The sequence below is a fragment of the Lepisma saccharinum genome, chromosome 16 (assembly GCF_977018435.1).
Source record: "Lepisma saccharinum chromosome 16, izLepSacc3.1, whole genome shotgun sequence".
Taxonomy (NCBI): domain Eukaryota; kingdom Metazoa; phylum Arthropoda; class Insecta; order Zygentoma; family Lepismatidae; genus Lepisma; species Lepisma saccharinum.
The window spans coordinates 43,859,076-43,931,164 of NC_139244.1; the positions used below are offsets into that span (position 1 = coordinate 43,859,076).

At 37.4% G+C, this 72,089-nt stretch overlaps 2 protein-coding genes across 3 annotated transcripts; one reads left to right on the top strand and one right to left on the bottom strand.

The window, feature by feature from the left end:
• The first annotated feature begins 12,581 nt into the window (after positions 1-12,581).
• Positions 12,582-31,508, top strand: GXIVsPLA2 (phospholipase A2 group XII). Of its 2 annotated transcripts, XM_083138092.1 has the most exons (5): positions 12,582-13,217; positions 14,638-14,705; positions 18,127-18,237; positions 19,937-20,108; positions 26,853-31,508. In XM_083138092.1, exons 1-5 carry the CDS (start codon positions 12,983-12,985, stop codon positions 26,987-26,989), a joined length of 723 nt encoding a protein of 240 aa, XP_082994218.1. In that variant the 5' UTR covers positions 12,582-12,982; the 3' UTR covers positions 26,990-31,508. The 2 variants fall into 2 exon arrangements, with proteins under 2 accessions (XP_082994218.1, XP_082994219.1); XM_083138093.1 differs by lacking the exon at positions 18,127-18,237.
• Positions 31,509-40,609: 9,101 nt separating this feature from the next.
• Positions 40,610-57,623, bottom strand: LOC146000447 (allergen Cr-PI-like). Its single transcript, XM_083138094.1, has 9 exons — positions 57,466-57,623; positions 52,186-52,322; positions 49,652-50,263; positions 47,597-47,755; positions 46,194-46,355; positions 45,271-45,399; positions 43,728-44,049; positions 42,415-42,551; positions 40,610-41,047 (listed from the first exon to the last, which is right to left on the bottom strand). Exons 1-9 carry the CDS (start codon positions 57,545-57,547, stop codon positions 40,739-40,741), a joined length of 2,049 nt encoding a protein of 682 aa, XP_082994220.1. The 5' UTR covers positions 57,548-57,623; the 3' UTR covers positions 40,610-40,738.
• Positions 57,624-72,089: the final 14,466 nt, after the last annotated feature.

Consider the following 72,089-nt stretch of genomic DNA (forward strand, 5'->3'; position numbering starts at 1 on the left):
ACCGAAGCTTCAAGCGGATACGAAGGTTACAGAAACTATAAAATAATGAAAGCCTAGGGTATAGAATAATAAAAAAAAAGTACGTGACAAAAACTGATTGTCACATAATTATCATTAAATCAGAATAATCAGAATTAAATCGAGCGTGCAGTGGACATTGAAGTCGATCTTGCGTCGACTTTGCCAGCAATCGACGCCTTAGATATCTTTGTGTCACGAGTGCATGATGCTGCACGCACCTCCATTCCACATCCCAGTGGACCTGCGAGGCGACGCCCAGTCCCTTGGTGGACTGCGGAGATCAGTGCAGCCATCAAGGACCGCAATTATGCCCTAGATCGTTTCAATAGGAACCACACTACCGCAAACCTCGAGCAGTTCCGCATTAAGCGTGCCCGTGCCCGTCGGCTCATTCGAGCCACTAAGAAGGCGTGCTGGGTCCAATACGTGTCTTCTCTGACGAAGCAGGCTTAGTCGAAAGCCGTTTGGACTAAATTACGTCTCATCCAGGGATGTGCATCTATTCCTCTGAGTGCTCTGGGGCACGATGGGACGTTGTACACCGATTCCGGAGACATAGCTAATATCTTGGCCACGCAGTTTTCTGATGCGTCTAGCTGGGAAAATTATTAACCATGTTTCCGCCGTAAGAAGGACCATCAGGAACGACGCCCTTTAGTTTTTCGAAGTCATAACACCGAGCCATACAACTCTCCATTTACTGAATGGGAGTTCGATCAGGCGCTTCGAAATTCTAAGAATACAGCTCCTGGAGTGGACAAGATCCACTATGAGATGCTTCGTCATCTGCCCATTGGAGCAAAAGATTTCCTTCTGGCGGTATTCAACAGCCTTTGGTTGGAGGACTCTTTCCCCACCTCCTGGAAAGAAGCTATTATTGTTCCCATCCTGAAACCAGGTAAACAACGCACCACAGCCTCGAGTTACAGGCCTATTGTCTTAACTAGCTGTGTGTGCAAGTTGATGGAACGCATGATCAATAAGCGTCTCACCTGGTTTTTGGAGGAAAACTCTTTGATAAGTACTTTTCAATGTGGTTTTTCGCTCCAACCGTTCCACACTGGACCATCTGGTTCAGCTGGAAACACATATTCAGGACGCATTCCTCAACAAGGAACATTTAGTTGCAGTTTTCTTTGACCTCCAAAAAGGCATATGACACAACGTGGCGCTTTGGCATCATAAAGCAGCTCTATTCTTGGGGCGTCCTTGCCCATATGGCGTTCTTTATTCAAAACTTTTTATCAAATCGTTTTTTCCGCGTACGTGTTGGGAACTCCTTTTCGGATGTTCATGAACAAGAGAATGGTGTCCCGCAGGGCAGCGTACTAAGTGTGACTCTGTTTGCCATAGCAGTGAACAGTGTTATGGCAAAAATTCTTTCCCCTGTACATGGTCTCCTCTATGTAGACGACCTCACGATCTTTTGTCGCTCACGGCATCTCGCGTCAGCTTCTCGTCAACTCCAACTGACGATAAACCGTTTGGTTGAGTGGTCCTCCCAAACAGGTTTCACCTTCTCATCCGAGAAATCCGTGTGTGTCCACTTTTGTCGTCAGCGTACATGTCATTTTGATCCTGACCTGTACATGTCGAAATCCACCCTGCGCTTCGTGAATGAGGTCCGCTTCCTAGGCCTCATTTTCGACAAGAAATTAACATGGCTACCTCACCTTCGCCAGTTAAAGTTATCTTGTCTTCGAGTTCTCAACCTTTTATACGTTTTATCTCATACTTCTTGGGGTGCTGATAGGACGGTACTACTCCGCCTGTACCGTTCACTCATCAGGTCAAAGCTCGACTACGGATGTGTTGTGTACTCGTCTGCCCGCCCATCTAGGCTTCGCACCGTTCACCATGCTGATATTCGGGTGTGCTCTGGTGCTTTCCGCACCAGTTTGTATGTAGAGGCATCTGAGCCGTCGCTGTCTCTGCGAAGACAGCGGCTGGAAGTGAATTACTTCCTCCATCTTTGCTCGATGCCTTCACATCCCTCATTTCACACCATCTCAGACGAGTATAGGCTGGCAAGGTATCGGCTCCACCCTAGAGCAACTAGACCATTTGGTGTTCGTGCAGACGAGATCCTGTCAGCACCTGGTGTTGACAGTGATCTTCCTGGCGTCTCTCCACTCATTCCGTCTCTCCCGACCTGTTAGTTTCCTGCACCTTCTATCGATATTTCTCTGACTGCCCTTCCAAAGACAGAAACACCAATGGTTGTATACCAGCAACGGTTTTTAGAACTTCGAGCGAAGCACCCCAATTTTAATATGTTTTACACGGATGGGTCCAAGACAGTCGAATCAGTTGGTTGCGCCTTCATCCTAGACTCTCAAAGTTCCAGTTACTCGCTACATCCTGCCTGTTCCATCTACACGGCAGAGTTGTACGCCATTCTCAAGGCACTGGACTTTGCAGACGTCAATGGGCTGAAGAAAGTCCTTGTGTGCTGTGATTCGACTGTTGCAGTCTCTGGATTCTCCGTGTTCCCGGCAACGCATATTCAGACGGCTTGTGCCCTTATCTGCCAGTGCGGATGTACACTTTTGTTGGGTTCATAGGCACGTGGGCATCCAGTGGAACGAAGCAGTTGATGCTGCCGCCAAGTCTGCTGAGGCAGATGGCGACGTTCTCGTCCACCTTTTGCCAGCTAGCGACCTGCAGAATGTGTTCCATTGTTGTATTCTTGACACTTTGCAGGCCGAGTGGGATACTGAAACGGGGAACAAGCTTCACGCTGTTAAGCCCACCATAGGTGCTTGGCGTTCCTCTCGGCGAGAAGAAGTTATTCTTACCCGCATGCGTTTAGGACACAGCCGTCTAACGCATGGTCAATTGCTGCAAGGGCTGGACCCTCCGTTGTGTCGTGTATGTAATGTTGTTTTAAGCATTCGACACATTCTCGTTGAATGTGTCGATCTTGCTTACCTCCGGCAGACTCTTAACCTTTCCGGCTGTTTATCATCCCTCTTGGGTGATGACAGCAGCATTTTATCAAATGTTTTTAGTTTTTTGCGAAGAGCTGGACTCTTCCACCGTCTGTAAGGAGGTTTTTATTTTTTTTCTGACTTTTTAATGTATTGTGTTTGTCTCGTGCAGGTCTGTATACAACCTTGCACTTTTAGTTTTTTTTTCCCCAAGGGGCTATTTACACCCCTTTTTAAGGTTTTAGTCGGAATTTTAGATAAGGGGATATTTCCCCGTACACATGGAAGGGTGCGAAATGGCCTTAAGTGCCGACGCACCCAGATATTTTAAATCAATCAATCAATCAATTCAACCAATTCCGGGAATCGAACCTGGATTTTCCACGAGGTTGTCAGACAAGAATGAGTTTCATATTTTGATTATTTCAATAAAATTAATATATTTGCTGGTTTTATGGATTTTCTTTACACTTAAAATGTTTCACCTATTATATACAAATAACCGTTGACTACATAATTATTTCGCAACAAAGAAACAAAAAAAATGTAATTGCTTTGCTTTCATAAATATATTTATGTAGATCTCAACTACTTAATAATAATAATGATATAAGTATTAACAGCAGCTGCATTAGTAGTATTATTATTAGTAATTAATTAATTTATTATTAATTAATTAATTATGATTATTATTAATTCATTAAAGTATAATAAAACAATGGTAATGTGAATTTGTAGAAAGTTTTCGAAATATCCCCCCCCCCTTGATGATATCCTGCGTACGCTACTGGATTTATCCACACTCCTCTGTAGGGGGGGGTGTAAGTATGGATTTTAATATCAACAATAGAATAACAATACTTCAACATATAGGAACCATTTGTAGCTCTACAAGAAGCGAAGTCCAATGGACCTTTCGATCAACCACAACCAAGGTGTCAAACAAGGAGGGTGGAATGTTTAGCATGGTCATTTCCTGGAAACACCAGCTTCCTTGACAAGGCTTTGGAAGGAACACTGCCATCTGGAAAATGTCAAACTGACCTCTCGCCCTCCTTCCAGGGAGCACATACCGCACACAAATGTTGACAGTTCAGCGTTTGAATACCTAAATAAATATTTCTTAGATACGTTACAGATTCGTAAATTGAACCCCTGAGTCAATGAAATTTGCAATTCGTTGCATTTTACTTTCGATTCTTTCATGTGAAAATGTACGATAAAAGTAAGGGAATATATTCAAAAATACAGGTTTGACTTCTTGTAGTGAATTGTGTTACTGTGGTTAGCAACACTATTTTCTGTAACTTGAGCGAAATTGATGATTTTGGAGTGGTAGAGAAGAGAACGGTCAAATGCCTTTGGTCTTAGGTCAGAATCTCAGTGTAGCATCTCAGTTCGTGTGTTGTCGTTCTGCTTAGTGTAACAATGTCTGAAACTTTACTGCAAAAGTGGTTGAAGAAGATACGGGATTTTGAAAAAGAGAATGCAATCAGACAGAAAGAAACCGAAAGGGGTGAGTAGAGAAGCAGTGACACTATATGTAGGGATAATTTCTCCCAACGGATATTCATAAAGTGCCAATAGATAAAATTTATTGACAGGGTATTCGATATTAAACGGCAAGTATTTCATGAAGAACCGAAGTGATTCATTCACGACTATAGTTGATGTAAGTGTGTGGCTACCATATTTTGTAATGCTAAAAAGAGGACATTTTCTCCGAAAGCCACACACACCATAAATTTATTCACAAACACGAAAACATTACATACTACATTGGAATCAGGAAATAATGATTTTATCAAGCTTGATGTGCAGTCTATCACTTTATAACTGTTGTGATGCTTAACAGTATGAAACTTTATCTTCGTGTTAACTGCCAGGTTTTGTGAAAAACTGAGTCAGTTTTGTAGATGAAGCTTCACCTCTGACGGCTCTTTTGTGCTTTTCGCACTCCACTGTGCTTACAAGTCTAGCCCTCCTTTGTTTGCCACAGACACATATGTACCGGGTTTACAAACCATACACTCGCCTTCAAAATCGTCTCTACCACGTCTAAAACATCAATACTTTTCTTGAAACTCATTAGTAAACTTGCACTTTCTTTTAGGCATATTAGTAGCTTACACCGTGTTCGCAAACTCTAACTTCCACTTCGAAACACGAACAAACGAATGACGCCGAAATCACATCGAGCGAAACTTGAAACTGTAACAACAAACGACTAACGCTAAGCGCATCGTCCAGTACTGCCAACATCAGACGTTTAATGATTCGAAAAGTTGTAACTTCGTGATCTGTGACCTATGATGATTGGGTAAAAGCAAAAACCCGGACATTTTAACAGAAAGTAAAAACCCGCTCGGAAGCAAATTTCAGGGTCCGAAAAGAGGACATGTCCGGGAAAACAAGGACATATGGTAGCCCTATGTATGTGACCATTAAGAGTTCTTACCTTTGTAAAAGAAATTATATAATATTATTAAAAAGAGAGAGAGTTTTTAAAAAGCGGGGGTTCGCACGAGGTGGTTGCCTGGAAGCTAAGGACAAATGGGGTGTCGAACAAGCAAGACAGATAAAAATAGAAAAGCGTTAACGTTGTGGTGTCCTGTGAAATTTCTGGCATCCTATTAAATTAAAGTTATTGTCAGTTTGCAAAGATATAGATTTAGTAAAAATTGTCTTCCTCTTTTAATGTAGTCGGTTCCCTGACATAATGACATATTTCCTTTTTTGCAACTTGTAAAAGGAAGCAAAGGAAGTATAAGGAAATAAACATAAAAATAAATCGAATTTACATTTTAAGTCTCAAATTTATATCTGACCATAGGCGTACCAGGGAGGGGGGGCACGATGGCGCTTGCCATTCACTACCTGCTGGAAAACATGCAGATAAGAAAACTTTGTTTGGTTCATTGTGCTCTTTGTGCTGGAAAGTGAAATAAATGCTATTCAATTTTTAAATAATTGAAAATAAAATATTACCTCAATTTAGAAGTGAAAATTCCTTGCCTTCCCTTTGCATACGTTTATTTGCACATGTTTTTTTCGTTTTCTTTTAAGGCAAAGATACACATGACTCCTAATTCCCTAGTCTCTCTTGTTCAGTATTTGAAAGATAAACTCTGAACAGCGTCAAGAGTATTTTCCAAAGTTTTGTAAGGGTAGGACTTCAATGTGAAATTCTTTGACCGATTTCGTTGAAAAGTAATACCAGGTATCTATCAACTTCCATCCAAACTTCCCACTATATTTTAAAGTCTTCATAACCATGCAGTTCATTTTATCACCTTTTTTAAACACAGGAACAATTATGGATTCTCTCCACTGTTGAGGGATTTCTTCTTTATTCCATATTAAACAAATTAACAAAATAAAATGAACTGCAATAATTACCGTGGAATTTCTCTACTCTCAACAACATATAAAATATTATCTAACATTCTTTTAACAAGACTAACCCCATATGCTAAGGAAATTATAGGTGATTATCAATGTGGATTTAAACGTAACAGATCAACTGCAGATCAAATTTTTCACATCAGACAAACCCTTGAAAAAAAGTGGAAATATAATCAAAATGTCCATCAGCTATTCATTGAGTTCAAAAAAGCACATGATTCGGTGAAAAGAGATAAATTATATAATATATTAGTAGAGTTTGGAATACCTAAGAAGCTTGTTAGTATGATAAAAATATGCTATTATTTGTTTGACCAGGTTGAATTTTCTATCTTAAGTTGTGTAACAATTTGTGTTAAATGTGTGGATTTTTTAGATCTTATTCTCCAATTCACAAACACTGTTTAAATGCATATTTATATAATTTAATTTATTACATTTAAGCAATCAATGTGTTAGCTTTCCGTTATTTCGAAAAGTGAACAATTAATAAAATATGGACAGTTCAACATGTTATTGCATTCAAATACACGGCCTCCCCGATGGCGCAGTGGTAGCGTCGTCGACTTGTAATCAAGGGGTCCCGGGTTCGATTCCCGGTGGAGGCACATAGTGGTTCGGATCCCACTTTTAACTGTAGGTCCAGTCCCGATTAGCTTTACTGTGCATAAAGTGGACTTAAAACAACAAATCAAATCAAATCATTCAAATACACAGCAAACTATTGTGAGAGATTTTTATAAATAAATTAAGGTGGGGGGTATTGCATTCATGATCTTGGGGGTGATGGACATCCCTGTTTAGAGAGGAGGGACAGATAAATTATAGTGTTCAATAAAGCTAAAAAAAAATAGTTAATGTCAGCAGACACGCTGTCGTAATTTAGAGATTATAACATGGTATGAGGAGACGAATGACATGATTCGGGGCCCGGGGGGACTCATTATGTGATTTGAGGGGCCACATGACATGATTTGGGGGGATGGGCACCCTGGCCGCCTTTACCCCCCCCCCCGACCAGGGTTTCCTCCAGGTACCCACTTTATACGACGCTTGGTGGCCGCCGAGCAAGACCATCTTGAGGTTCAGGCCACAGCGCTCAGTCAAGACGTCATCATCTGGAGGCGATCGTCTTATCGCTGCAAATCCCTTATCGTATTTTTATCGTAGAGAATTAAGGTATATTTCTTTATTTTATGAAGTTAAATTTTGACATTTACCCTCCTGACGAATATAGTTAGAAGAAGAAAGTATAATATTTAATATTTACACCAACATTTTCATTCAGGAAGTCACTATGACCACCACGAAAATTCCTACCATAACACAAAGAAAGACTTGAAAACCGTTAGAAACTTCCTGGTGGAAAATTTTAAACATTGTATGTCTTTGAAAAATATTATCGGGAATATTTGTCAGCTACAGTAAAACTCGGAATAGCTTTAGTATGAACTTTTGTATGTAAAAATCAATTGATTTAAATCAAAACACTGTATGTTAGGTTGACCGTAAACTTTCCAAGTTACCTAATCACTTAAATTGTCTTTAACTTTACCCAAAATTAATCAACGAGATAATGCAGATATTCTGTGTAGCTATAGAATCTCAACACAAAAACTTGATTTCTATATCCTTGGAGCAAAAACGAAACAAATTGGTACAAGGGCAATGTTACTTTTATGTGAATAAAGATTAAATCTAAATCATTTGTCACATTGTAATTTAGAACCTATTGAGTTTATTGAACGAAAGATAATAAACAAATTGAATCTTTTCGTTGTCGTTAGTAAGATCTGTGACAATAACTTAAGAGTTTCAACATTTTCATTGAAAAAAAAGGCAGATTAATATTTTGATCTTAGCGTTCACTTGAGAAATAAACATTTGGAATATTTCCTTACACTGTTTTTACAATCTGTTAATAATATCGTGAAGAATGTTAATAAATTATGAAACAGTAAAAATTATCGCTGGTTTAATAATCAAAGTTACGAACATTGAAGCTTCACAAAGACAAAAAATAAAAAGCAGTTCATATGAAACAGTTTTATAAAATTTAATACATTTGTAGTTCATATTAACATAGCTAGTGCTTTCTGTGTGAAAACATTTGTGTTTGAAACATAAGTAATATATTCTTAGATAATTTTACACACGAATATTTCATCGAAGTTCTTGTTATACATCGTACCCTTGTATTTGAATGCATAACGTCCTATCTTCCATTAGCCTCCGATTAACCTAAAGAAGCATAAAAGCGGGGTAAAATAAGAATGTAAATGTACACAACTAACAACTTTGCTCAGTTGTATAGCTTTCTTTCATTAAGCATATTTTGAAACTGAAAATTTGTGTAAGTAATATGAATATGTTGTCGGATGCTTGCATAAAATTTACACTAACAAACTGCTTTGGTAGACACGACCGTAATATTTTAAACGTTGACTAAATCTTGAAACAAATTATTTTGCAGTCATAAGCAACAACGTATCTTAACGTTAACTAATGTTTGTAATTCAGGGTAAATTATTTTTTATTTCTAAAAAAAGATTGTTGAGAAAAGATAAAACATGACTTATGTTAGATGCCTATTCCATACACATGAAATCTTTACATCATGAACTATTTCTCTTATTTATTTATGACTATAAAACCTTTGTTACTTAACTTGTATATTTTCGTAGGGACCGAATCACATGGAATTTCCATAAACATTTCTCATTTTCAGCAACACCTTGAAGAAATGTGAACGTTACTCTTACCTTTTTCATCATAATTTCCTTTGAAATTGAGCACACAACACGTATACACCATACCTCTTGCACATTTAAGCATATTTACACGTCATGTACACTCGATTACAGTTCTTAAATTTGCATAACAATTCCATATTCACTAAAAAGGTTCAACATTGATTCCGAAGAAGCAAATCAAACATGGCGGCTATCTCGCCTCCAGTTGATGACGCTTAGTCACGTGACCGGAGCAAGCCATTAGGCTTTCAAATAGAGAAGGTAATGCGCCGAGCCACTTGAACATGAGTAAAAATCCCGCCCTTACCCCCGGCCGGGATCGAATCCCGGACTCTTGCATGGTAGTCACACCCTAACGATTGAGCTACCGCGGGAAAACAGTTGTCCCAGTGGCGAAGATATAGTACAAGCAATGCAAGCACTGCTTGCATAATTCGAATATCATTTAATGTACTTAATGTTCTAACCGTATTTAGTTTCCATCACACTCGATTTCGCGAAAAAATGCGGCCGCAAACTCCCCCAGCAGCTCTGTAGCAAGCACCAGCCTCAATGCTTGCAGCCGTTCTGCGGGAAAATAAGGCCTCCGAAGGAGTCACATGGCGAAGCGTGAAATTCTGGTGGAACCCGTCCACAAAGCTTCTACAAAAAGCTGTGCTTTCCGAGCTTGCGTGATTCCCGAAAATAGCCGCGTTCAACCGAAAGCAGAAGGATTCATCTATGGGTACGTTGCCAGCAAAAACTAGTAACGAATATTTGTCTTCATGAACACGTAAACAAGATCGCACATGAAAAAGCAGAATCTCACATAAGGGCATTTTTAACTCTGAAGGAATTCGGAAAATCTCGTGTGGATTTTGCTCTGGATCACCACAGACTAGTAACAATCGAGCGCCATAACAAAGTTGTTCGTCAAAATCGCGATATTTTAAAGCGTCTTGCAAGTGTAACAACCTTTCTTGGTAGTCAAGAATTATCATTCCGGGGACACAATGAAAGTGAGGCATCATTGAACCGTGCAAATTATGTAGAACTTGTAAATATGTTGGCAGAATTTGATACTTTGCTGGCAAGTCATTTGGAGAATTCTACAACATTTACTGGCTTGCCACTTGAGATTCAGAATGACCTTATTAAAAGCACGAGTGGTGTCATAACGGACGCAATTAAGGCCGAGGTAAGTGAAACCAAGTTCGTAGCTATTATGATCGATGAATCCTCGGACGTATCGCGGAAATCGCAACTTTCGACGATGTTTCGTTACGTGACGAAGTCAGGAAAAATTGTTGAGTCAAACATACGACGGGGCAGCCGTAATGGCAGGGGATCTCTCGGGGACACAAGCACGAGTAAGACAGATTTTCCCTAGTGCAATATTTGTTCACTGTTTTGCACATTGCTTAAATTTAGTACTTTCTCAAACAGTGAGCAACATTAGTGAATGCAAAGTGTTTTTCTCGACGCTAAGTGGCCTTGCTTCTTTCTTTTCGCATTCGACAAAAAGAAATGCTGCTCTCGACGATATAGTTAAAGCAAGGTTACCTGAAGTGGTTCAGACCAGGTGGAACTACAGTGAACGGCTTGTACAAAAAACGTCCGAAAATAGAGTGAAGATAATTGAAATGTTTGAGGACATTATTGGCAATGCACAAGACTGGGACAGTGAAACAATTTCTTCTGCGGGTGGTTTCTTGGCATTCCTGGATAGTTTCGAAACCAACTTTTTTCTTCTCTTGTTTGGGGAAATATTTTCCTTGACGGGATATTTATTTAATGTGCTGCAAACAAAAACTATGGATATTGGATTTTGCCTCAAAGAAATTGAAAGTGTCAAAAGTGACATTACCAAGAAACGAGAACAATTTGACATAATTTATACAAGGACAATAGATATTGCAGGAGTACCACAGCCGAGAAGGAAGAGGAACAATGTAGGCGACACAAAATCTCAGTACCAACGTATATATTGTGAAGTTATAGACAACATCATAAGCCAACTGTCTTCACGTTTTGAAAACCTTGAGGCCCTAAGATTTGTTGAATTGCTCGATAGCGGGAAATTTCGCATGTATGCTGCTACATTTCCAGAAACTGCCTTCTCATCGCTTATGCAACTGTACATCCAGCATTTTGACAAAACCTTGTTGCACACCGAGCTCAGTATTGCCTATTCTCGGGATTGTTTCCGCAATAAGAGTGTAAAGGACATCTTGAAGTACATTGTAAACAACGAATTACAACAAGTGATGCCCGAACTCCACAAACTGTGTCTGCTAGTACTGACTATACCAGCCACAACAGCGTCAGTTGAAAGATCGTTTTCAACGCTGAAACGTATCAAGACATTCGCCAGGAACAGCATGGGTCAGGAAAGGTTGTCAGCCCTTGCTCATTTGTCCATTGAGAAGGAACTATTAAAGGAACTCAAAATGGATGAAACTAAATTTTACGATTGTGTGCTTAAACATTTTCTAGAGAAGAAAAGAAGAATGGAGTATGAATATCGTCACTAAGGGTGGCATCCAATGGACCAAGAGTTTGAAATTTATTGTGGTGAGTACATCGTCTATGCATGTGTTTCTTTGCTTTGAAATGATTTTTTTATTGTTTGTGTTTAACTTTTTATTTAGTGTTTAAGTTACTCCAATGCGGTTTTTAGGGTGCCCAAAAATACTAAATTACATCATGCAGCGTAAAATAAACAAATGATTCCCATTTTTTTTTTATCTAAATCGGTTTGGTCACCGTTTGACCATATTAAATAATAATGAACAAATAAAGGTACTAATAAGTAAGTAAGAAATTCCGTCTCCCTTTAGTCGTATGCGGAAAGTTCGCGTATGCAAAACGTTTAATATCATATGAATAACGTTACCTGGATTTTTTTTTAAAAAGTAAATGTGACGTTTGCGGATCATATGGTTTATTTTTAGTACAGTCACTTTATTACGATATTTTGACAAATCCAGCGACTGGGTAAATGAGGCTATAAACCTTGAATCTTTCCCCTCGGCATGTCGTTGTACTACATGTTTTGTTGTACTGAAACATTGCTTGCCTCCTTCGTAAGACTACGCTTCGCTACTGAGTTGTCCTAGATATTCGATGAATCGAGGAGCAAAGTAAAGTAGGATATAATAATAATGAGGAATAAAATAGTTTTATTTTATATTAGTTTATGATAGTGGTCATACAATAATTATTGTTACAATTCAAGTTTTATTAAATGGATGCTCCTGAGCCCCCTATTTTTTTTTCTGGCGACGTCCGTGCCCTCCACTCGTTTTCACTGACTAGACTAAGGTTCGGATTTGGTTGAAGATTATTGTTTGTCTGCTACTAAATGTTTGGTTAATTATTAATTTATAATTTTACTTTGAATCGTAGTGGATGCAGCACTGTTCCTTTTCATGTGACAGTTCACCATGTGACTGTTACGTCACCAACGCAATAAACAAAACACTAACACGTAGCGCCTGTAGTTTTTGTGGCGAATTTTGACTTCATCAAAATATGTTTTTCAGTTTCTTTTATTATTTTGTGCCAGCGTATTTAAATTGTGGAACAAGCAAATATAAATGTTGTTTGTCTAAAGTATTTGAATTGAATACCGGTAACTATAGGATCTTTTTATAGATTTAGTTCGAAATTCCAACCAATGAGGAGAGACCCCGTCTGTCTGATTCAGCACATGTCTGCCGTCTGCTAAAGGACTATTAAAAAAAAAAAAAAGAGTGTGGCTAAAATCAGCTGGCTCGAGTACCTCCATTGCGTTGTGTTGTGTAGAACTAAATGGAAAGATGCCAAAAGTATTGTCGTTACTAAGGCCATTTGCCTCTAATTAAGAGGCCATGTTGTGAACGTGTTGGAAGCATGGCTGAATTTTCGAAGATGAAATTATTTTTATACGCTTTATCATTTATAGGATTTGCCTGGAACGGGCATAGCGAAGGATTATTCTCAAATTTAAAGGATGCTGTTTTCACGGCACAACACGTTTTCAAAGACATTCTCGGAAATTTTATTACAGTGGCGAGAAAGGTTAAAGATGTGCATGATGTGTTAAATGCAGCGGTGGAAGAGAACTGTCAATTCAGATGTCCTGGTGGTGAGTTTAGTGTTGACAGCAAAGTGCACTTGAAAACTATTCGATTTCGAGGTTATTTATCAAATGAGTGTTTACGATTGATGTAATGTAATTGTATAACCTAAACTGAGAAGGCACAGCAAGTCTGTCGCTAGTTTCTTCACTATTTTGAATTGGACATAGTTTCCAGTCAGATGGCTAGTAGGCATTTTTCATCTAATTTTTGTCAAATTTGCAAACTTTATTCAAAATATTCCAACGATAAGTTTTTTGATCATCATGTACCTCATATTTCTATGGGATTTATTCTTGTTATGCACAAGAATAATGTAGTATTCAAAAGTTTCTTCCTAGCCAGCAGTATTGTATATATATTTTTGCAAAAATGCAATTTTGCACACTACAAAATTTCAACACAGTAAGGTGACCATCCTTGTAGTTGAAGGAATTATGAAATATGAAATTTGGGTAACTGTCTGATATCGCCCGAACGGATTTCTTCAAATTTACAGGAGAAACTACTTACTGAAACCACTTTCTGTATCATTGTCGAGGTTCTTCGAGGTATTTTATTTCGCGGAAACTAAAAACTTCACCATAGAATGCTGCAGAATAATAAATAATCAGTTGTTACGTAAAGAACTTGCATCTTCTGTAACATTAGGCCATTGTTTCCATTATGTACGTGGAGATGGCGCGAGTGTCGAAAGTCACGCGGTCTCTGCAGGGTTTCCAAACGTGCCTTTTTTTCACGAGAATTTTTAAAAATTATTTTTAACTATGCTTACCTAACCAAACCTAACCTAACCTTGCCGGAAATGGTCCGTGGGGCTATCGTGAATGGTTTTTGGGGCTATCCGTCAATGGTTTTTGGGGCTATCGTGAATGTTTTTTGGGGCTATCCGTCAATGGTTTATGATGACATAATAAACACAAAAGTAGGTATTTTTCAGTTAAGAAGGTTCAAACACTGTATACCCACTCCAAATTGACAAAACACAAGCACGACTGCATACCATATTGTCTGTTAATAACAAGGAAGACAAATAATGACTTGTAATATGAAAAGTTGACACTATTTTATGGAAAAAGGCATAACTTCACCTTAAAGAATCTTCCGCAATGCAGAATATGTAAGTATCAATGCTAAAATTAAGAAAATAAATGAGTGAGAGGTGTTCGGGCCTTATCAGACAAGTACCGAAATTTGATCTATGGATGTAGTTTTGTGAGCATACATGTTTGGTTTTAATTGTGGTTCAGATGCGTGAAGTACTTGAAAGTGAATTTTTTAATGTAAGCAGCGAAAATGAATTGTCGCATAAATGTGAATATTAGTTTAGGTGGTACAAATGAGATAACATGGGCAGTTGTGTAGTATATCTGGTATGAAACCACATTTTTTTTCTTAATTCCACATGCATTCTGTATTATTTTTCAGGTGGGAAAACATCACCAAACAAATATCACAAGCCTCAGAGCAATGGTTGTGGATCTCTGGGACTTGAGGTGAGTAGTGTTGTGACTGTGCTCTGTATGTTCATAATTTGCATACTAAAGGAGGATCTTCAGAACAAGCTGGACATCCCATACAGTGTGACCCAAAACAACAATAATTAATCTGCTTTTTTAAAGATACTAAGATGAAAACAATTTCCTATTTCTGCTTTTATTTAAGAAGTTATTAATAATTTCAAAGGCTCGGCCTTCATTTTTTTTCAGCAGCAGTTTAGTGCAACTTGTGCCCAAGTACACAAACTAGAAACAATGAAGACAGCAGGGTAAAAATCTGATATTCCCCAGACACCTATAACTTCTTCGTTTTGTCAATTTTTAACATTTGTAGTTACATATCTGCTTCGCGGAACATTCTTTAAGGTGTATTCATGTTTTTCGTCCTGGAATCGGTGGGAAATTTAAACTAAAAAATATTTTTGTTTGAAATTTTTGAGTCCAAATTTCCTACCGATTCCGGGCTCCGCCCCTGGGGGTAATTGACCTACCACCCCCAACCGCTGACATGTCCCTGTTAAGGGCATCTTAGAAATTGGCCGGAGTCACCTGCCCCCAAATGAGCCCCAAACTTTTAAATTTGAAGAAATCCGTTACATCACACAAAACACCTTTCAGATGTTAGGCAATGCTACAGGAACTTATTACTGTAAGTAGTTTCTTCTGTAAAAATGAAGAAATCTGTCTGGGGAATATCAGATTAGTACCGACAGTGGTTCTTCAAACTGAATAAGGTAACACTTTACTATACCGGAGACAGATTTCATCAAATTTACAGGAGAAAGTACTTACGCAAATCATTTTCTGTAGCGTTGTTGATGTTCGGGAATATAGTTTTGATCCATTTTAATGCGAATGCGTGTGGTTTTGTACGAAAATCTATTTCTAGCACTATACGCTCTCGTATTGTCCGTATATGCTAAATTAAACTAAAGGAGTGCTAATGGAACCTAACCTAACAGGCCTAACCTAACCTAGTAGGCATACCTCGTCCCCGTGATGGTTCGTGGGGCTATCGTGAATTTTTGGGCTAACGTCAGTGGTTTTTGGGGCTACCCGTGGATGGTTTGTTGGAAATAAGGAACAAGAAATAGGCATTATTTTCGTTAGAAATTCATTATTTCACATATAGAAATGTTCCGCAATGCAGAATAGTACGTTAGCAATGTAAAAAATTGCGAAATAAATCATTGATAGATGTCTCCGGTATAGTAAAGTAGTACCCTGAAGAAATTTCTAAGTCAACATGGAAGTAGGAAATTTTTGCTCGTAGTTTCCTGTGTGTAATGCCAATGTCATGTATTTTTTACATGAATGGAATTTATACATGTTTATAAGCACAAACTAGAGAGACTGATAAGTAATTTAGGGATACCATGTCTTTCCCCTCTATATATACATGTTTTCCAGAAAGTGGTTTCAGTTTTAATGTCTCTTGTAGTTTATGGTTCTTACAAGCACTTTAACACAATTTATGTTTCAGGAGAATGCACACTCCCTTCATCAGACATTGGCTGTTGCTAGTGATGTCTACAAAACATTTTTTGTGTACTGATTAGCAGGGGTGCCCACAGGGGATGATTATGGTGCAGACTGCACCATCAAAATTTTTTGGGGATTTTTCCTTAAAATAATATAAGTCTCAGCATTTATATATTTCTAAAAAAATATCTGTAAAAGAAAGTTTACACATTAGGTACACCATATTTAATCGACTAGATAAAGAAAAGGGAGTATTTAGGGGAAGGGAGACCACATGTGGATTCCAAGCTTTGGTGGAGGGGAAATTTGATGAGTGAGCAGTGCAGCTGACACAAGTGGTTGACTTACGTTATCAATTAACCATTGCTGCCAAGGGAATTGTAACATATAATATTATTATGAGATAGGGACATTATCCAACTCTTGTAACGTTTGGGGAACAATATCCAACTCTTGAATATCAGTGTTAAGTCTTGGATGAGGATGGGAATTTTGCTTATGGGTATTGAGCATTAAATGGGGGGGAGGGAGTTAACCAACTCTTGTGTATTATTATGTCTTAGACCGTTGCGGATAGTATGGTGAAGGAACTTGAGAATTAAATGTGAGGGGCGAGGGGTGCAATGTCAACAGTAAGTCTAAAATTAGCATGTACATTTTGGATGGAGGATTGAGTATTAAATTTTAGGGGGAGAAATAAAGCACTTAACAATGTTTTAAATCTTAGATTGACAAGGGATTTCTGTAGTGGCGGGAGGGTTCGAACATTATATTTTGGAGACAATATTTAGCAGCACATGTTTTTGGCATCGAATGTGTGAAAAGAGAAGCTGGAAAAGAGTAAATATTGCGGGACCCTATGAAAGTATTGGCACCCCTATTAAATTAATATTCTGCAAGCCTAAAAAGAAATGGATGTAAAAATGTTCTTGCTTGCTTCGTTCGCATTAATGCATGTTTAGCATTTTCATGATGTGGTTGTGAAGCATTGTACTACAACTGCATTACAAGATATAAGCAATATTCTTCATATTGATCAATAATATCATTTCTTAAATATAATGCTTAGTGTTGGTATAGTGCTTCATTTAAAGCAGGTGCATCATTTTAATGATGTAGTTCTGTCAGCAATGTTGTTATACGGAGGATTCTGTGACATTCGCTACGAGAGACTGCGGCCGCCGGGCCGCTTGTCGCAGAGTCTCGTAGCAAATGTCACGGAATGCTCTGTATTATTGATTCCATCCATATATGCTATAATAGTTGTACTAAGTGTACTTCATAGTAACACCTTGCACATTGCCCTGATGAAACAGAAAAATAAATAATGTCAAATTCGCATTTCTAACTTCTTGTCGTAGGGCAATTTTACCCTAGTAAGGGATAAAATCTTTGTAATTATTGCTATGTTACTTTATGACATTTGAGATTAAACTTAAGCATTTAACCAATGTGCTAGCTTTCTGTTATTTAGAAAATCTGAAGAAGTGGAAAGTATGGACAGTGTAAGATAAGAGGCTATTGTATTCAGATAAAAATCAATTATTTCGTATTCATCAAATATAGTGTTAAGGTAATATAAAATATACTTTCCATAGATATGCTGTCGTAATTACTTAGTGGAGATTGACATGATTTGGGGAAGGGGGGGGGGGGGGAATGGGACACCCATGCTGATTAGAGTGTGTGACAATCTACTTTGGTACCTTGCACCAGTTCTGTATTCCCTCCCGTTACAGTTTCCGCTATGGAAAAATTACTTTCCATCATAATTGTGCCTGCATGATTTGGTTTCACAAGTTAGATGTGGTGCTCATACATGTCTGTGTGTTACCATTTATTTAAGATTGTTAGTTTTGATTGCTGTAGTATTCCCAGATTTTCTAATATACTTTAGACAGCAGCAACTTATTTGTCTTATTTCTTCTTTATTCAGAAGCTGGAGAGCAAGTCACGGGGAGTGGAACGATCTCCAATTCAGCCTGAACATTTCACCCTTTCTGCAAGTGTTGCACTCGTTTTGGTCCAAGTTTTGAATTATTTTTCGGTAAAAATCTGAACATTTCTGCAGTGTTTTTCTCTTGTTGGCACTCACTCACACACTACCTACTTTTTGCAACATAATGCTTCACAAGTTAATACTCTGTAACTTTAAAAGGTTCCACACCTATTTCCAGTAATCAAAAACGTCACCTCCCCCATTACTTACAAAGGGTGTTTTACTCGCTCTCGCACCCTGATTTTAGCTTATAAAAATCAAACTATCTATCATAATGTAATGAGATTTGCCACGGACATACCTTGGTGTATGAGATGCATGGTGACGTCATTGGAGATGGCGTGGGCATGCGTGTGCGTCTGGATGATTCTGCTGTTAAATAAAGTTTCTGTTTCTGATTATTTAAACTTTGAGGCAATAAACGTAGCAGTTTGAAAGACGTGTTTTCTTCTAGTTCTTCGTCAGACCTTGTACACTACCTTGTTTTATTTTTTTTCTTATCATAGTCAACCCAGAGAAGTAAAAATGACATAAATTAATCACAACAAATGATAACAAAATTAGACACATCATTATTCATGAAGTACTGCTTTAGAATAGTACCCACTGATTCACATTCATGATGTCAGCATTGTGGATCTTGTTATTACAATATTTAAATGCACTCCTTAACACTTTCCGGTTGGGAATTGGATGTGATGCAAGCAGAGTAAAACACCCATTCCGGTTGCCAATTGGGTAGGATACGATCGCCGTATTTCCATTGCATTAACATTTATTTGCCCGAACCTTATGCGATTATTATTGTACGCGCTTGGAGATAGTTTCATTTTTTTGCCACCAGATAGCATCTTATGCTGGTTGCGTAAAGGCTTACCATTATTTTGTTGTATTTTTGATTATGAAAATGTAACATCTAATTGAATTATCTATTAGAGCAGAATCTAAGCTTTCATTTGATATATAATACATTGTGATTCCATTAATAGTGTGTTTTTCTGGATTTTTTATAAAAAAAGCCCTAAAATGTCCATCCACAGGTAAAAGACTTGTGAAAAGCATCAGACCGGAAAGTGTTAAAACAAGTCAGTTAAGTTTGAAGCTACAAATGAGAAGTTTGTGGAATGTTACTTTTTTTTTTTTTTTTTTTTTGGGAAAGTCCTTGATTAATGTAAATACCTGTGGCACTCCAGCCCGGAAAGCCAGACCCTACGGCATCACCCACCTGCTGAGGTGGGAGATCATGTGACCAGTTACTGGGTGACGTGTGGTCAGTGTGACAAACCCCCAGTCATTGTTGTAGGTTTCCATGATCAGATTACGCTACTCATTCGTAGCTCTCCAATTTCCTCACAATGCTGGGTGGCTCATACACAGGCCGAACGAAATCTCAGAGAAAAGTTGTTGTACTTCCCCCAGGAGACTTCAAACTGCATGCGTCCCTTAGCTGGAGCCCAAAGCATGACACCTTACACCACTTGGCCACGGTGTGGGATTTGTTTTAAATATTACTATTTGGAAATATAGCTGTATTTAAATATAGCAATATTTCTCCAAACAAGGAGACGTGTGTGATGTTTGTGTCAGGGGCTTATCTACAATTTTTCATTGGGGAGGGGATGTAGGGGTAAATTTAGAACCAACATTATTATAAGTGGGGCTTTTGTGAAAATTTTCTCCACATTGTACTTTGAAAAACATAAAAATCCATGTTCTGATATGAATAATATGTTCTTTTTCCACCCAGATCAGTAGCGATGCTCTTCCAATTGGACGCATGACAAAGTGCTGTGATGAACACGACATCTGTTATGACACATGTGGCTCCGACAAGGAGAACTGTGATTTCAAGTTCAAGAGGTGTCTGTATAGTTTCTGCGAGGAAGCTGAAAGAAAGCTGGGAGAGAATGTTGTGAAAGGCAAGTAGTGACAATTACTTTCTCCATGGCGTCTTTCTTTTTGTTAATGCATGAATGCTTTTTTAGTTATCAGTGCATGAATTGCATGCTGTTAACGAACATGTTCATACATGATTTTGCAAGCGGCATGGTCTGTGTCAGTATGCGTTCTTTCTTATTAACTCTACCCTTAAATGCTGAGATGCAACATGTGTGTCCCATTTAGGTGAGGTTGCTCACCATGAGATGTGATATATAGGTCACATTTGGTTTTTCGACTTTTGAAAAATACTGTGGCACAGGTAATGTTCGGAGATATGTGTTTGAGTGCTACATGGATCTTAATAATTAGTAAAGTTTAATTTGATTATGGCTATATTGGATTGGGGGGGGGGGTGTCGCTGAAAGAAGCTCAACTTTTACATTAGAAATTATATTTTTTCTCCGATAGAATCAGTAACAAGTGTGCAATTCTTGCCATGGAAGTGGAACACATGTCAGGCAATATGCAGGTACTGTTTTGATCCATCATGCCCCAGCATTGCCTATGTGGGGGGCCGATGAGATTAAAATTTCGTAAAAACATTATTATTTTTTTTACTTTTGTCTTGTTCTCTACTTGATAAATGATTTTTTTTATTTACAATAGGCTTGTAGTCTAATCTGTACTGATAAAAATTAGCTAAAATTTGTAAGTGTAGCATTCGTTGCTACCGAGATCTAAATTTTTATACATAATTTAAACTTCCTGCTGAAAGTATGCTCTGCGTTGGGGCCATATCTGGGAAAATCAGCCTCACCATATAAGGATTAAATGATAATTAGGACATGGGCTTTGGTTTGTTTTAAATACCATCAGGATATGTTCTAGAGAGCAAGACTTAAGTAATATGGTATTTAAAATCGTGACATTTAGGGCTGACCCTATACTGATATCCTGACCGATTTCCACCAATACCGATAAGTCAATTCTTTCTAGACCCAGAGGGTGCAAGAAAGGAAGTTTTTGAAATGTTGCACTTACACCGAGAAATTGGAAAAAATTCTCAGTGACGTAATGTTCACTGTTTATATATTTACTTCATGTCATGTTGTACTGTGTTTTCTTAAGTTTTCCCAGCAAGGAAATTATGCTCAATATATAAAGCTGGAAATAAGTTATGTTAATGTGTTTTTGCATAGGCTGAGAATTTGACACATGATGAAAATTATGGCATCAAAGGAGAAAGTATTAAAGAAAGCGTATATTAAAGGAATTGTTTCACATATTTTTTCTCCATTTCTCACTGTTACTTCTGGCATGTACACAAATGTGAGACATTGTGTGATTAGCCAAGCAATAGATACTGCATGCATTACGATGATTTCATCCCAATTAAAGTCCTTAGCCTTGTTACCTTTGAGTTATTTTGGGGAATTTTCCCAGGTTATTGTGGGGAGTCTGATTCATTATTCAGAATCTACAGGGTCCTTTAGTTGCAGTGCAATACATTATGGACTTGTGATGTTTCTTTCTTGGCAAAAGAGGCAACTGGTGTGGCTTGAATTGAATGCTTATGTATTGTGACTGGTTGGATGAGGATTGCTCCTATAATGCTTCTCTTGCTTTGCTGTATGTTCTTTGTTTCTACCACTTGCTTTATTCTCTGCATCTCCTTGTGTTGTGATGTGTTCTGTCTTGTTCTTACAAATCGAGATTTCCTCATCTTGGCTTTGCTTATTTGCATGGTGTGCTCCTATTGGGTTGTGCGATATTATCAGTTTCTTGTTGGATTGTATAATTCATAGTGTTTTCTTGTTTCTAAATGTCGAATTTGCTTTTGCCTAACCTTCTTTTGGGTATACTAATCTAGTGAGTAAAATTGCAATTTGCTTGCTTGGGACAATTCTATTATATTTGATGGCGTAATTCATTACCTTGTTTGGATTGTAAGCCGTAACATTATGGTTATTGTACGCTGATGCACTGTTCATGCTTTTAATACAAATTTCTTTGGTTGCAAATTTGAAAAAATGTAAATTGTGATGAATGGAACGTAATTGAAAGGAACAAAGCGTAATAAAGGATACTTTTAGAAAGATAAGAAGACATAATTTCCAAAGGTGGTAGCACTAATTACAAACACTGATGTTGTAATGACTAAATGTAGTGTTATACAAGGTGCATTCAAGAAATAACCGGAAAAGTAGTATGAAAATTCTAAAATACGACAGTGATTGTTATATGTTTGTTATTTTGTGAAGGCATCTGTAAGCTATTCATAGCTGGGGCTGGCACGCTTGCCTTGTGCATCGATTGCTGGAAGACAGTTGGCAACATAGCATCCCAACAACAGCACTCCATTCTGACATTTCATGTATCCAGGGAAGTATTTCACCACCTTTGGCTGCTAGCAAAACGCCACAAGATAAGTAACTAACTAACTCTCTAGTCTTCTTAAAGAAGGTGGCGGCACCCTTACAGGAGTGCTCCAATCTGGAGCAGCAAAGTGTTATGAGATTTTTGTTGAGTGAAGGCGTGAAACCGATACAAATTCATCGCTGCATGACAGTTCAGTATGGTGACAACTGTACGAGTCGATCACAAGTGAACGAGTGGGCTGAGAAGTTCAAACAGGGTATAACCAGTGTTGAAGATTCGCTGCGTCCAGGTTGCTCTGTCCCTGCAGTCACGGAAAGCAACATTCTCAAGTGGAGGACTTGATATGGGAGAACCGGCATATTACTGTCAGAGAAATTGCTTCTCAGATGGAAATAAGTGTAGCCCACAATATCAACCTTTGCGCGAAAAACTGAAACCAGCCATTCGACAGAGACGTCGTGGTCTGGTGTCCACTGGTGTGCTTTTGTTCCATGATAATGCGAGACCACACACTGTCATTGTCACATTGTCTACCATCGAGGACCTAAAGTATGAGTGCTTACCCCACCCTCCATAATCACCCGATCTCGCACCTTCCGATTTCTACACCTTTGGCCCACTGAAAGATGTCAGTAAGTGGATCGATCTTCCAGAATGGTTACGCATGCGTCCAAAAGAATTTTTTTTCTGTAGAATCAGTGCCCTTATAAAGTGCTGGCATAGGTGCATTGAGCTGGGGGGATATTCTGTTGAAACATAGTATTGTAGTTCTTTTGGTGCTTGTAAAAAATATTTGTTTACAACATATTTCGTACCTGGTGGAGGTACATAGTGGTTCAAATCCCACTTTAAACTGTAGGTCCAGTCTCGATTAGCCTTACTGTGCATAAAGTAGACTTAAAACACCTACTCAATCAATCAACAACATATTTCCGGTTATATATTGAATGAGCCTTGTATAAATGTGTTTCCTAATATTTGTTAATTGGCAATCTTGTTACTGACTGTGCACTTTTAATTCTTTATGTAACTCTTGAAAAGGACACATGTAAGAGTTGTGTCCAAATGTTAAATATTGAAAAGATTTAGTCACTACAAAGATAAAGTATACTTTTAATTAGTGCTTAAAAATTAGTTTTATTTTTATAACATAACTATTTCAAATATTTACATAACATATGATTACAATATGGATGAGAAGTATGCACTGAATGTGCTAGAGATATTCTTATTACATATTCAATTAATATTCAGCACCAAAATGCAAAAAGTTTTCAGACATTTTTCAAATATTAAGTTTGTTCATGGATTAGAATAATTCACGTGCAAGAACACCAGTTTTAAGGTTGACACTAGACAGCCAGTTGTCAACAGAAATGGTCAGTGTTCCTATTAGTCACCCCTGAGTAATCTGATACCACTTTTAACAAATGCTGCTATTCCCTTGATCTTATAATTTAAAGTTGTTCGCAATATTTGAAAGATTCAAGTACAACTATATCACATCATTTTATCAGAACTCTGCTTTAAAATATGCACATAGCTTCACATGTGTGATTATCAGAATACTACATAATTTAAATATCCACCTTTCCTATACAAAATGTTGGTGTAGAATTAACATTATTTTGCATTTTGTGGACTCTGTGAAATACCTACGCTCTTTTAATGCAATTGTCGGCTGGTATCAACTCAGTTGATACTTGCTGATAACAATATTGTGGTTATCACCAATACATAGATATTAATCAGTTTTGTTGTAGATGCCATCCACTTATAATCAGTTTATGTTAAAAATGTTCATTTTTCTTGAGAAATTCTTTAAGTAATACTTGTGAAATGTTGGAGAAGATTTTTTTTAAGAGCTTCCCTACTGAAAATTCTGTCTACTGTTTTCAGTAGATCAATGTCAGTAATGAAAATTTTCTTATCTATACAACTGAAAATGCAATGGAAAAATTGTACAATGACTAAAATAAATGTATGGTAATGCATGTGGAACTTGCTACCTAGGAATGTGTTCACACAAAAAAATCAAGTGTAGTGAACAAGTTTTTAAGTATGTAGCTTCATTGTGGTTAACACACTTGTAGGAAAATTGAAAAACATACTGTTTTATACATAAATTGACATATTGTTCTTCCTATATTCACACGAAAACAGCAAAAAATTAATTTGAACGAAGACCTGACCCTCAATGCTTGAAAAACCAAAACAAGCAAACACTTTTGACTACGTTGATCTAAAGATGGATCCTTTCTGCAATTGCATTACGCAGATATAATACTAACCATGGAAATTCCATGCTGAAAAAAAAATCAACTGATTTGATCATGTATTCAAACTGCTAGTTGCTTTAAGGTTGAGTTATTTCTTAAGAAAGAATTGTAGTAACTTATTCATTAAGATATATCTGACTTCAGTTGTATTCATTAGAAAAACAGTAGAAATTCAGTTCATGTACTGTCTTTGCAATGTACTTCAAAATCACTGAGAATAGGGTGTCAAGAATTAACTTGTCTATTCTTGGAGTCAATAAATGATTTTATAATATATTGTAGCAATTATTATGCATTGTTATTCCCATTGTTCTTTCAGTACAGTAGCCTTACTGCACAGCGCAGTAGTCCTCAGCTGTACAGTAGATATACAATAGAATTTCGGTACATTTCACAGTACACAGTAGAAGACATTTGAAAACAGTAGAAATTTCCAGCAGGATGAGTGCTGTATACTAATTGATATGATAAATATATGTTCTGACGGAACATATGTTGAGTGTATAGGATGCATTGAAAAAGTCTAGGAAGAATTTCAAAAAGATCTAATTTTGAGAATTTACAATTACAATTTAAAATATATATTGCTGACACTAGTCCAAGGACCAAATAAAAAATAAATAGTTGAGGAAATAACACTTTAAACCTAAATTCATTTTAAGTCTGACCAAAATAAAGATAACCTTGTGTAATTTAATACATGTTTCATGAAATAAAATTCCATAGAAGTAATATGGTTGCCAAATTATGAGCTGAAAGGGCCAGAATTGGTGTTATTTCCCTTTAACCCTGCATTAGACACATAATTTTCTGAAACATACATAGGCACGTGGGGTACAACTGTCCCATACCATTCCTTTTAACTATCTAAATATATGAAATACACCGTGAATTATACTGTGTATGCATTGTGAACATTCTTTTTTTGTCTTCTAAGATTAGCTGCAATTTTCTGTTGTACTTTCTAAGTGACATAATTTTAAGAAGTTAGCGTCAGTTGCATTCTTGGGTGACAATTATCCCCCAGGCAACAACCAAAGCCGTGTCATGTTCACTTTCGTCACTAACACACACCTACATGTCCTCCCCTTCCTCACTAACCCACTTCATATAACACCTGAATCTGCTGTGTGCTCTGTCTTTCTTGGCTTTGATATTTTTCTAGTTATGTATTTGGTTCCCCCAAGTATGCAACTGGCATTAACTTTATAATATTACGTGACTTGGAAGTGCAACAGATCAACACAGATAAGCTTAGAACAAAGAAAAGGAAAGAACTTTCAGCTACACAAAACCACCCATGTGCAGTATAATTCACCTTCCCATACCTATGCTGATGCATCCCAGAACGTATCCTTCCTGGAGCTTCCAGAATGGTTCCTTCTTATTGAAGTCATTCCAGTATACCTCTCAACGAAAACAACCCACTATCAATACATAACACCCGAACTCTACACCTATTCTTAATAGTTCAAACCAAGTTTATCCCTTATTTTACTCCCACCCTACATGACTCATTTAAATTCCAGTTACAATCTCTTAAACCAAGTAACCCTTTATAGTTGCTCTCTCACTCCCCCAATAATCATAAATATAAGCAAATGTTACACATTACCTACCTTTCTACATAACTTCTGTACAATCTTTATTCTATTTATATGCAATAATGTACCACACTTTAACTCGTGCAAAAATGTTTATCTATTTCGATGTCTTGTAAATACAATCCATACTTCATGCATCCATGTATTTTTTTTATATATTTATCCAGAGTTACCTCAGTAACACTTCTACCTACTCTATTAATAGTTTAGCTCACAGTTATTGATTTAGTTATTGTGTTATATGTTTGAAGAACCCCAGTACTGGATCCTGCAGAATGTCTGTACAAGACACCTGTAGAATCAAGACAATTTGTAAAAATCACAAAGAGAAAAGAAAAACAGGGGATCCAACATTTGTGAAAACATGTCCTGGTCTTTTTAGGCAGCAGGACATAAGCACGTACCCTTGACTGGGGGTTCCCCCTTATATTATATATAGTTCATGGTTGCAATCTTGCTTGCAGTATCCCACATGCGTAATGGAGGGTTAATATGTAATGTGTTTGTTTTCTGTTTGTAGCCTGCAAAACTGCAGCTAAGATGCTATTCACGGGGACAATCACTCTTGGCTGCAAGTCTTACTTGGACTGCCAGAGCAAGGCTTGCTTCTGTTCACCAGCCAAGCACAAAGGACGAGGAGGGAAGGGCGAACTATGACACTGAACTTTGTCGTCTGTGATTATTTCCATGTGACCGAAAAAGGCTGACATTTTTTGTTGTAGACTGTGTAGATAAAGTTAACATGCCAGGTGTTTCTCCCTTGCATATTTAAGTATTACTGTATGCTTTAATTAAATTAATAATGTTGATGCTTCATACAGTAAAATTTTGCTATAATGAACTTATGGGTGTGAGAGCACCAGAACAAGTTGTTTGATGTTCACATGTGGTTTGAAGAAACTGATGTACATGAAGGTTAGGTTATGTATTTATCAAGTACAGGGTTATTCAAAAGGGATGGTGCAAGAGTACAAGTTATTTATTCATCTCTGAACTAACATGTCACAACGATCATGATGTGATTAGCTGAAGTGTTGGAAAAGTGATCCTAAATAACTAAAATACCACACTAAGATGCTAAAACAAGTTTGAGTTCAGACATGTCAACATGGCCTCCACATTATCTTTTGGTGAATCTCAAATGCTCCAGATCCTGATGCTGTGGTGATCGACTTTTCCACCGAGGTGGAAGAGACTTCATTGTTTAACGCTGACCTGTGAGTGAATCTAACTTCTTCCAATCGGTCTTGATTTCATAGGAGAAGTTAACGGTGTTTCTACTTGTCAAATTGTCTTGGCACATGTCAGAGAGCTACAATTTGAATTGTTCACAGTTCAGATGCTTTCATAAGGTGATCGTGGCATGGGTTTTGGCTCTTGCAATTCCACTCCAGCCTGTTTTGTTGATTTTCTTGGGATTCAGTCATATCCGGCTTGAGGTCTGCCCATTCTCTTCCGAAGTCTGTGTGTGTACCTGGACTTTTTCTGGGCTATAGCAATACTGGTTTTCACTGCTTCAACCAGTTTGGGTAATTGATTTCCCATGTGGTTCATCTGTGCCAGATTTTTCTGAAAGTCTGTCTGAGCGATTACGGCATCCTCAGTTGTGAATTTCATTATGAAAATGTCTTCCATCTGCTTCGATGTCATCCTCTTTAAAACTCAGTTGTACTAGTGGTAGTTATCTATGCACACATACAATCACGCTACATGCCTTTACTTCTACACAATCCTTTTTGGATAACCCTATTTACTTTGAATAAATTAATGATAGGAAGTTCATTCTAACAAGATTATGCTAGATTTAGATACCTGTTTACTGCAGCTAGAACTTTTTGTAATTGTTCAATTAAAATGGCTGTGTATATATATTTTTTTTTTTGCAATTTTTTAGACTAAAATTGTATTTTTCTCATGAATTTTTTTTTCAGCATACATATGAATTGACATGGCAATTTGTAACGTCACAGTCTTTATTTGGTTTTGTTACTAGCTTATTTTGTATGTAACAACTTATAATTAGGTGAGTCTTGCAATTGGAATTTAGTATATATAATGCTGTACAGCAATGAGATACCAGTCAACATGATGCTGATGTCGATCCATTCTGTGTCTGGTTTTATTTTTTGGCATCCTGCAGGAGCTTCAAATTAGTTTTTTATTCTATAAAGAACACGTATATTCTGAAAAAAACTAAACATCTTTAGAATTCACTTGGGACTTTAAGAGATTTCGTTAGTGGATTATTTTTGCTATTTTTAAGTTACTTGAAGTAGCAAATAGGCCATGAAAATGGTGCCGTTTATCCAATGGTTCTTGTGCATGCCGTAGGGGGAGTTTAAAATAGATGTATTTATTTAGGCCCTGAAATTTCAATATGATTCTTCAAGATTACATAAAGTTAAAAGAAAGTGAAGTAGATCGAGCTTTAATATTGCACTACTAATGCAAGATGATTCAGTATTATTTGTAACGTTTCTGCAACCTACAATAAACCAGAAACAACAAAGCAAATATAATTTATTTATTTTTATTTGTAGAGCTCAAACAGGCTGAACCCAATTATAGTGGTCTAATTACATAATAATTACAAAAGATTCACTGCAATGTTTGGTGTTTTTGTAGTTTGTATAAAGTCATACCAACAATATCAATGGTGTTATCAATCATGTTAAAAGAGTTGCACGCTCGCCACACGAGAGAACTGATGGCAATGAAACATTGCGAGTTTGGGGCATGTTTCAAAATGGAATTACAGTTGAATATGTTGGAGTCATATATTATATTATACCATTATGTACTTTGTAGAAGAATGGCCAGTCTCTTACTTGTCAGAGTTCTGGTTCAGTAAAGTTGTACTGTGAAAGTAGACTCTCAAAGGGCAACTTGAAGCCTATAGCCTCAATGCTACAATACTACATGATTTCAAGAAACGCTTATTACTGCAACATGATTGGTCTTCCTGCTCCTTCTTGGTGTCGAACACTAGTGTACTACTATTGAACAGCTTCTATCCTGAGTATAACTTCATAGGGAGCTTTCAGACCATAGCGACTTGTCACTTAGAAACGAACCTGCAATTTTCTGCTGTTTGTCAGTATTTCATCATATGTCTGCATACAAAGATGGAATTTGGTATTTTCAAAACTCTTAGCCCTTAATTCGTTAATTGCCTGTTCCAAAAGTATTCTGGTCAATCTTTCCAATTTGTTCCCTCAGACAGTACACAGATTCTGAAATAGAAAGTTGCCTGTTAATGGTGACAATTTCAAATTGTAAAAATTATGAGTAGGGCCCCGGGCTTTATGTTATAACATATTTTTCATTTGGCTTCGGACCTAATATTGGGGTGAGATCTTTACATATCTGATGCAAATCAGCCGAATAGACAAACTTGAGAAAGCATATTTTGACATATTTCACCAATTTCGCATTTTTATAACATATTTCTTCAATGTTGTTGTAATAAAACATATTTCTGTATAATTTCGTAATTCACTCGTACATAATCGGTTATTTCATATTTTTTCTTCTTCGTAGCTTTAGCACAAGGGATAGTTCATATTGTCGATGGCAGGATATGTAAATTGCGGAGGAAGAAAGATGCTGTCATTTCTTAGTACGAACAATAATACCCCACTTTTTTTGTACCGCCGACAATTGATAGCCATGCAAACATTATTGAGGAAAAATGTTCTCTCTCATTGTTGCACGGGAAGTAAAGAAGTTTCGTTCTCATTTCTTTGTCTTTTTTTAGCTTTTCACAAAAATCAGTCAAAAGTAAAAATAACATTCGGTACATTACAGCCCCTACTCTACTCTATCGGGTATGGGAGAAATTTGAGAGTACTGTTGTGCATATTTTTGGCTTTACTGGGAATATTTCTGCATTTTTCTGACATATTTGTAATTTTTCATGGCATATTTTCCAATTTATATGACATAATTACATACATATTTTACAGTTTTATAGGACATAAAGTCCCGGGCCCTAGTTATGAGAGTATAATGTAGTTAAAGCAGATGGTAACATTATTCCTGCAAATTTATCCAAACTTATTTGAGTATTATTCTCTCTCATTCCTTAGTGTTCCTCTAAGGATGGGGTTTATGTTTTCTCAGTTGTTATTGTGGTTAAATTAAACTATAAAAAAAACAATTGCCCTATATTGAAGTCAGTAAAGTGAAAATGATATGCGTAACAATCATGGCAGCTTATATAGAGTGTAAGATTTTAATTTTTTATTCTACTTTTTAAAGGTTAACTTTAGGTATTGTGAAATTAAGTGGCAATTAGGATAAAGTATGCTACACAAAATAGAAGAAAGTTGGACTTAGCAGTGATTTCAAATCAAATCTACAAGTGACACATGTCATACACCACTTGAGAACCAATCAATTGGATGCAGCCTCATGTGGTGTGAAAGATTGCATTTGATTGGTCTATTTTCATGTTGCATGTCTCGTGTCACTCCAATGTGTGATAGCCCTTAGAAAATGGAAATCGCTGTAGTTTTGACGAGAACCAAATTGAAGTGTGCTGAGCTGCCTATTGATACAATTATGTACCCACAATCATGCTTTATGCAAGTCAATAACTTTGTTATGCCAGTTACACTACTGTGCATAATTTGTGAAGTACATAGAACAAGGGAAACAAACTCCTAACTTGTTGCGGTATATTTTCAGTCTTCATTTCTTACGTATGGTACTCTAAAACCTTGCTCTTCCTTGAAAGAAAGATGGTAAAGGAATACTTCAGTTGAAAATTTAACTATTATGTTGCTCTTTTTATGCTCCTGAAACAGGTATCATGCTTTGATATCATTAGCAGAGTGCTGCTGTGCATAAATATTACTTTCGGTTTAGTTTATTATCTTTCATTTTACTTTTCTATTTGCTATATTTTTTATTACATTGCATTTTGAAAGTAGTGCAGCTGCCTGTTTTAGAACGTAATCCCATTTCTTGCCATTATTTTGTCTAGTTGGTTTTATCTATTATGTAGATGTACGTTATAAGTTTAGAATGGTTTGTTATATGCACATTTGCTTTATTGAGTTAAGGGATAAAGGAATCATACTTATTGGTTCAATTATTTCACAGGTAATGTGTTCTTGAAATTATAAAGGAAATTTTCCTGACACTTGAATGGAAATAAATTTTGTACTTATTATGTTGATAATTTTTATTTCAAACCAAAGCTTATTAGTCCAGGGGCATTTGTAATCCAGTGGGTTTTTGAATGAAGGGAATATATGACTACCAGTAATATGTTGCTAGTGTGGTACACAATAACATACTACCAGGTGTTTTGCCTGCAATTGTGGCAAAAGGCCTGTGTGATGTCATAAATCCAACATGGCTACCGCTTCATGCACTAAGAAAATCCATCATAACTACTTTTAATAGTGGTTTTGGAATTTTTTTATAGATACATGTTTTGTCCAGAATTAAAAAAGGAACAAAATTGATTCTTACAATTTTTTTCATATCTCGCACTGTTAATGAGATATATCTAGTGAAACTATTTCGTGCCCTTTTCTGCAAGGATTCTATGCATATTTTACACTTTACTTGACATTCTCGCATATAAAGGGGGAAAAATACTGCCTGTGATATTTTGTTCATGTCGACTATTGTGGCGTATTGCCTGTGTGACATCATACATCCAAGATGGCTGCCTCTGCAGCAGTGGCGAAGCTAAGGCGTAAATACTGGGTAGGCTGAAAAATCTGCTTATATTTTTTTTATATACAGCAGGTCCATGCGTTGATTCTTGTTGGTCGCAAAAGTATCAATTACTCTTTCCTTGAAGCCTTTATCAATAGAAAGTTCTTTAACCAGATTTTTTTAAATGGCTATTGTACTGAGAGAACTTAATCTTTCATTTTTCATTGAATTGCGGACATAATATTTACTCTCTTGAGGGTGCTCATACTTCTTTCGGAGGAAGCTGTTGTAACAGGGAATGTCAAGACCAACTTGATAAGTTGTGTTACTTCTTTGTAGATTGTTTGAAGATCATTGCTAACTATGAATTTTAGAAGGTCTGCAGGAAGTAAATGCTTTTCTTCATCAGCATAGATATTCTTTATATCATTTTCTAATCATTCTTTGTTGAAAAATGTATATGTGGACAGAAGGTTATTTAATTTCATCACAGGAAAATGTATTTTATATCCCCCAAAGCTATTCAACAAACTTTATCTTTTCAAGATCTCCAAAACGTATTTCCATTTGTACAGTCAGTGTGTCCAAGATTTCGTAGGTTTTAAACATCTTTAGAGTTTTCAACATATAATTTCACAGTATTATATTTTTATAACATAAATACACTATGTGACACACACACACAAACACACGCGCGCATGCACTTGAAGTAAATTAACATTCAACAATGCAGAGCGTGTACGACGCACTTTGCACAAGAAGACTAGAAGCACAACAGGTCGGTTCTGAGGCTAGCCGCTTTCACCCAGCGAATCGGCAGCCCCCCCCCCCCCCTTTTCCACCTACGCAGAGCTCACGCTGTAGCTGCCTTTTAACGCGAGGCTTTTCGTCAAAAGCCTCACAGTTCGGACCGAACGCGCTCTTCTCTTTCTGGCCTGACTGACGAGATATTTGGAAGGATCGGCGGAACCAAATGTTCGGATTACATAGTTTAATTCGTTTTAACGAACTTTGATTGTTACAGGGTACAAGAACATTTTAATTTCAACATTTTTTGAATAGGCTAAGCCTCAAAAGCCTCATAGGAGCTTCGCCACTGCTCTGCAGACATTAACAAACAAAAACTCCTTAATTCATTTAGGAGTAATTTTGACCATTTGTAAGTTTGTTGGGTTTTTACACGAAGGGAAGACATGTGTATGGAAGATGCTTTCATTTGGAGGCATGCAATCATGTATTACTACAGGTGTCTTGCGGGATATTGTGTCAGAGACCATACATGACTTCCCAAATCCAAGATGGTCGTCTTGAAGGTTCTGCACATGAAATACTGTCCATAACCTGATTTAGAGTTTGTTTATCAGATTTTTTCCAGAGGCATTTTCTGTTAATAAATAACAAATGAAAAATATTAATTATTATTATTATCGTTATCATTACTATTATTATAAATATTACAGTAAAGGAGTAATAACATCGCCTGTGAATTCCACATTGTCTTTTGAAATTTAAGCAGCTTACCAGTCATCAAGATTGAGAGTGGTTGTAATCATTTGGGAAATATATTGTCATCAATATAGTAACTTTATTCAAATTCCTCATCACTCTTATTTGAGTGTCTGTCCTGTAAGTCATTGTTTCACACCTTTCTTCATCTGCACTACAAAGAGACAGTTCAGTATGTCACAGTGACTGATCCCTGCATATGCGTGAACATTTCCTCTTTCCACAACCTCATGTCAACTGTAATCTTCTCTGAAGTTCTAGGTAGTGTGAATATGACAAGAATGATCTTTTTGTCATCCTCATTTTCTTCTTTCTCCATTCAACAGCCTATTGGGCTGGGTAGATTTGGATGTTTCTTTTCTGCTTTTAATTCACTCCAGTACTTGGAAGTAACTCCTCCTGGTGAAAGGTGTGAGGGTCACTTTGGCTGCATCGTTCACATTATCCATTAATGGTATCCCAGTTTTTGTTTGTACTTGCAAAGAAGGCAGAAAAGTGGTTGTTGAAGGCATTTGATGGTGCAGAAGATGATGTGCTTGAATCTCTTGCAAATCTTGGTTCTCCTGGATTTGACGACCAAGATGGCAGAATGAAAGAATGAATTGATTTATTTTCCTTCTCGTTTCTACTACTTTCGGCTAATTTCAAAGATGGAAATGAATTATAAGATGAAATAGATGAAAGGACAATCACAAACACATAAGGGCAGCACACAACTCGAAGTCCTATGGGTCCAGATGCCAGAACATTGATTGGTTGATTGAGTTGGTGTTTTATATAAGTCCACTTTATGCACAGTAAGACTAATTGGGACTGGAACTACAATTTAAAGTTGGATCTGAACGGCTATATGTGCCTCCACCGATTACAAGGCGACTATGATACCACTGTGCCATCGGGGAGGGCCTAGACGTCAGAGCAATGTTAGTCTGCAAAATGCAGTCCAGGGTGTACTTCGTAGAAGTGAGGTTTATATTTGGGTGTCTCTTACACCCCGAATTTGATGACAGGATTTTGCATGACACCAAAATCAAATATTTCGCCAAATTACGATGATATCTGTTCACGAAAAGGGATGTTCAAGGCTCACGTCTTGCTCCAACCAAAGTTCCCCTCACACTTCTTTTCAGAAGGAGTTATTTTCAAGTATTGGAGTCAAATAAAAGCAGAAAAGGATCATCCAAATCTACCCATCTCAATAGGCTGTTGATGGGAAAAGAGAAAATGAGGATGACAAGATCATTCCTGTCATATTGACACTGCCTAGAGCTTCAGAGAATGTTGAATGAGAAAGTCATAGGCGACGTCATTACTCCTTTACCACAATACGGTAGTGTCCAAAAAATAGAAGGGAGAGACCATAAATAATCATCAAGGAGTGTATCTCACCTTACGCGCAAAGGCAACAGTGCTACTAGTGTCAAATAGGCCCGTGATTGAAAGGTAAACAAAACACAACATATCAGAACAAGAGTGCCTCATTCTGTATCGAACACTCATTGTAATCGGAGGACAATCTCTTGGTAAAGGGTTCAATGTACAGTAAGAACATGCCACAAACACGTCAGCGAAGAATCATCGGACGTCTGGAAGCAGATGAAACACAGACTGAAATCACGGCAGTGATTACCGTCCTGGCTTTGCTGACGGTTCAAAGACACAGCTGTTCATGGTAGACCAGAATAAGGTTGTCAACGAGTAGCAATGCCATAACAGGGCCGATATCTGGCTTTAACTGCAGGACGAAACTGGACGATGCCTGCAAGACAACTGTCCTCAAAAGTTGCAGCCACCTCAGGGGTTACAGTTTCTCTCGCCAAACTGTGTACTGGAGACTCAGGACAGCTGGTCTCTACATGTGTCCCGCTTGATCCAGTGCACAGAAGGGTCCGCTTACAGTGGAGTCAGCATAATCAAAATTGAACCCTAAACAAATGAAGGAACGTGCTCTTTCACAGATCAGTTCAGATTCAGTTTGCAAAATGATTCCAGTCGCACATTCATCTGGAGAGAACCTCGATCATGATTTAATCCAAGGAATATTGTGGAAAGGGATCGGTTTAATGGAATACTGGTATGGGAAGACGACATGCTCAATGAATGTACGGAGCTGCATATGTCTGCTGGAGGTACTCTTACTGTCCAGAGGCACAGAAACGAGGTACTTCAACAACATGTGAGACTTTTCAGAGGGGCAGTCGGCTCAGACTTAAAATTCAAAGATGAAAATGTTGATAATACATGTGCGCATCGAACCGAATTGGTAAATGACTTTCTTGAAGGTGAATAAATGCACCGCATGGATTGGCCACCAAGGTCCCCAGACATAAATCCTGTATTGTCTTAAGGAGACGAGTTAGCTCGTGATCCTCCACCAAAGACATTTCCAGAGCTCCGCACCCCTCTTCATGGGAAATAGAACCAGCTGCCTGTAGAACTCTTGAACCACCTTGTAAATAGCATGGTATGTCGTGGCAAGGTTTTGTAGCTGTTAGGGGTAACTTCTCCCCATACAAGTCTCTTTTTTCATCAAGGAAGTATCTTCTATTTTCTTATTTTTGATATTGTTAATTTCATGCATTCTACTCTATTGTATACCATATAATATTTTCATTAATTTTCACTGTTTTATGCAGTTCTTTATTAATAAAACATTTTCTCATATCTTAGTTATGCTTAACTTTTGGACACTACTGTAGTTATAAAAATTATAATAATATTTTTCACTTTTTAATTATTAAAAAGGCTTCTGGAGAAAAATCTGATAATCGAACACTAAATCAGGATATGCAGAACCTCCAAGGTGGCCATCTTAGATTTCGGACGTGATGTATGGTTTCTGACACATTGTAACACATGATTGCATGCCTCCAAATGAAAGCATCCTCCCTACACATGTCTTCCCTTCGTGTAAAAACCAAACGAACTTGCAAATGGTCAAAGTTACTCCTAAAGGAGTTAAGTAGATAGGGTCGTTTTTGTTAATGTCTGCAGAGGCAGCCATCTTGGATGTATAATGTCACACAGGCAATACGCCACAATAGTAGGCATCAACAAAATATCACAGGCAGTAAAGTAATTTTTCCTCTTTATATGCGAGAATGTCAAGCAAAGTGTAAAATATGCAAAGAATCCTTGCAGAAAAGGGCACGAAATAGTTTCATTAGATATATGTATCTCCATAACAGTGAAAGATATGAAAAAAACTGTAAGAATCAATTTTGTTCCTTTTTCAATTCTGAACAAAACATGTATTTATAAAAACAATTCCAAAACTACAATTAAAGGAGTTATGATGGATTTTCTTACTTAGTGCATGAAGCGGTAGCCATGTTGGATTTATGACGTCACACAGGCCTTCTGCCACAATTGAGGGCAAAACACCTGGAAATACATTATTGTGTACCACACTAGCAACATATTACCGGTAGTCATATATTCCCTTCATTCAAAAACCCACGGATTATAGAAATATTGACATATGCCACTGGACTATATGGTATTGAGAAACATATTTTTATATTATTATTTATTTTTACTAACTTTTTGTGGCAAGGTCGAATTTATGTATGAAGTGTGCGAATATGGTTATGTTAGGTTTTCAAATTTTTTCCCCATCTGTTTCATGTTCTTAACTTACAAAATCATTATTAAATTACCGTAATTGTCCTTATGTCTGGTTTAAAGTTGTAGTAGGGCTCGGTGGAGAGTGGTGCAAATATTAGTTCAAATTTAATCACCGATATTGGTTAATTCTTTCCGGAGTTCCCGAATTTCACAGTTTCCCAGAAATGCTGCACAACACCTTTTGCGAGTCCTACCACTTGCAAAATGCAACAGCAATGCAGGGGGAATGTATTTTGTGATGAAATAATTATTTTGTGGAAAATTATGAATATTTTAAAGCAAATCTCTAGTAGATTGTTATTTTATTTCACCACATAGTCGTCACCATTGCATAATCGCCACACACTGTTTTACCAGCCCAAAAATTGGTTTATAACCTTTTATCACGTAATTGTTGCATTGACACTTCAGAATACAAAACCAATCATAGCGCCACAGAAGGTTAAATTTGGTTGTTTGTACTTCCCAAATTAAATTTTTTCGAGTGTAATTTTTCGACTATGATGTACAAATCAATAACAACTAATGTGTGAACTTTTTTTCAGACCGTAAAAATGTTCGAAAAACTGTCATAAAGAAATGATGACTGTCGATTTGGACTCTATTAAATTGACGAGTATTCCGTGCATCCTAATCTTGCACATGATTTTTAATTACAAGTAATATCAGCACTTCTTTTTTAAAATGATAGCTTGACGTAATGGTTGCACCCCACTTTTTTGCCAAAAAAAAAAAGTGGCATACAGGGTCCGTTCTGAAAGTATCCGAACTGTCCGCAGCGCGGTGCGAGAATCAGTCGAGGGTTCAGGTAAGCTGCGCCAGGTGGCAGTGGGGACCTTAACCTTCAAAACAAGGCCTCGCTCAGTTGCCTGCGAGCAGTGGTTGAGGTGCAATCGCTCGTGTTGTGTACATGGAAAAAACATCGCGTCAAGAATTTGCAGTGGTGGATTTGGTGAAAATGGAGCGCACTTCAGAACAGCGCTATGCTGTGAAATTATGTGTTAAATTGAAAATAAACTTTACGGAGACTTTAACCATGCTACGGGAGGCTTACGACCCCGAAAGCAAGAAACAAAGTTCAGAATGGCACACCCCCGCGTCCCCTCGTCAAAATCAAGGTGAAGACAATGCTCCTTGTCTGTTTCGACACGAAGGGGGTTGTGCACAAAGAGTTTGTACCTGCTGGGGCCACCTTAATTGCAGCTTACTACAAGACAGTGCTTCAGCGTCTCCGACTGACAGCGCCGACAGGTGGATGCTTCACCATGACAATGAGCTGGCTCACACAGTGCTGTTGGTAGGTGAGTTTTTTGGCCAACGTACACGTGGCAACGCTACCTCATCCCCCTTACAGCCTGGACTTGGCACCGGCTGACTTCTTTTTGTTTCCCGAGGTCCAAAGGGTGCTCCAGGGGAAGCGTTTTGCGTCAGTTGAAGAAGTTCAAGCTGCCATGACCGCAGCATTAAAGAGGGTGTCCGTCAAGGACTTCCAGGACTGCTGTGAAGAGTGGAAAAGTCGCTATACTCGCTGTATTGAGGCTGAAGGTGCCTACATTGAAGAATATTGACAGCAGTTGCAATTGTCATCAATAAATTGTTTGCAAATAAATAAGTTCGGATACTTTCAGAACGGACCCTGTAAAATCTGTGACAATTGTGCAGTGAAATGTGGTAGTTCCAATTTAAAATTCATAAATATTTTGAACTACTTAAAATTGTTTCAATTTACAAATGTGATTGATATCGGTGGCAATTGGGAAGAGCATTGGCATTGGGTGAAAAATGGAATCTGCTCTCTCCCAGTGACTGGCATATGCAGAGGTGGTGGGTGCCTGATGTGGCTGCAGCCTCCTCCAAAAAGTTTGAGTGGTAAATGCAAAAAAAACAACTTAAAATAACCATAGAGATGCCATTTTTGAGAATAGAAAGTTCTAAACATATGAATTATCTTATTGTGTATACCGTCCCCCTAGAAAGCAGTTATGTAATATCTATCTTTACAATTCCAGCCCTTCCTGAAAAAAAATCCTACATACGCCACTGGTCCCAGTCACTGGTGACATTTCTGCTAACACTGTTTATCTAAAAGTTTATCTAGATAAGATTTGTTTTAATAAAATGTATGAAATGAGCCATGAAAGTTACATACTTCACTATGCAGGTAAAGTCTTTGTCTATTTTAATGTAACCTGTAGTCAATTAAAAATGTGAACATTTTGAAAATAGCAGCAAGAGATTTTCACGTTTTTCCTCAGTCACGTGAGGCAAATGGTATTCTTGTGTTTGTCATTGTTGGCAGTTCTGGTTACTCCTGGAGAGCTACTTGAAAACTTAACGTGATTGATCTTGAAACTGGAAAACAATGGTGATGGTACTTAATGCACTGACCGCACATTACCCAGGAAATAACCATTTGGCAGACCCCCTCCCCCTCAAAGGGTTATTGAACCACACACATTTTTTTCTTGGAATAAATACTGCAAAATGTGGCCACTTTTAAGTGTCCTTATATACAAGTGCATGTATGTTCTTTATAATAAATTTTCCTGGTAGCAAGTCAACACACTACATTAAATACATAAATAATAAATGTATATGCAAATACAAGATGATTTAATCTTGTGTGTTATTTGAAAATTATAGATAATGGAAACTCAGCAATAATTTTGAATCACCTTGTATATTGTCACAATTAAAACAACATAATGGGAATGGCAAAATTACATTACTTTATGAGCAATATATGTATGGAGTTTTGTAGTCTTACCTTCATTAAAGGGAGCTGCAGTGGTCTATTCAGTACTGCATCTGGCTCCCATGTGAGACACCCAGATTCGATTCCTATGGTGGCTGATGTAAGATTGCAATTTTTCCAGCCTTGTTCCTGCATTAAGTGGCTCTGGGGCTCACCCAACCTTAAGTAAATGGGTACCTGGTGGGTAAATATGGCCGCATCATTCTGCTGGTCACACCACCTCCAAAAATGTCAGCTCAAGAATATGCGAGGCCCCACATCCCCCCATGTGTGACTTCATGGCATGGTGCAATGTGCATGGAGAACTTTACATACATTAAAATCGGGAAGCAGGAATAGAACACACACCATGAAAGTAAAAAGACTACAAAGGGCCCTAGGTATATTGAGGTTATCACATCCCTGTTGTTAGGAAAAGAAGGAAAGATAAAAAAGGTGAAACTGACACTCTGTTAAACCAAGTAGGAACTGGACTGATCTTTCAACAACACACAGTAACGATCTATTAGTCCACTTTATCATCTAACACCGAAAACCCTGATGGCGCTCTGTGAGCTTTTATTTTCATGGCACGTGTGTTTTTTTTGTTCCTCTTTCCTGATTTCAATGCAAGTTAAAACTATGTACTTTCCTGCATGAGGCATGCTTTCCATATGAAGTACATATTCTCTCTGTCCACAATTCAACTTTTAATAATGAGGGAAAATTAACAGACATTCTGTTTTAACAAAAATATTTTATTTCTGTTATTTGAACTTGCACAAAAATGCATAGATGATCACAGTTTGAGAGCTGGTTCGTTCCGGAGATAAGTTTCACTTTTTCAGTGATTGGGAATTAGTTATTTACAAGTTCTCGTTCCTTGTGACATCGCTGCCTTCCCTCTTGTGGTAGATGAGAACATCCTTGAAGTACACATTGGGCACGTGGAATTCCTCTTCGTCGTAGATCTGTCTGTCGAAGGGGTAACCCATTGGTTTGCTGTCTGGGTACTTGTGTTCCTCGGTGCCGCAGTAGATGAAAGGCTCTTGGTAGATGGAGGCATCCACATTTTCTTCAAAGTTGGAAACCATGATGAAAAGGGTAACAGGGAGACCATTGACTTTGCCCTTGGGTATCAACAGCCGCTCGGGGAACCCACAGTGAACCTTTTGCTGTAATTGCATACAAACATTCATTATTTGAAAAATATTGAATAGTGAAAAACAGGCATTGTGCCAACATGATAAATAGGGCTTGGATAGTTATGCTTCTAAAATATGCACTAAAAAGGTACAAAATATGCAAATAAATATGCACTTTAGACAAATACCTTCCATTTCTTCAGTTGCTCCAAGAACACTACATGTAGGCAAATATTTGTTCTTTTTTCAGCTCATATGATTTAACGTGTAGTAAATTTAGAAGTTAGTTCTGAATTCTTCTTAAAGAAAAGTACATTCCTTGCAGGTCGTGATTGCATTTTATTACAACGTGATATATCTAAAGTTTTCAATCTTGAAACTCCTGTTTCCGGCAAAAAAAAAAACCTTCACAGGATAAAATTGGACAATATTTTAAAGCAACAGTATCTAACACATCAAATTCAAGATCATCTATACACTGTCCATTGAATTGTCATTTCTATCTAAATAAATAGTGGTTGTGTGTTCCTGCAAGAACATCAAAACGAAGTCCCATCTCCTTGTTTTGTAAGAGAGCAGAGAATGAACAGCAGTGACGGAAATAAATTTGAAGTTATTTTCTTAAGACAACATGCCAAAAGCACAGACATAAAATACAATTTTGGTAGTAGTTTTTGGCTCTAAAATATGCAAGAAGTTTAAATATATGATTTATATGTGCATTTGCTTATGCAAATAATGTTCAGAAAATGCATATGCAATATGCATAATTATCCAGCCATATTGATAAATTATAAAAGAATCTTATAGTTTTATAGGTCCCCCCCCCAAAACGTAATTGATAAGAATGTTAATCTGGCCGCAAGTTAATTTTGTTTTTTCTTCTGTATTTTTTCCTTTCTTCTCCCATGTCTCCCTATTGTTGCATTGTAGTCAAGCAGTTCCTGAGGCCGATTCCTGGTGGAGCCACATAGTGGTTGGGATCTAATTTTTAACTGTAGATCCAGTTCCACTTAGCCTATGTGAGTATAAAGTGGACTTAAACAAAGTTTGACAAACAGTGTTTTGAAGATGAGAGAAACTTTAGCTGTCAAGAAAATCGAACATTCCCTGCAAGCCAGTTTGGTATTCATTGATAACCTTTTATTTCTGTAGGATATGTATTATTGGTTTTATTGTCATTCAAGGTATATTACTCCTTGTCTCCCAGTGATCAAGAATTAAGTAAATATATATTGTACATAATTTTCTCAGTCATCTTGTTCAATATTCTGCTAATTATTTCATTAACAAATGCACATAAGGTTTATTTGATTGATAATTGAAGGTGGAGCCATCTGTAGGTGTACAGATGAGTGAAGTGATACAGTGATCCATATGCAAATTGGATACCTTACCTTCTGGGTGTAGAATTGGTTCTTGTCTTCAAGTGCTCCTTCCACCATTTTCTTCAGGTTTTTGTAGGAGTATTGGTCAGGCACAATGGTGTTGAAATCTCTGGAGTGTCTCTCAATAACATTCTTGCCAGCCTCAACTAAACAGGAAGATAAGGAATTTGTAAAGAAGGCTAATTTGAACTGGTTGTCTATTATCAGTACAAGCACATGCTTTTCACTTGAAGTTTTACATAGTAATGTTTGTTTTATGAAGAATATGGTACATGTTGTTATCAACGTATTAAATGTTGGAGGCAGTACTTAACTAACAACAGTTTTATTGCAATCGTGGTTCATTCTACATTGTAATGATGTTGTTGACTCAATGAAATTGATACAAGCCAGAAGTTTGTGACATGCCTTCATCTTGCCTTTTATAATTGATCCTGGGCAAGTTGTTTGAAAAATGAACTCTCATCTTCATTCTTAATTATAAATTATTATATGAATAATAATATTGTTAATGCCTTACTCATGTCCACCACTATATAAGGAAGTACAGATTACAAAGATCGTAGAGAAAAGACAAATTGCTTTTTGATGATTGATATTCGGCTGGACCTTTGGCCACTGCAAGGGCAGCTTTTTTAAATTTTCCTCTCCATTCAAATATCCATGTGGTTTTCTTTCACTCTTGTCTAGACATTATCAATAGTTTAATAGACTTATGTAATCATGAAACTATTGAGAATATCTAAGCAACAGCAAAAGTAATCCACAAGAAGATTTATATGAATGCTCTAGAAAGTATTCTGAGCAAATGTAATTTCTCGGATTTTGGAATATCATAGCGATTTTTTGAAACGAGAAGAAAATTCGAAATTGCAGCCAAGCCTTAAGGGCAAATTCTTAGCCTAGTTTTCAGGCTCAAAATAACATGAAGCTAATTAAAAACATTGACGCCCATGTATTAATACAAAGTATAAAGAAAAGGCAGGTAGGCAAAAATCTAAACCTTAGTTATAATTATTTTCTTCTGGTTTAAAAGTGGGCAATAAAATGCACACACTAGCCAGCCTTCGTGGTGGAGTGGTTAGCACAGCATGCTACAACACCAAGGGTCCCAGGTTTGAATCCTGGCCTGGACATGGATGTCCTTGGTAAGTCTCCCTTAAACAATTTCATCAAATGATCACTCATCCTCATTTTCGCGATTAGCCAAAAGTGGCAGAAAAGCAAAGTAAAATAAAGCAAATCAATCAATCCGTTATAAAGTCCATACAATGTGAATTGACATTTTTTCAACAAACAATCATGTTTGAACTGGCACTAACCTTGGACAGGAAATTTGTCAAGCTCGACCATGTACTGGCGTTGTTTCTCGAGTGGGATTTCCTGGCCGAGGTAGTTGTATTTGGGTCCAACGAAGACACGGACCAAGACAGTTTTGGCTACATCGCTGTCAAGTTCCACCTTCAGGTTGAAGGGCTTGTGGTTGATCCTCTTGGTGCGGGCCTTGATGGTAACCTCCTCGCTGTCTTGGTAGTTCTCAGTGTTGACATCGATGGCGTTGGTCAAGTCCACATCGTAATCCTCGAAGTATGTGATCAGTTTGTCGACCTCAACATTCTCTACCTTGAGTCCGGGGATGTACAGCTGCAGAAGAAACGATGGAAGTTGAATTTACAGAACAATGGGCACAGCCTCTGCTGAAGATTGGTAGGATGATCAATTTTTTTTATTGCTGCTGATAATCAGGAGTATAAGTTATTCATTCTTAGTGCAAATTTTGTGCAAGAAGTTGATACATAAAAGCAATTGTCTGAGAGACAAATATTCTTACTCATAAAATGCAAGTTCAGTTTCGGCAATAAGTGTTTTTTGAAGCATATCTTAATGATAGGCAATCATTGACACACAATTACTGAAGTTCACACAGGGAAGTGGGGGAGTGGCAGGCCCTCCTGAAAAATTGATTGATCTGACTTATTTTACTTTGTTGTTCTGCCACTTTGGGCTAATCATGAAGATGAGGATGATGTGATGAAATTGATGAATGGACATTCACAAAGAACACCCAGGCCTGGATTTGATCCCTCTGGTGTCACAGCCAAAAAATTTAGGAAATTGAAATTTTCTAATGAAAGCAGTAGATGGCTCAGGAAAAAGTAAAGTTTTAAATGCTAATCCCCCAGTTTAAATGACCCATGATTACCATTCTTGTCTTTGAACCACTTTTAAAACAAAGATTTTAAATGGTAATTATGAATTACAAATGGTATATTGTTGTGTATCCTACCTCCCAGCCCCAGAACGCAGCTATGTTCTATCCACCTTTAAATACCAGCTCTCCGAAAAAAAAAGTCCTGTGTAGACTAGAGGTGACAATTGAAATATAATTTCTGTGTTTTACAATAACATATAGCTCCTATCTTTTTTGAAAATTTGACATGAAAAAAATAAAATATTTTAAAAGATATTTTCAATTATATTTAGGAAGTTTTTTGACCTGAAATATTTGCAAATATTTTCATATAGTATGTAAATAATTTATCAACAGATGGCATAATGTACTAAACATTTTGTTATAGGTTACAACAGTATATCAAATAGTTTATAATTTCCGAAATTATTGGTGCCAAAAGAGAAAATAAAACTCTTGTTTATATAAAATGAATGATAAACTGTAAAGTGGCTTCTTTTTACTTATCTTTTTTCTTAAAATTCAAAGTTAACACCTATGTAAATCTACATTTTTAACTATAGATTACTTCAAAACTGGATTGATTGATTGATATGAATATGATTCTGTCATTTCGATTTGTATGTGGCCTCATTCACATCTTCACAGCTGGTGCATAAAGATGCTTAACTTACTTGTTCCTTGGTGTATGTTGGAAGTTGTTCCTTGTATTTCTGGACAAGATTGTAGATCCTCTTCTGGATGCTGTAGAACACTGGATCTCTGACTACAGTCTCAAAGTGCTCCAAGACGCTTGGGGGCACCTGTGGATAAAATAATTCAGTCTCGTTATATACCTGTGTACTAATGAAGCATAAGTATATTGTTACTTATTTGTGTGAGGATATGATTAGTACTTTCTAGTTTCTTCCTGCCAAGAACCCGTATTTCAATTCTTGAACCTTGCATTGTTAAGGCAATTTGAGTGAACATGGCATTGTACAATTCACCTGGTATTGTTTTTATCCCACTTTATTGGATGGGACTTGAGTATGCATGAAATATGAATTGATGATAAACTGCACTTTTTTCTGATGCAAGGAAACTTTTCTGATTGCAAACTCCTGATTCCGGATCACAAAGACTTAGTATCAGATGAGAGATTGAGACTTTTGCTCAAGCTTCAACAAATCATCCTAGTATTTTCTTTTAACAAAATCTACTTATAGTTTTATAAATTCAGTGAAAACTTGGACGTCACTATTATAAAATGGCCATATATTAATCACTTATTTATGTACATTCATTTCTTTTTGTCATGCTCAAAACTTACATTACAGAGTATTTTTACATTAGCAATAATGTGATCATGATTAACTACACATCATATAATAACATCATGCTTATTAAACAAAAAATAAGTAATAAATGAAATAACTGAACATCTGTGTCACAAGATGAATATGCTTTCATCTTCTAGTGATTTGTGGTCACTGCGAATACTTTATCTTAATTCAGCAGAATACCTCATGATCTTGGAACCACTCTTGCTACACACAAGCAAGATTTAAAACTGATTATAATAAATGACTAAGTAGTTAGATTTGTTTCCACTTACTCCATACTTGTGCAGGGGATCAATGACATGTCCAACAAGAGACTGGTACATGTTCTTGATGAAGCCATAGTAGTCACTGGTATCGTACAGAGAAGCTCCGATGATCTTGCCCAAGATGTTGATGCCCTTCTCGTCATTGATTGGCACATGGTTGTCTTCCTCCTGCAAGAATTCAAACATTTTTTTTAATCATTAGGTAGTTTCAATGAAATAAAGTATATTGAAATTGACAATGAAAGTAAGTCATGTAAATAAATATTATGTTGATGCCAAAAATAAAAGAAGTCTGTGCTTATTCACCTAGAAACTCAAGAACTCCTTCTACTGAAAAATAATAATTATGAGTAAATCATAGTATTTATTATTGAGGAAAAGTTTAAATCACCATGCTGAGAACTAGTTACAAGAAGATTGATAGGGATTGTGCTTATGTAAACCTTTTATTCCCAGTGACTGATTTAGATTCATTTCCACTTTGTAGAAAGTAGGAAATGATCTCCCTGAAATGATCTTCGATCATACTTTTATACATGTTTTAACTTGTTATCCATCTGTGAGGACGCCAGACCCTGTGGCAGAGTGGTTAGCACATCCCGCTGCAGGTTCGAATCCCGCTCGGGCTTGGTTGTTTGTGAATGTCCATTCATCAATTTCATCACTCATCCCCATCTTCGCAAATTAGCCAAGAGGCACAAAACTCGAAGTAAAATAAAGTAAATCAATCAATCAATCGACCATCTGTGAGGACGGATCAAGGTTGATCTGAAATTTGTATAAGCAAAGAGTTTAAATGTGATCATTGGTTTAATTTTACAATGTTAAAAACATGGCAAGACACAGGAACTTTGATTTTGGAAAGAAACTTCTAATTGTATGAAGTCTTCCATACATTTTTTAACCAGCTCAATGTTGTACATAAGCACAAGCCCTTATAATTATGCTTTTCAGTATCTTGCAGTTAGGAATATTTTAAAATCCTGTAGCACATATTTTCAATCTTCTGAACTTCGACATCTTATGTATTTGCAGGTTAAAAGTGGATAGATTTGATAAAAAAAAATGAAGTAGATATATCATCTCTGTGGACACAAGAATTTAGCTATTGAGGCACTGTTAGACTGCTGAGAAGGTAAGTTCCTCAAAGAAATATTTTTTTTCTAGATAGTATTTAATATTGAGAAAGATTATTTGTGATATTGGACTTAGGAATGAATCAGAAATACAGTATCAATACACTTCCGTGGGAGTGAGCATATGTGGCATACAATCTCTTCAAAGGTCTATTTCTCTTGACCATTGAATTTAGATGTGTCTAAATAAGGGTTTAATGACTGGAATATGTGAGAGATGTAGGTTATGAGCTATTGGTTCACACTCTTCATGAAGTAAGCTTGAGAACTTACTGTGATGACGTATCCCAGATCAATGGAGTCCCTCACTCTTCTCTCATAATCTTGAACTTCCTTGATCTTGAGAGTATCCAAGTCCTGCAAGTGAAGGTCGTCAGGGCGGACTGGAAAATCCACACCATTCCTGTAGGAAAGCCTGGGAGCATAACCATGCTGAAAGAAGTGGATTTGAAAGTTAATGAAAGCTTCATCTGAGAGAAATTATTCCGAATCTGCTCAAACTACCTCTTGGACAAGATATGGAGGTAACATAATTGAAAAAGACATTTCCGTATTTAAATATTGCGTTGTTTAGCATTGTGAAAGAAATCTACAATATTTGTTAGGAATCTTATTCAACTCTAGGTGACATATCTATAATTAAAAAAAAGTGTAATGAGAGCATGTTTGGATGACTCAAATTACATATTTCAGTTACAGATGAAATGCTATATGTTATATGAGCAGTGAAATCACCATTAAAAAAAAAAGTAGTTCTTGAAGCTTTTTCGGCAGCGGATAATGAAGAGATTCTCTCAAGATATCAGCCAGGTCAGTTTTGGATATGCTTCCAAGAGCTAACATCACTCCTCTTTAGGGATTGAGTTGAAAATGAGAGTGATGTTAGCTTTTGAAAACATATCCGGAACTAACCTGCTGTATATCATGAGAGAATCCCTTATAAAAAGAAAGAAAACACTGTTGATCAATGAAACACTCTGTAAAGGCCTTGATCGTTGAATTTAACCTGGTTCAATTTTTGTCTGGGTATATTAATGTTATGAGTTCAAGTAAGTCAATTTAATAATCAATACTGTAAAAGGCTGACGGAGATATGACTATTGTTTTGTGAAATAGCAGTTACTTTTTGCTTTTCAAATGGACTGGAAGTCTGCTCGGTACTTAAAAAAACTGAGAAATAATCACAAAGAAGCTAAATGTGAAATAATTATGTGTCGTGCATCATTATTATTCTTGGTTGGGAAGGTTGGTCAGGCATTTTTTTTGTCACTGAGAACAGCACCAGTATATAAAGGTCATGCCATAAAACATGTAATGGTCCATTGTGCAAAGGCTTAACACTTCTTTACCTTCTGTACCCATTAATGACTGCAGATTTCCAAATTTAGAAGGACAGCAGAGTCATTAGCATTATTGTCCATCAACTGAAACAACTAAGTTAATATAAACACAACCAGATGATGTATGAGAAATAGTTTTTCTATGTGTGAGCTATGCTGTTATTTTGCCAATAAATATGTTGGCTATGTTGAGTGATATGTCTTTATAACTTGAACTACGTGCAAGATTTATGCATCGAACAACCAATAGGATTTTGGACTGGCTACCTGGCTGCTTGACTGACTTTAATGACTAGGCCATTTTCTATTGCAACTGGCTTTCTCTGCTAGATTCTGTGGAACAGCCAATCAAAGCAAAAGTTTGGGTATGTGAAGATAATCTGTGAGTTCGGCAAAGGGAAGTTTTTGTCTGTTGTTTCAAAGTGTTGGTTGTTTTTGATTGCTTCTAGTTCTCGATAGAAGAAAAAGTAACGAAGATGTGCATTCATATTCAGTTCATTAATATTTAGGAATTTATCCAAAGCGATGAGAAAAATGAATGAATAATGAAAATCGTTATTATTACAACTTACAAGTGTATTAAGTGTTTGATATATTTAATTGAAGAAAATCTTTTTTTTATGAATGAATCCTATGAATCTGACGTATGAGTATACCAGAGTTCATTAAAAAGGTTGGTCAGTTGATTACCATATTTTATTTCGATCCAATTTCTAGTCTATACTTTTATTTTAATTACTTTCATTTTAAAAAGGACAGTAGGTAGCTATTCTGCAACATTCTTCAGATCACTCGTCCATCTACTAGCTTAGCTAGTATTTAGCTTCTCTACTCTTGTGGAAACAAGAGTATACCAACAAGTATCGTGTGATACGAAAATTAGCTGCTGAGCCAGTGCCCCACAGCAAATCCAAGTCAGATTGAAAAATCCTGCAGAGATATAGCCTCGTGTGATTCAGGCATACTAATATGAGTTCTAAGCTCCTACCTTGATGGTCTTCCTGAAGTGGAATGGCTCAATGGTTGGAAGGTCGTTGGAGATCCTCTCGAAGTCGTAACGAGCGAGCAGCTGCTGGTGGAGGTAGTAGAAGAGCTCTCCCTTGCGTTCCTGCTCGGTACCATACTCCCTCTTGAACCAGAATGGGAGATCCTTGTTCCAGTTGGAGTAGAACTGGTTGAGGCCGATGTCCTCGCTGAAGTAAGCGACTTCCTGGTCGGCGTTCCTGATGAACTTGGTGTTGTTGACCTCGATGAGGGCATTCTCCCTTCTCATCTTGGCCTCGTAAGCCTGCTTGATGACGTAGTTGCTGAGGAAGAAGTGTGGCTGTATCTCATAGGTGGGTGGGAGGACGACGTCCTTGGTGTCCTGTCGGTGGAGGACGGCGGTGGTGAGGGCGTAGATGAACTGTCCCTCGTTGATCCTGTTCCTGGCCCAGCAGGCTGTCTTGATGAAGGTGTCGTAGTCCTTGGCGGTCAGGAGGACCTCGAACAGGTTGATCATCTCTTCTCGCTGCTCCTCGAACAGGATTGAGAAGACCTTTCCTCTTGGAAGGAATCCCTGTCTGTAGTGTTTCATGAATTGCTTCACAACTTCCACATTCTGTGAACATTCAACAGAAAACTTGGTAATTAAATTAAGTTCCATAGGCATACATTAAATAATTAATTAAATAAAGTTCTTAGGTATACATTTGACAAACAGAGGCAACAGTAGATTGGAAGCGGGTGTTATTTTCATTTGGCCTAAAAATTGTAACTTGAAAAAATGTATTGGGCGGGGGGGGGGGGGGGTCAAAATATTACTGTCAGTCCTTGGGTAGCATGAAGGCTGTATTTATAGGAAAATAATGGGAATGGTTTAACTTTATAGTAAAATTTAAGACCTGCTACATTACTAATAACTATTGATTATGATGTTATTCGCCAATGGAAACTGGTTAATAATTACATTATTATTGTTTTTAAACAATTTTGATGTAATATATCTCAATTCTCACAAACATATCTATCTGTACTAATTCCAATACATTAACAATTACAATATAATTTTTCATTATATACACTCCTGTTCACTTAAAGTGGCACACTTTGGTTGAACAGTTGAAGAATGTTCCACTTTATCTGAACAGGAGTGTACGTTTTTATTTTTAAATTTTTCATAATATATATCAACATATATATATATATATACACGATTTATCAACATTTTCCAGTTTATTATCAACGTAATGAATGTTTATACAACTTTTCTGAAAATATGAATAAAATAAAATTATTGTACATGACGAGCATAAGATCATTCATTATCTCCGGATCACCTCAAAAGTAGATCTTATATGTTCAAAATGCTTTAAAATGTTATGGTGATTTGATGAAATCTTGAAGCAATTATTTAGTTAATGTATTTTTTTTTAATCGAATGAAAGGTGTTTGGACCCGTTAAACCCTCCTCTTATATACGCGAATGGGTAGCACACATAAATCCCATCATGGATGTGGGATCTTCATCGTATAAAGTTCAGTTTCTAAAAAGCGATTTTCAGAAATTCAACCCCTAATGGAGGTGGAGAGAAGGGGGTGTTATGATTAAATTGTCTAATTTTGTTACGTTTACAGCTTAAACCCCCTGAACCCAGAATACTTTATAATAAAAAGTCCTCAACAGATGGTGTTGGCTGTGTGTATTATTCATATCGGCGGACGAATCCGCGGGCAGATCGCTAGATAGTTTGTCAATGGCGTGCCCAAGGAGGAGTCGGAGGGAGTCATAACCTACTTTCCTAAAAGAAACGTCAGAGGCAGGAAAATATGGCGAAATGAGGGTTGACTATCAGAAAAGAAGTATATGTAACCCCTCCTTTCGAAAATTCTGAACACCATACTGTTTTTAGTCTTTTACATAGTATGGGACATTTCTATCTAGAAACACCAGAAGTTTCGAAAATACTGCTGCGACTTATCAAATTCTCTAACCAAGTACATTTTAAGGTTACTAATTAGTTACGTTATGACGAGGAAACCTAGATCAATGCTCTCCGCATATTCATTTATGTATTCAATCATAGGCGTAACTTTGTGGGGGCAAGGGTGCATTTGCCTCAAAATGTTCAATTTACAAGGTCTCCGTATCTACAGGGACCTGAAGTAAAGTAATAAAGAGTAATATTTGTTGTTTGAAAAATTTATTATATTATTTAGCCTATAATGCTGGACGAGGTTTTTTATGAGATGGAAAACTTTTCTAGTCTTGCACCCCAAATTTAAGCCCTAAGTTTGATTCTGCCCCTTCAAAATTTAACGTTACGCCCATGGATTCAATTGTCAGTTTTTACATGCTGGCCTCTTTGGCAGAGTGGTTAATGTAAAACGCAAAGTTTCTATGTTCGAACCCTGGTTGTAACATTGAGTTAGTTCAACCATTAGTTTTTATCATGCATTGCCGAGGTTGATCTAGAGGTAAAAATGGCGTAAATAAAGTAACAATGAACATTCACCTTTTATATGTTAGAAATCTGAGCTTACCTGGTATTTTTCGAAGTTCTGCTCGATGTCGTAGCTGTTTCCAATTTCAGCTAAGTCCTGGTATTGGTTGGGCTGGTGGACTCTATGCAGGAGTTTGATGATTGTCTGCTGCTTGTTCAGAAGTGTTCGATCAGCAGCTGAAATATAAGCGCATAATGTGAATGTTCCATTGGACATTTGTTTGTTGCCGATATCTTAGCTAATCTATAAAGTGGGACGAAAAGTTTTCAAAATTCCTGATTTTCCTTATCTGCTGTTTCTATCTTTCTGCTGGGCCCATATCGACCCTAAATTCGAAATCGGATTAAAGCATTCTGTTGTTTGTTCCTTCATCCATTTAATGAAATCACTACCTTCATTGTAGTGATTAACCTACAGACGTATAACACACACACAACTATGGCAGTTCTATCGTTAATCTGTGTGTGTTGCCGCCGTTATTTTAGAAGATAGAGAAATTAAATAGTTCAGTTTTGATTCTTCACTCCAAGGTAGTGAAGTAATCTGTTTCATTAGTCATCATTCGTCCTTCTCGTGGCGATGAACAGGGCCAGTTATAGGCTATCAGTTCGGGATGTATGAATAGGGGCAGTAAAATTGCCCTATTTCAATACTGGCGAGCTGCTTCCCTTCATTATTTTATTTTCGCACTTCTATTCACTATTTTCATATTACCATTCTCTATTTCCACTTTATGATGCTCCGTTTTGAATCGAACATTCTCTATTTTCACTTAACACTAGGCCTATGCATCAAGCATATAGTACACCCAACGGCGAAAGAAACAGTAGGCGAATTGTCTACCATTTTAATTCGGTCTGTATTGCACAATGTGATGGCAATGAATTGAAATAAAGACGTCAATAAGCAGAGAACAATGCCTGCTTCGAACCAACATAGTTTCATTCCTTAAATCAACACAGGATGTAGAATTAAAAAGTAATGAAAATTGTAGTGGACAATTTGCGTACCATTATCTTTGCCGTTGACTGTACAAGCATGGGCCATGCCTTTTATTTAGTTTTGATGAAAATTTAAAAAAAATATTTCTCACTATTAACACTTTAGTCATGCTACTCATTTCTAAAAAATGCCTAACCTTATGTTGATAATTAGCCTTAATTAAAAAAAAATGCTCTAGGATTCTTGTTTTGTACAAGAAATTCCATGTCTACGAGTTTGACCGTGCGAAAACTTCTTTAATGATTTATGAGAGTTCAACACACGTTATTTCAATAAAATGATTTAGAGGTTATATACTTTAAGATAAAGCAAGTTATTCAAGAAAAATATTGAAAGTATTTTGACCAGTTTGAAATAGGGTATAACCAGTGGCGTCTCGTGGCCTCAAATTTGGCTGGGACTTATTTTTTAAAGAATTTAAAATATAATGACAATTCACATGAATTACAAAAAATAGCTATTTTTCTTCTTCTAGACTACAAAACTGGACTTATTTTTTAAAAAAAGTATTTAAAAGGTAATAACAATTCATATGAATTACAAAAAAAACAGGTATTTATCTTCCTGTAAACTACAAAATTGGACTTATTTTTTTAAAGAATTTAAAATATAATGACCATTCACATGAATTACAAAAGAAACAGGTATTGCTGTGAAACGTACCTTTCTACGAACGTTGGTTCTCATTTAAACAAGAACTGTGCTCTCCTGTTTTTCTGCTCAGCAAATTTTGTAATTATTTTTTCATTGAAGCCCTCTATGTTTGCAATGTATTCTTTCTCTATTGTAAGCACTGCCAAGGCATTGAGTCTGTCTTGTCCCATTGCATTTCTTAAGCAGGTTTTAATGCGCTTCAATGTGCTGAAACATCGTTCAGATTCAGCTGTTGCCACTGGAGTTGTTAAAACTGTTTGTCATTTTTACTGTTTCTGAAAAGGTATCCTCTAAATCATTTTCAATGAAAAACGAATGCAATGTACTGATAGTTTGTTTTTAAACTCTTCACTACAATAAAGAACACGAAGTTCACTTTTTAGTTTTCCCTCTTCTATGAAGGGATAATATTTGGCACAATTCTTACACGAATCATCGAGAAAATCAGACTTCCTCCAGTCATTGAATTTTGCAGGGTCAACTAAATTGAAACACTCCAAATGTTCAGTTGCCGCAAATCTCTCTTCGGCTTGATGAATAATTATATCGCAGCACTCAATAGCGCATGCTGTTTTGTTAACACAACTCATTTTGTATCACGGCTGATGTGTATTTATTTACTTTGGATTCCTCTAAATGTTCATGCCAACTGTTATCTAGCTTAGCAATCTCATTTACTAAATCTAGGAAGATGCCTCTGTTTAAAGATTGTTCTCTTTCGTTATGTCCTCGTAGAGCAAGCATAGGCGTAGCCACGGGGTGTGCCGGGTGTGCCTAGGCACACCCTAATGGGCTGCTTTATCAAAGAGAATTAAAGACAGATATTTCAATAAGAGAGAAAATAAGCGGCAGTTTGTAAGAAGTTGAAAATGTCATTACTTGGTACAAACGTGTGCGTTATCGCTGATGAAACGAGTGTCTATACATTTTAGATTTTTTTTATGTCATTGGAGAAAGAAGATATTTACTGCATTCTACTCTGTATTACAGCGCTTTTCTTCTATACCTGTCACAAGCTGCACGTGTGAGAGAGCTTTCTCCAAGCTTACCCAAGTTAAAACTAAATTAAGAGCAACTCAGAAGCAGGATAGATTGGAAGCCCTCCTCTTGCTATTTGTGGAACAGGAAAAAGCTTCGTCTATTGATGTAAATGAAGTTATTGATGAGTTTAAGAACATTGTACCTTTTGACAGACATCTCTCGTTATAGATGACGTGTATTTTGATGTATTTGTTTGTAACATTTATGAACATTTTGTGTGTGTGTAATTTCTATGCAATTTGATTTTTTTCTACTACATATATTCAGAATTTTTCAACACTGTCATTTAGTGAATTTATATTCCTTTACAAACATCAGTGCAGTTAAAGAGCAAAGAGATTGTGTTGCAAAATATGCTATTAAAAAGGTACAAGATATCATTTTTTCTTTGTGCACACCCAAATATAAAGTTCTAGCTACGTCTATGAGAGCAAGTTCATGTCGACCACAGAATTTTAAGCAATCGAAAATTCTATTTAATATATGCCTATTTTTCCGGACTAATTCATTGTGCCTTGTAATTGACAGTCTATATCCTTCATCGATTTGTGTTCGAACATCAACCTTTCCAAACAAACTCAATTTTAACGAGTTTCCAATGTGCGAAGAACTAGTTTCATGTGACTTAATTCTTTCAGAAAGATGTTTGAGATCACTTATACCATGAACTGTCCATGAAGCATCACCACCAAACAAAAGGCAATTAAAACAAAAGAGAGTTTTCTTGATCTCGCTAGCTGTCAACCACGGTTTTCTATTGTACCAGTCTGGATTGAAAGAGCGTGATTGTGATTTGTGTTTTTGTATTAATGTAACACTCGGATGGTCAGGACCTAATTGTTTAACAACAAGTTTTTCTTGGCCACTCAATGTCTGAAATGGTGTTGCCAGCAAGAAATCCACTTTGTTCATAGCGAATAAAAGCCACCACAACGCTACACTACAACACGCGGGATCGAACAAACGCGACGCCACGGAAGTAGCCCCGAATCAACATCCAAACCCATTGCACCCCTTCCTTCGCTCTCTCTGCTAGCACGTGACCTTCACTGTAGCATGTAGCGTAGACCACGCCTTCCTCTGCGACGAGCCCCGAGATGATAACTGACATCAATGCCGATAGGAGCGCTGTCGTATCCATTGCTGCTGACGATGAACTTACGTCGGTAAAAATCGCCTTTTAAAAGATTGTGTGATAGTTATGTATTATGGTGATTGAAAATTACGTCAATACGTCCGTTTTTCTTTAGGGGCTAAGCCCCGGAAGCCCCAAGGAACGAGACGCCACTGGGTATAACATATCACATCGAAGAAGGAGTGTTATAGTTGAGGAGGGGCGAGGAAATCCCCATTCCTGAAGAAAATAGATCAATGTAATCATTTCGCTCTTTTTCCTTGCCCATAATGGCATTCAAAATGCTTTAATGCTTTACCAGCAGCTGATCCCTCTAAAAACTTTCTGGGAGTGACTGCGTTGTCCGCTTTCATTGCACATAATCTAATACTTGTAGTTCTCGTAGTTTTATAAATAGCCAAAACTAGTGTATCTATCTGTAGTATATTTATTAGTTAGCTCCAGGTCACTAAAATGTATTACTGTTAATTGTTTGACTCCCATTGGCAGACAGGCAGCCAGATCAATCAAGATATTCAATATTCCATGCTACTTCCTTCAATCCACGAATGTTTCTTTTCTATTTAACTTCGTTCAATTCAATTCAAAGGTTTCGAATGATTAGTGTATTTATAGAACAGACCAAGGGATCTTCAGTCGATATTTTACCCATGTACCAAAAACGCAATGATGATACTACTAATAATAGGTATAGCTAACTATAGGAAAATAGGTATAATAATAATAATAGTGGTATTAATAAGATTCCCATGTTGTATTGTTTTTTTTAAAACGAGCATTTGCCTTGCCTGTCCTAGAAATCAAGAGAAATGTTCGGTATTTCTGAGTTTTAAGGACAAATTTGTTTGGTTTCAACTTGACCCAAGTTTCTACGTAATTCAATATACAAAAATTACTTCTGAACAGTAAGCAGGGTTGTTTAAGGTCCAGGAATTTCAAATAAATTCAATTCTGGTCCAGGAGAGAAAATGAGCAAGCGTAAATGGATTGTGGACAGTAAAGAACGTTTTTATGTTCAAAGTATTTCAATTCGGTCCAGGAAACTTTTTCAAGATCAATTTAAATACGGTCCAGGAACCTTTTTTCCGGATCAATTTAAATACGGTCCAGGAACCTTTTTTCCGGATCAATTTAAATACGGTCGAGGAAACTTTTTTCCGGATCAATTTAAATACGGTCCAGGAACCTTTTTTCCGGATCAATTTAAATACGGTCCAGGAACCTTTTTTCCGGATCAATTTAAATACGGTCGAGGAAACTTTTTTCCGGATCAGTTTAAATACGGTCCAAATTCCGTATTGGTAACTTGGACCGAATTTAAATTGTGCGAGAAAAAAGGTCCCGTTACGGAACCCATTAGAATTTATGGGTTCTTGCATCTTGAACTACTCTGGTGCTAAGTCACCAGACACCAGTGGCGCATAGTTTTCCAGGAGTTGAGTATTGGGTAGAGTTGCGCAAAATATAGTGGATGAAGATCAACTTACCAACTCTGCCATCTTGTGGGATGGTTGAAGCTACAGCGATTGTAGCAACGAACGCAGCAATCAGAGCCAAAATCTTCGCCATTGTGGAATTGTGTTCAATTGTGCCAACACAGCCGAAGAGCCGTTGGAGGCATTGCCTTTTATACCTCGTACAATTTCCGCTGCAAAATGCAAAGGTTTTCGCGGCTGGCAACCGAGGTCTCTAAGGTCAGACACATTACGTCACCAGCGATAGATCTAGAAAACGAAGGAAGGACTTATCGTTTAGATCTGTTACGAAGTCATTGAACCTTTCGTTTCTTGTAGATTTCCAAGCTTGAGACCAAACGATCACATCTTGTATGGAACTGATTAGTGGTGATCCAGTAGGCAAACACACAATATATCTTTACAATTTAGAATTATTAGTTACTTAGCCTGAATCACACGGGGCTAGATTTCTTGCAGGATTTTCCAGTTGGACTTGGACTAGTTGTGTGGTACTGCCTCACTTGCTAGTTTTCGCCTCATGCGACAGTGGCGTGCGGTGACATTTAAACTAGGGTACGCAACATGGGCCAACCGAAATGGATTATGGGGGACAAACCCCCTTCCCCTGGCCATCATGTTATTCAGAAAATAACTTCTTTCTACAATTTTATAATGGGAAATTTCTCATCCTTGTATCAATATCCAAATGTAACGAGGTAAAATATATGTATGATATTTTATATTCGCAAATATATTCTGATAGTAGCTACGTAGAGTCCAACAATTCAACTTCGATTATTTCCTTCATGCAGTGCGATGAACATGAACGGGAAGGAAATGGCGTAATCATTTTCCATCCTCTCAAATTTCATGTAATAAATTTGATAAATCTCAGTATCCTGTACTATTTCACAACACCTTTCGCAGAGGAAACCAACGAATAAGGCCAACAATAAAGTTTCACTGTTTTTCTACTCAGTCAATCACTATGTAGAGATATTTTTTCTTCTTCTCAAAAATCAAAATGTAATTTTTGTAATGTTTCTCGCGAATTTTCCACCTTTTAATCTTGTATAGCGGAAACGCCGCGAAGAACTTAAATTTATATTATGCGGATATTGTGAGATTCAGTATTAATCTCAGAAGGAGATATAGATCGACCACGAGGAAAAAACCTTGGGACGGAAATTCCCCGCGCAGCTTTCCCTTCTTCCCTCCACCTCGGGCCATAAGGAAGCATGGTCCACTCTCCCCCTCCCCTACTCGCGGGGGTACGGTGCATAGGAGTCGCGGGTCTGCGCAGGTTGTTTTGCTTGTGGTTCCACTATAGCTAATATTTTTTTGTAAATATTTTTTAAAAAAAGTGATGTGCGTGACTTCACAGCCTTTTAAGGCCCAAGACCTGCCAGTGACTTTTCATTAGGTGACGTATGGTCAGTGCATCGAGTCTGCTACACCTTCGTTTCAAGTAGTTCCCAGTGTCCCCACGATGCAGGGCGAACGTCGATGCTTTTGGAACTTCTGGGCATCGAATCTGGAACGGTTAATAACGATTAATCTTGTAGTGAAAGGGTGAAATGCCTCACGCATTTCTGAAAACGCGAATTATGTGGAAAATTACTGGAAAAATAAGGGAAAAAACACCGTTTTTTTTTTTCAATAAACACAAATTTAGGTCCAAACATTAATACAACTGTATATATTTTCAATTGTATTTTGTTTGTTCGACATCATGTTCCTTGGAATGATATGAGCATCGTCTTTCTCACAAACCCATTTCTCCTATGGCGTGATCTGCGAGTCCTTGTGTACAATTATTGCCTTTAGCCAGTTAGTGATTGGCGCCCACTGAAGCGGAAGCGAGACGATGCGAAGGGAAATTCTGGAAGGCGCCACCAGAAAATCATAATAGTTCTGCCACTGAATTCCTTTTTATTTTTATATATGTCATATGCTATTCAATTTTGTGTGTGTAATACTTATTCATTTAATAATACATCACTACAAGATGTGAATTTCCTGTACCAAAGTTTGTTGAAATTAATACAAAAAAATCTGCAGTTATATTTTTCCCACAAAATATCTGCTAATAACGACTTTCCCAAATAGATACTTCGCATTTTTAACATCTTTGTAACTTATTGAATTAGCGATTGGGAGGACTATTCTTACCACAGATTACTCCCCCTGACATTTTGGCACATGTCTTGCAATTATTCCAGCACCAGAAGCAGCAATATCATTTTTGTTCTTTTGCATTACATGATAGACGACGGTGTTCGGATCATCATTTGTGTTCAATCTTCCTCCCAGTGATGGGCGTCTAGGTGGAATCAACGTTTGTCTACATTAGGCGTGTAGACAATTTAAAGAACATGCTAAGAGTTCGAACTGAAGAACAGACGTAGAAATGAAATAAAATTATCCTGCGTTTCAATTGGTAAAGAAGTAATATGAGAAGTTCCTTGTACTCTTCTACACAATTACAAACAATTTTCTACTAAATGTCAAACGGAATGTAGAAATATTCTCGTGATTAATTAAAAAAATGTACTACTTTTGTCCAGTGTTTGTATTGGGGGGAGTTTGGGAATTTCCCCCCCTCGCACTTTTTTTGATCCACGACTCTTTGTTTATATTTTCATTCCCAAACAGTGAGAGAAAATCCCCTCCCTCTGAACGTATGTTCTATTATTATTTGGGATAGAATAAGTCATTCACTGTTTGAGTCAAATTCGAGCTTGCTGCTCACGATGTTGTGAACAAAGATATACAGCATAGGCGTGCGCACGGGGGGGGGGGGGGGCGGCAAGAGAGGGCAGATGCCCCCTCCTAATACTCTCGCTTAGAAATTTAGTGCAGAGGAATTTTATCACAGTTATTATACAATACACGGGTCACTTTATATTTTGAGCCTTGCCAACACTGATTGAAGTTGGCGCGATTTGACGTTTGCACGGAATCGTCTGGCATTATTGACCATAACGTACTTCAAATGTTTTGTCAATAGCTTTATTTGTGTTGTTTATGTTGCCTTGGATATTGCGCGACAACAATAAAATGGAATTAACTCGTGAACATTTTCGTGCGATGATTTTTTACGATTTTCGACGTGGATTATCAAGACAAGAGTGCATCGATCAACTTACTTCCACATTTGGCGATGAAGCCCCATCCTTTGCCACTGTGAAACGCTGGTATAACGAATTTAATCGTGGCCGCCATTCGCTCACCGACGAGATTCGCGAAGGTCGTCCAAAATCAGTTATTGTTCAAGATAACATTGATGCTGTGCAAAACCTAATACTGCAAGATCGTCATGTGACATACTGTGAGATTGAGGCAACCATAGGCATTAGTTCCACCAGCATATATAAAATATTACATGATCATTTAGCTGTGAGAAAGGTATGTTCTCGTTGCTCTTTAAACAAATTAAGTATTTTCCAAACAGTCGGTACAAGTTATGGGATGGAGATTGAGATCTAGTGAGTGATGTCATACATTGGAAATCAGTAGCGGCAATTGGGTGACAAAAGTGGAGAGCGTGGGCGAGGAAGGGAGGCAAGGATAGTTTACTTTTCTGTGTACACAGGCTTAGCGTTAAGAGGCTATAGTGAGGGGTAAAAACTGTGGGGGGGGGCAACTGACCCCCATCACCCTATTCCCCGTCACTGTTGGAAATGAATAAATTATGTATAGTTGTTTTGAATGTGCTGCTCGAAACCATGTTTATATGTAAAATAGTGTATGAACCACAGAGAGAGGAAATAAAGGAGTAGGGCAAGGACCATTGGTGCCATGTTAGTTTGAACTCTTCTTATACAGTGATTTTCGGCAGGTTCGGTCACGCACTATATACGCCCGCCCTGTTCCATATCAATACAATATTGTGATATGAAATGAAGTCCTTTCTCCGATTGAACTTTCATTAAGGCTTTTGGTCCCCCTAACGATATACAGTCATTGCACTTTATTGTATGTTAAGTCCAGGCAGTAAAAAGCAAAGGGATCTGTTCGAGAGTGTTCAAGCAGTGGCAACAGCATTGATGAAAATTATATATCTGACATTCGTTGGGCGTCACTTTATGTGGGCAGTAATAAATAATTATCCGTCTCTTGTATATTTCCTTTCAAGTCGTAAACTCGGTTCAGTAAAGCAAAATGTAAAGAAATGCTAAAGAAGATGAAAAACTGGTTATTTGAAGTAGAACTTTGTTTTTTCCCATGATATATTAGATCTCTCCAAAGAGTTTCATTGTTTCTACAGAGACGTAGTGTGTAATTACTGCACGGTAGGAACTGGCTGTGGTAATAAAATCATTAACTTTAATGAAAGAGCACTCTGGAGAAAGTGTAAATGATGTAGAATTTCAGTTTTCTTAAAACAGATCATTCATAAGTGTACCACTACTAACCGAACCATTTGAAGCTGATGAGCAGAGTTAGGATTTTTAGGTGCGCACCTTTTTTCGTAGTGAAGGACTCAGTGTGTGAAATGTTGCCTGAACCTGAGAATGGAGCTAATTTTCCAGCACCTTTTTTCCCCTTTTTTGACAACCTTTCCCCTTCCCTCCCTTTTCTGGGACATTTATCTATTTTCCCCCTTTTTCGTGTTCTTAATTGCTTTTCCTCCCCTTTTTGTGTCCTTTTACTGGCGTTGTTAAATATATTTCCTCAGCAAATCATTGATTTTTTTTTCGCGACACTTTTCTCTTTAAGATGTTTACACATTGTTAACTGAAATTGAATGTATTTAAACTGTGCTTGATTGTTGCCTATTTGAAATCAACAATGGAAAGACCGCTACTGATATGCACCAGATCGCCGTTATTTTTTTCTAAGATAGAAGGAACAAGGAAACGCAGTTTGGTCTTGGAAGCAATGATGCAACAATGTGTTTCTGAAGTGGTGGGTTTCACGTTTCATGTGTGCGCAGGACAGATATTGTTTGTGGATGTAAGTTCCTTACCTGCTTTTTCACTCTGTTAGATGCTGTTAGTGCATGTACTTTATCATGCCGAAAGTGCCCAGATCCCGATTTCTCAGTCTGACTCAAGAATTTAAGCACGAGTTCATAGAAAGTGATGGAACTGTTATTCGATGCACGGTTTGTGATACGGGAATCACATTAGATGAAAAACATCAGAGAGATCGCATCCAGCAACATATTTCCAGCTCTAAGCATCAAAAGAACAAGAATCTGCAAGGAAGTAAATCTCGGCAGCCTCTCTTACGCAATGCATTTGAGCAGTGTTCTTCCAAGAACCAAAATTTAAAGGAATTTAATGTTGACTTCTGTGCATCTTTTACACAGGCGGAATTTGCCACTTCCACAGAGTTGCCATTCCGAGTGAATACTAAGTTTGCCCCACTTGTTTCTGTGGATGTAGAGAGAAGCTTCAGCTTATATAAAGATATTTTATCTCCGAAAAGAAACAAACTCACTTTTAAAAATTTAGAAATGCTTAATGTTGTAAGGTACAACAGTTTTGTGTTTTTCCCCGACTCTGGTGAATAACTGTAACACAATCTATGTGTGTGATGTGTACACAGCTTCAAGTGAATAGCTTAGACTAATAAAATAGGAGGGAAAGTTTTAATAAGTAGTATAATTATCAGCACCTTTCTTTTTGCCCCAATCAGCACCTTTTTTGCCCCTTTTTGGGTCTTATTTTAGCACCTTTTCCCTTCCTTTTCCCTTTTCCCAATGAAATTTTCCCCTAAAAATCCTAACTCTGCTGATGAGAAAATAAAAAGTTCATATTTTCGGAAGCAGTTTCTTCCAGGGTTGTTAAAGGTCCAGAAATTTTAAATAAATTCAATTCCGGTCCAGGAGAGAAAATCAGCAAGCGTAAATGGGTTCTGGACCGGAAAGAACCTTTTTCTTTTTCCGGAAATGGTACTGTCCATAAACTCTGTTGAAGATAATACAGTGGAGAGGAGAAACGGAGTGGACTAATGAGATTTTGGAAAGTTTTTACTATTTTTGTGTACTTTTTAGGGGTTTGCGGGATCCGGACAATTCGGTACTGGGATTGGAAAAAAATTCCCTCCCGATTTCGACTTCGGGAAATTGCAAGTGATCTTGTTCAAAAAGTGGTCAATTATTGAAGTGTCAAGAAATTTCGTCAAATTAGCAGTTTTTATTCCAGAAATGCAAAAACAAACTGTTGAGATTGGAATAATGTGTAGAATGCGAGATTTTTCAGTGTCGGAAAATTTCGAACATTTTCTGTCCTGGTTGGGAAATGGTGAATTTTTTCTATCCAGAACGTCGGAATTATATAAATCCCTTGTTCATATTCCGCCCTGCTTACCCCCAGCATTTTTAATAACGAAAAATTAATTTTAATTCACAATTTCCTGGCTCCCGACTGTGATATTTCTTGAGTGATTCATCTTTAATGGTTTACGTTCGTAAACAAAGATGATATTAACATTTTTGTTGTCAACTAAGCAACACATCAAGTAGAGTATAAAGATTGAACAGCACTGCACTTCCAGTCGAATTCGTCTGATAACAAAATATGATTTGCATCCATTCGGTGGTCGGTGATAAAGGACCGTGCCACAGATGAAGCTGTTGTTTTTCTTGCCCAGATCCAATGTGGTCAAATCCTTACGCCACGAAAATTCAGTTCCAGTATCTACATCTTCCATCTTTGCATTACGCCCACCTTTGTCGACGTAACGAATTCTTCTTCTTCTGTGATTAAAAAGTGCATTAGCCTGTGACCTTCGACTTTGGAGCTTTACTCTTGGTCAGGCAATTTCATTTTGTATATTGCAATCATCTGGTGTCCTTGTTAAGTTATATAAGTACAAAACTGCCGCTCCACTAGCCCAAACAAGCCAGAGCTGATAACCTTGAACTTGAGTTGTAGATTGATGCATCAAACAAAACGAAAAAAGGAATTGTGCACAGTGACCTTATCCAAGGTTGCGTCTATATCTCGACCTAGACAGATAAAATGCACGAAGCTACTGGTTCTTCGAGGGGATTATATGATTTTCAAGCTACTACTCAGAAATGTAGTAGTGCAATGGGTTCCAAACAGGGTGGATAAAAATAATTTTTAATGATTTATTTTTATTTAAATCAGATTTTTAAAAATTAAATCTATTTTTTTGATTTAAAAAAAACACTTAAATTTGCTGGTATGGTTTTTTGCACCATACATATACACTAGTGTCCAAAATTAAAGCAACAAACAGAGATCCTTTCCTTGTGTGATTTTTTTTGTTGATAAATTTGCTAAGTTTAACCTGTTGCTATCGTAATTTTTTTGTTGATAAATCCTGGCAGGGGTGCCCACAAGGGGTCTTATGGCGCATGTTGCGCCATCGAGATGTTTTTGGGGGGGATTTTTTCCCTTCAAATAATATAAAATTCAACATTTGTATCTTTTCCAAAATATATGTAAAAATTTTACACCTTAAATATTTAATCCATTAGATGAAGAAATGAAAGTGTTTAGGGCATTATCGAATTTCTATATATTACGCCTTAATTGACACGTGGGTTCTGAGGGAGATTCTGAATTAAACTTTGGGGGTGGGGGGCAGTATCCAATTCTAGGTCTTAGATTATGACGAGTACTTTAGTTAGAGGGGGATTGAGCATTAAATTGAAGAGGATATCCAATTCTTGTGTGTTACTATTGTCTTAGACTGTTGCAGAAATTCTGGTGTGGAGACTGAGAATTATTTTTTTGGAGGAGGCAATATCTACTCTTCAATATTAACAGTAAGTCTAAAATTGGCATGGACATTTTGGTGCTAGGATTGAGTACGAAATTTAAAGGGGGGAGATAGAAAGCTCTTGATAAAGTGTTAAATCTTAGATTGTCAAGGGATTTCTGTAGTGGAGAGAGAGTTCGAACATTAAATTTTGGAGACTGTATTTAGCGATAAAGCATCCACACGTTTTTCACAGCTTGTATAAACAATACCGCACAGAATTTATTTGTTTCTTGAAACACAGTCGTTCAGAACTGCGCTGAAGGCAATGAGACGAGAGTCGTAAACCTCTCCTTCAAAGGGTTACATTTATGTAAAATGCCCCTTTCACCAAAATGTAGAAAAATGCACAAGATGACTTTCAAAAGGCCGAAAAATGACTTAAACGGCTTAAAAATGACCTTTACTCCAAAAAGGGCCAAAACATGGCCTAACAAAGGCATCCCAATTTATTCATTTACGTGTAAAACACGTTTCTATCTACTTATGCAACGTTTCTGCCTTACCAAAAAAAAAATATACATTTGCTTCAAAATCTAGCCCTACATATTACATTTCCTTTTGTATGAGCTTCACCCCATCAGTACCTATCTTTTGTTTAGTTTATTTTCCTTTCTTAGAGCCTAATAAAACACTATTAAATGATAGTGTACTTTCACCAAAAGTTATTCTGATATCTACAAAATCCTTATGTACATAATTCTATGAATTATTTAATTAAAGTGAATTAAATCAGTAATTTAAAAAAAACGATTTAAATCAATCCATCCTGGTTCCAGACGTCTATTCACAGTAGCGCTACTCGCACTGTGCGATTTTTTGCATTTGGGGGAGGGGGATGCCCAATCAGTGGCGTATTTGTGGTTTCATTTTGGGAAGTAGGTGTTTCGGGTATGCAAATTTGTTACCAGTCAGTGAACAAACTACTGCCTTGCGGTTCTAGATTCTACGTACCATAAAACTGTAGGTCATCAACTCTTATTTAAATACATTTGCACGTAATTTCGTAACAGCTATTGAACTAGTAACACCGAGAACCTATCCAAATTTCCATTGCTGGGTTCAAACTTGATTTCCATTTAACCTACCTACAAGTTTCTTGCGAGCACTTTAATACATGTTCGGCAAGGTTGGTCAGTTGGAGAATGGTGTCCTCTTTTAATCCACAAGGCTGCATACTTTGGAGATTGGACCATTCATGCACACGAATGATTATTCAATTGTGTGTGTTACATAGTTCAGAAATTGAGGGGGGGGGGGATCAAAAAATCCATGGCAGGGATAAAAAAAAATCTTTTGCGGATAAAATGTTTATTTTGGGGGGAGGAGGGGAATCCCCGGCATCCCACCCCGTTAATTCGCACACTGGCTACTCGTGACTCGATTGAATGGTACATTCCATTTTTTCTATCTTTCTTCATTAGTTTTAGGCGTTAAACATCACAACTTGCTACTAGAGTTCTTAAAGTACCTTGTCTTTCTTCAGGACAAGCTTTCAGTCTTCATTTCTTCTATACTCTTGTCACTGGAATCTCTGGAGCGAGCGAACGGAAATAAGTCTCTACGCAAGTACGAGTAACTCGAGACGGCTCATCCAATGAACACGTGAGAGGGAACGGGATTGCGTGGAGGAGAAAAAGCGACTGCAGCTACCAGCTGTTTGCAGCAGCGTGTACTGCTTCGCTCCATATGTATAATACCTATAAAATTGCAAATGGTAAAAGAAGCGAAGTGCCACCTCGTTCGATAGATATCTTGATTGCAAACAACTTTTGGAAGAAACATTTCTTCGTCTCTTTTACGTAAGGACATCGGAAAAAACGATTTCACATTTCTAGCCATTCTTAAATTCGCAACACACCATTTTTCTGGATCCAAACAAGAGAATCTATAAGAAATCAATTCTTTTCTATTTTCTACTATCATTGATTATCCAATTGTCAAATTTAACAAGTGTTAATATGTTACTAAACTATGAAAGTATATATGAGGTTTTTATCTGATTGAGTTTATATTAATTCACGTTTTTTCCACTTTTGGCTAAGCTTGCCAATGAGTATTAATAGTGATAAGATGAAATGGATTATTACAAACATACATGGACGACACAACACAAAATCGCACACAGGATTGTACTGGCTATAAATCCAGGTGTCACTTTTAGAGATGTTGACAACGAATGTCAGTCACTTCTTTCGTTAGGTTTTAGGGTTGCTCATACAGGAAAAGTTTTCTGCAAAATTTGCTTGAAATTGAGAGACGTTTCCGATAAGGTGTAACACGACCATTTTTCCTATTTAATTTTTTTTGGAGAACTCACAGGTCCTACGGGGACACCAGACATCTTTAAAACAACACAATTCGGGTAGTTCTATGCTTTGTCATGTGATGACGTGGTAAGATTCTCAGTTTTGTTATCAGTTTCGAATATATTAGGGCTATATGAAGTTAGAGACTTGCCGAAATTGCAAAACCAAAGAAATTTTAAAAAAAATCCTACAAAAATGTTTGCAATTAAGATACAGTACCCGCCCAAATTATATCATATTTTGGTTTTTTGAGGACAACTTATTTGAACCTACTTCAATTCATCTGCTAATTTCGACATGTTATTAGTGACATTTTCAAATTTTACAGAATTTATTTTGGACAAAGTGCAAAAAAATAGTAATCATTATTACACTCAAAATTAGCCTACTATGCCTACTCTGCTGTGTTCTAACAACTTCAACGTGAACAATCAGTTAATACTTTGTAGGAAATCCCTTGCTATCAATCACAGCCTGGCATCTACGTTTCATGGTATGGAGGAGAGTATCGATGACAGACTGGTCGATCTTCTCCCACTCCTCCTTCAGATGTCTGAACTTCTCATTCGCAGAAGTGACTCTGGTGCCTCGGAGACGTCGGCTGAGCTCCTCCCAGAGGTGTTCTATCGGGTTCAGATCGGGACTCTGGCTGGGCCACTCCATAACTGGCACTCTGCGCTGCGCGAACCACCACCGTGTTTGACTGTAGGCAGCTGATACTTATGGTGGAATCTGGTGCCTGTAGGACGTCGTGCCCACTGTACGCCGTCAGTCCTGAACAGTAGATACTACGGTTTTTTAACTGGCCGACGTCCATTCAGTCCGGCAGTCTTAGGCCTCTTTGTATAGTCCGTATGAATGGCTGGCGATGTCTTGGACTCGCTAATTCCCTTCCAATATACACTGCAGTAAGTCGTGGATTCTCCCGAGACAAGCGCAGTATGTTCCTATCCGCGACACGGTCTGTGATGCGTGGTCTCCCAGTCTTCTCCTTCTTCACGTATCCTCTTTGGACCCGCCACCGCTTCAGAAGTTTGCTCACAGCCGACTAGCTGATTGAAAACTGCTCTGTCAGCTCCTTCTGTGTCTTCCCTTGGCGATGGCCTGCCACAATCGCATCTTATTGCACCTTGGTGAGATCGGGCGCTTGCTTTGTTTTACCCATCACTGAAATGATTTTTACTTCAACAAAACAATTACAGATTGAGATAGAAAAATACTTCTAAAATGAAGATTAAAAAAATACGGAATATCGCCATTTTCGAAAATCTGCGAAAAAACAATTCTGCGCTTTACCATTGCACACCACGCTGCCTACAGTAAAATAGTAGACAGTTCAAGGTGCTGTGAAAATTTCATAGAGATCGGGTAAGTCCCCTAAAAGTTATTCTCAGAAAACCTGAATATGATATAATTTGGGCGGGTACTGTATCTATCAAACGAAATGCCACTCTGCCCCCCCCCCCTCCGTTACCATTTGGAAATTTCGAGATACTCCGAGGATGCCCCACTTAAAGCTCCGAAGGTTTACGAGAATAGGGTACGGTTTGGAAAATTTATTTTGGGACGGGACTTCGTGTAGTGGTCGGTATTGACATGCCAAGGTACTAGCGTGCACTAGGCAGCCATTCCGAGAAAAATCGCTTCAAAATTTCGAAGTTCTCCATGTGCGCCTGCCTCATTAGGCGAATTTTCTCCGCATTGATTTTTTTTAACCCTTCATCTTCAACACCAATTATCAAAGTGAAACAGCAGATATTATATTTATATTTTGCAATGGAAGACGGCGCTTTAGCACTGCCCATCTACAACACGGCTCTGAGACAGCAGAAGGAAGCGTCGCACATTTTCCACTTTTTTTCATTAGAATCTTTTATAGTTTCACCATTTTTGGAGACGAGAATCACCGGCACTCCACATGAGCAGTTAATCTATGTGAAAGGCACATCGTCAATATGTCAGAACTACAAATTTTCAAACGCTACTCAAGAAAGTTAGAAATGAGTAATGAAATCGAACTTCGTGAATGAAATGACATAACCACACTGTTTTCTTGAGCTCTCAATTGTCATACAAGAACGTATACATGACAGTTTTCGTTGCTTTTTTTAAAAACCGCCCTCCTTATCATTAAATATAGTATTTTAGTTTACACTTCATTTTGTGCATTAGTGCTATGTAATTTTCAGAACTAAAATTGATCTTCGTATCTACAGCGTGTCCCGCTTATACGTATAATAAAAGAAAAATTCATTGCTTGTAAACAAAATGTCAGAATGATGTGGTTGTTGTTTCATTTTAAAAAATGACTCAGAATTGTTTTTTAGCAACACATTCATTCGTAGTTGCGCATGCGCAGTAACCAGAATGTCTTGAAAACTGATATCAGTTTCTCAGTAGCCATTCGTCATGTGGTCGCCACAAGAAAAGGTGTTTTGTGTTTTAACGATGTTTGAAGTGAAGTCTGTGACACTTGTGCAGAGACGATTTCGTGCACGTTATGGTTTGGGTGCTAAAGAAGTAGTTCCATCGTACATTTCAATAAAGAAATGGGAAAAACAGTTTCACATCTCAAATCTCGTTAGAGACTTCCTGGACGAGCATTTCAATGGAAAATAGATAGGAAGAGGTTCGAATTTTATTGAATGGCCCCCCACGGTGACCAGACCTCACTGTGTGTGTTATTTTTTTGTTGTGGGGGTGTTTTAAGTACAAAGTTTACTGTACACCGGTTAGAGATTTGCAAGACTTGCGTGAAAGAATTGTGGTTGCAGTAAGCAACATTACCCCGCACATGCTTCAAAACGTGTGGCTTGAGGCTGACAACCGGTTTGACATTTGCCGTGCCACCAACTGTTCACACATGGAAGTGCGCTAGTTTCCTTGATTTGTAAAAAAAAATTCTGAGTTGTTACATGTTTGTACAGAGTTTGGACAAAAAATATTGGTAAATAAAAAAGTTGTGATTTTTTTCTTTTATTATACGTATAAGCGGGACACGCTGTATTGTACTTGAGATGGGATGTTGATTCTTTTGTCATTGTGACAAAATTTAGACAATTCAAATAAATACCGTAGTGTCCAATGATACTCAAATTAATTGGCGTCATGAAGAACTTATGTCTATGATGCTAGATGTCGAAGCGATCCATTGAGAAAAATTCGTCCACTTCAGAATTCCTACAACTCTTTATGACCAAGGACGGTCTTCATAAGCACTTAGAGGGAGAGCAACAAGTACTCCCGTCTAAGTAATTTGGTTTCCAAAGGGGATCAGGGCACCACAACTCAATTCCTTCGTGATGTGGATTACATCTCTGTTAGATTTAACTACTGCTATCACGTCATCGGAACTTTCCTGGACGTGCAAAAGGCCTTTGATAAAGTGTGGATCCATGGGTTGATACACAGGTTATATCTTCCGCAAGATCCAAAATCGTTACCGAGTGTACTGGACTTCTTCCTGCACGGACACATTTTCTGCGCAACTTTCAACAGCCATCATCCACAAAATTATTGTTTATCGTCACTCCTGTCCTGTATTCACTATGTACATTGGAGATAACTTGGGAATATGTTTACAGACTCCCACGACACAGCGTTCTTCGACCTGGAGGTGCATCTCAATACGTGCTTCTTTTGTACAAGACATGATCCCTTTCTACAAACTGGCACAAGAATCAACATCCTATCTCAATTAAATACCAAGATCAATTTTAGTTTTGAAAGTTACGTAGCAGTAATGCACAAAATGAAGAATAAACTAGTGAACCCACTGGGGTAGTGTGAGGTTGATCGTTATATTCCCTCTTAACCCCAGATAGTTTGATTGACTGTGAATTAATATCTCAGCTCGTGGGGCCTCCCCGGTGGCGCAGTAATCGTCTTGTAATCGAGGGGTCCCGGGTTCGATACCCGGTGGAGGCAGGTAGTGGTTCGGATCCCACTTTAAACAGTTCCAGTCCCGATTAACTTTACTGTGCATAAAGTGGACTTAAAACACAAAATCAAATCAAAATATATATCGGCTCGTAGGATGACCAATATAGCCGGTATTTGAGTGTACCATCACCATAATACTGGTTGTCACTCTCCATAGTCCGATTTCACTTTCTGGCTTTAAAGGTTTCCTAAGATCAAACATATCCAGTGCAGCATTTTTTGTCTAAGACGTCTAATCACTAGGGCTATGATTTTTATGACCTAAAAATCACCAAAATATGCAAAATAAAATATGCTCTTATGACCTAAAATTTTACAAGATATGCAGTATATGCAGTATAATTTGAAAAATATGACCTTATAACTAGACTGTTTCAACTGTTTAACTTATGCTGAACTTATGCTGAAATATTCTCATATGCATACTATTTTTAGTTCACTTTATTAGCCCTGATGAGTTGAATTGCACAATCAATACTTTCTGTAAATTTTCAATTAAAAATGGAAAAGATTTTGCTGCAGTAAAAAAAATCCACTAGTGAACATGGGAGTAAGAACGAATCCACTTGGAAAATGACTGTACATTTCTTAAAAAAGCAAAAATTTGCTGAATATGACCAAAAATCCATCAAAGTATGCTCTAGCACGTAGAAATGGCCA

Bases quoted from the DNA above. Each gene is read 5' to 3' on its own strand.
- LOC146000447 (XM_083138094.1), bottom strand. From the start codon at position 57,547: ATGGCGAAGATTTTGGCTCTGATTGCTGCGTTCGTTGCTACAATCGCT. The intron at 45,400-46,193 runs GTAAGTGGAAAC...TTTTATCCACAG, and splicing joins ATCCCCTGCACAAGTATGGA to GTGCCCCCAAGCGTCTTGGA. The intron at 44,050-45,270 runs GTAAGTTAAGCA...TTTCTTCTGCAG, and splicing joins CAACATACACCAAGGAACAA to CTGTACATCCCCGGACTCAA.
- GXIVsPLA2 (XM_083138092.1), top strand. From the start codon at position 12,983: ATGGCTGAATTTTCGAAGATGAAATTATTTTTATACGCTTTATCATTT. The intron at 13,218-14,637 runs GTGAGTTTAGTG...ATTATTTTTCAG, and splicing joins TCAATTCAGATGTCCTGGTG to GTGGGAAAACATCACCAAAC. The intron at 14,706-18,126 runs GTGAGTAGTGTT...TTCTTTATTCAG, and splicing joins GTGGATCTCTGGGACTTGAG to AAGCTGGAGAGCAAGTCACG.